The following is a 72,089-nucleotide window of genomic DNA, read 5'->3' as shown; positions in this document are numbered from 1 at the left end:
CATCGTAAAGTTGCTGGAAATGCCCTGTGTCAGTATTTTACCAGTCAACTGACAGCAGCTACAAGTCTAATCTGAATGCCACATTGTCACTTCATGACTTCTTATCAGATGTAACAGAAGTTATAAAACCAAAAAAAGTATTTGATCCCCTGCTGATTTGAACATTTGCCCACTAACAAAGAAATGATAAGTCTATAATTTTTTATTTTTCTTCAATTTGACAATTTTTATTATTTTTAAGAATTGAGATACAGAAAAGAAGAGGGGAAATGGGGACAAAAATAAAACAACTCTTTGCACAGAGCTTTCTCATTGTTATAGTAATACATCCGATTGACATCGTGCATACTGACACTTGGGAATACAAGAAAACAATGGTATCTAACATTCATATGTTAGTCCTGATGACATATTAACAATAGTAAGTCAAATCTTAAAGGACCACTCTAGTGCCAGGAAAGCATACTCGTTTTCCTGGCACTAGAGTGCCCTGAGGGTGCCCCCACCCTCAGGGACCCCCTCCCGCCCGGCTGTGGAAAGGGGAAAAGGGTTAAAACTTACCTTTTTCCAGCGCTGGGCGGGGAGCTCTCCTCCTCCTCTCCGCCTCCGTTCCTCCCCGTCGGCTGAATGCGCACGCGCGGCAACAGCTGCGCGCGCATTCAGCCGGTCACATAGGAAAGCATTCATAATGCTTTCCTATGGACGCTTGCGTGCTCTCACTGTGATTTTCACAGTGAGAATCACGCAAGCGCCTCTAGTGGCTGTCAGTGAGACAGCCACTAGAGGATTAGGGGGAAGGCTTAACTAATTGATAAACATAGCAGTTTCTCTGAAACTGCTATGTTTATAAAACAATTAGTTAACCCTAGCTGGACCTGGCACCCAGACCACTTCATTAAGCTGAAGTGGTCTGGGTGCCTAGAGTGGTCCTGTAAGCCCTACTTGTCCTCTTCTAGCGTCCAATGAGCATAATGTTTTAAGGTTGCTAAGTGCGTCCACAAGTGCCAGCGTATCTTGTGCGCTGTGCAGCAAGTTGATTATGAGTCTAGGGGCGAACATAAGGTAGGGGGAGAGAAATAAAGTAGTTACCGGTATGCCAAAAATCAGCATCCTCGAACCTAAGCTGTACAGGCTCCATCGTGTGCTATATGTACCGTGTTTTAACATAGATTTCCCAAATATTTCTAACCTCTGCCATTTTTCCTCTGGGTCTAATTTCGGTGCTTGCCATCAGGGCCGCCATCAGGGGGTGACAACCATGACGGTTGTCACGGGCCCGGCGGCCCTGGGGGGCCCGGACTGCTCTGGCAGTCCTGGGCCCCACTTTCCCTCCCTGCACACATAGATAGCGAATACCGCTATCTATGTGTGCAGCCGCGGGCCCCCGGCTCCCTGTTATCGCAGAGGGGGCCCAGGCAGCACACAGCCTCTTCTCTCTTGTAATAACTCTCGCGAGACCCGGTTGCCATGGCAACGCTCCGCGGGTCTCGCGAGAATTATTGGAAGAGAGGAGAGAAGAAGCTGTGTGCTGCCTGGGCCCCCTCTGCGGTAACAGGGAGCCGGGGGGCCCCCCACCGGACCACCAGGGATCATGGAATCTCCCCCCTCCCTGGACAAAGGTAATCAGGGAGGGGGCAGAAACCATTTAATTAAATAAAAAAATAAAAAATTATGTAAAAAATTTCCCCCCGTCCTCTGAGTCCCACCGGGTGGTCCATGCACTTAGGGCCACCCGAGGGCTTGTATCAGCAGGGGCCCGGTCAGGCGCTCTTTCCCTTTAACACCGCGACCGGGCCCCTTGCTTTCTGGCAGCCGGCTGGGAGGGAGAGAGGACGAGGCTGCAGTGAGGATGGGGGATCCTCACTCCCATCATCCTCAGGCATCACACTGGACCCCAGGGAATCCACCCTCCAGCAAAAGGTAGGAAACTGGAGGGTGGGTTTAAAAATGTACATTTTACATGTGTGTCAGTATGTCTGTTTGTCTGTGTGTCAATATATCTGTCTATGTGTCTGTATATGTCTGTTTGTCTGTGTGTCAGTATGTCTGTTTGTCTGTGTGTCAGTATGTCTGTTTGTCTGTGTGTCTGTGTGTCAATATATCTGTGTGTATCAGTAGGTCTGTCTGTGTGTCAATATATTTGTGTGTGTGTGTCAGTATGTCTATGTGTGTGTGTCAGTATGTCTGTCAGTGCATGTGCATGCATGTGTCAGTCTCTGTATGTGTCTGTGTGTCTGTCAGTATATCAGTCTGTGTGTGTCAGTATATGTGCCTGTATGTGTGTCAGTATTTCTCAGTGTATATGGGTGTCAGTGTGTCTGTCAGTGTGTGTGTGTGTGTGTGTGTCAGTATCTCGGTCAGTGTATGTGCCTGTGTGTGGGTGTCAGTATTTCTGTCAGTGTATGTGTGTCAGTATGTTGATCAGTGTGTGTGTCAGTATGTCTGTATATGTGCCTGTGTGTCAGTATGTCTGTATATGTGCCTGTGTGTCAGTATGTCTGTATATGTGCCTGTGTGTCAGTATGTCTGTATATGAGCCTGTGTGTGTCTGTCAGTACGTCTACCAGTGTGTGTGTCTGTGTGTGTCAATATATGTACCTGTGTGTCAGTATGTCTGTCAGTGTATGTGCCTGCTTATCTGTATGTAGTCAGTGTATGTATCTGTGTATCTGCTTGTGTGTCAGAGTATGTACCTGTGCATCTGAGCCGCAACTTTATATACAAATACACCCCTCCATTCAAACTTCAACACTACATACAAGCACACTCCTACATTCAAAAACAAACACTACACATAAATGCACACTTGCATTCAAACTCCAGTACCACATACAAACACATTAACACAAACATACTGCATACAAACACATGCTTACATTCAAACACACAAAACAGTGCTAAATACAACCCTGCAAGCATGGGAAATTGGTAGAGCCCCAGCTGTCAAAGCATTGTTCTACCTTTAGTTCTACCTTTAGTCCAATCTTGCAATTGGGTGTCCCAATAAAATTCATTCTATTTTAGTGCCGCCACTGCATTGGGATGGATGCCGTGATTGCATACTAGGGAGTGAGGGGCGACGGCGGCAGGGCCCAGGGGGCCCAAGCAAGCGCTTGCCCAGGGTCCAGTCGTTATTAAAGACGGCCCTGCACACACACACTGCATACACTGACAACACACACTCTGCATACACTAACACAACACACTCTGCATACACTGACACAGCACACTCTGCATACACTGACACAACACACTCTGCATACACTGACACAACACACTCTGCATACACTGACACAACACACTCTGCATACACTGACACAACACACTCTGCATACACAGACACAACACACTCTGCAAACACTGACACAACACACACTCTGCAAACACTGACACAACACACACTGCATACACGAATACAACACACACTGCATGCACTAACACACACACATTGCATACACTAATACAATACACACACTGCATTCACTACACTAACACACACACTCTGCATCCGCTACACACTAACACACCCTCTGCATTCACTACACATTAACACACTCTGCATTCACTACACTAACACACACTCTGCATCCGCTACACACTAACACACCCTCTGCATTCACTACACATTAACACACTCTGCATTCACTACACTAACCCACACTCTGCATTCACTACACATTAACACACCCTCTGCATTCACTACACTAACACACACACACTCTGCATCCGCTACACACTAACACACTCTCTGCATTCACTGCACTAACACACACACTACATTCATTACACTGACACACTCTGCATTCACTACACACTAACACACACTCTGCATTCATTACACACTAACACACACTCTGCATTCACTAAACTATGCACACACTCTGGATTCACTATACTGACACACACTCTGCATTAACTGTACACACAGCATCCACTACACAAACATCCTGTATTCACAGTACACACACTACATCCACCATAAATTGAAACACTCTGCATTCACTATACACAGACACTGCGTCTAATACCCACACTACAGACACTGCATCCACTAAACACATTTCTTATAGTACATACAAACACTACATCCACTACACAAACACACACTACATCACTGTACACACACTACATCCACTACTCAAACACACTCTATGTTCACTATACACACTGCATCCGCTACACACACTCTGCATTCACTGCACAAACAGTATCTAATACACACAAACACTACATCCATTACACACATTCTAATTTACTTCCACCATGCACACCACATTCAGTCCTGCATCATTGTCAGCGGACTAGGTAGGGCGTGGGCGGGCCCGGGAGGGAGGGGGGGTGGGCCCAGACCTTGTGCTTTGTCAGGGGCCCCAAAATTTCTGATGGCAGCCCTGCTTGCCATATATTCATATGTCAGGTTTACCATGCAATATATATTGCATTCATGAGATATGTCAGATCTCTGTTAATCCAACTAGGCCACAACCCTTCTACCTACTCGGGTCACTCCTTCCGTATAGGGGCGGCCTCCACAGCCTCCAGTGCCAACATACCAGTGCACATTATCAAATTACTAGGGTGATGGAAATCTTCTGCTTATACACGATGCATAACCAAACCAGTACAAGCAATACGAAATGCATTGAAGGAAATATCTGGTTAATTTGTATGTATTTGTTGACTGAATTAAATCTTTGATTATTCACCTTTTGCCCTCTTTATTTACAGGCATACCACAACCGACTTGCTCTTTTATACTATTCTACACTTATACTGGAACTTACTCATTATACGCCGTATTACTCCTTATACGGCTATGTACCCCTAACACAAGTACAATCTGAATGATTGATTAATTAATTGCTTCTGTGGACAGGTGTCCTTAATACGGGTAACGAGTTAAGATTAGAAGCGAAATTTATGTTCAGAGTGGTTTAGTATCACAAATGGGACAAGGCAGCGTTGCCCTCTCTCCCCGTTGTTGTATGTGTTATCAGTCGAACCATTGGCTAATAATATTAGAAGCAATGAGATGATTAAAGGAGTAGGCCTTCAGGGTGATAATTGGAAAATGTGTCTTTACGCAGACGATATATTAATTTCTATCACTGATCCGCATGTCTCTTTACCATTTTGAATGCAAGAATTTGAAAAATATAGCATAGTTTCTAATTATAAACTGAATATGAATAAAACTATAAAAGATAAGTAAAGAAACAATCTAAAAGAGTATAAAATTCAGGAGCTAGCTAAGTGGCTGATGGCTCAAGCACTATGTGTGAATGATAACACACTTGGGTGCTTTCAGAAGTTCAGATTGTGCTTGGTTTGCCAGATAATTTGTACTTCTGACCAAAGAGAACCAAAGATGGCTGCCCCCACAAATTAAGGATAAGTCAAGAGATGCACTGAAAAAAGGCAATTTGTATATAAAGAAGAACTGAAGCAATGGACAGTATCACATCTCTGATGAAGTAGGGCCCATCCCCTATGAAACGCGTAAGACAGATCTTCACAGCAGTATACAGGAACAGACGCGTTCACCACCAGCAGCAGCAGCAGCAACTTATTCTTCAAACGCAGGACCTGTTTGGAAACAACCGCAACCGGAATTGTCTGTTTTGCACATTTCCCCGAAGTGAGGGTCCTGCTCGGGACGTGCTCTCAGACTAACGCTGTCCTCACCCGCAGCCGGAATACAGACTAACACAATCCATATCCATCCTCAACTAATCCAAAGGTCCTTGCTTTTATTTTTTGCATATAAGTCTGGTAATGCACCCTTGAACTATTTCTGACCTGTATTTCTGCTATTTTAAGTTATATTTTTAAAGGACCACTCTAGTGCCAGGAAAGCATACTCGTTTTCCTGGCACTAGAGTGCCCTGAGGGTGCCCCCACCCTCAGGGACCCCCTCCCGCCCGACTCTGGAAAGGGGAAAAGGGTTAAAACGTACCTTTTTCCAGCGCTGGGCGGGGAGCTCTCCTCCTCCTCTCCGCCTCCGTTCCTCCCCGTCGGCTGAATGCGCACGCGCGGCAAGAGCTGCGCGCGCATTCAGCCGGTCACATAGAAAAGCATTCATAATGCTTTCCTATGGACGCTTGCGTGCTCTCACTGTGATTTTCACAGTGAGAATCAGGCAAGCGCCTCTAGCGGCTGTCAGTGAGACAGCCACTAGAGGAAATAGGGGAAGGCTTAACTAATTGATAAACATAGCAGTTTCTCTGAAACTGCTATGTTTATAAAAAAATTAGTTAACCCTAGCTGGACCTGGCACCGAGACCACTTCATTAAGCTGAAGTGGTCTGGGTGCCTAGAGTGGTCCTTTAAGTATGAAATAAACTGGCATTTTTATGAATTGATCCAGTTCTATGCTTCAGTTTACTAGCGATACATTGTATACATTGCCTAAAGCTAACAGTTCCATTTACTGTGTTGCTTATTATTTAGATACTTTTATCTTTGATTATACAAAGTATATCATCTGGAACAAGCATCATTTACCCCACATTCTATTGGGGATTTAGATACCTGTTCCATACAAATTTGCTGCATATCCATTTAGGAACTCAGTTCCTTCATCCAATCTTTTTTATTTTTATTTATATTTCCCATTTCTTATTTTTTATATTCCACTCCTTTTTATTCTGTCCTAGGTTTTAGGTTTTTATCCATACATATTTATTCCTCTCTCCATATCCATTTCCTCTCAGTATCTATTTGCTTTTTATCCTTGATCCCTTATTTAAAGGGATACTCCACTCACTGGGTATTTAAAGGTATAGCATTAGCTATATTCCCTAATTCACCGTTATCATTCACACATAGTGCTTGAGCCATTAGCCACTTAGCTAGCTCCTGGATTCTATACTCTTTTAGAGTGTTTCTTTACTTATCTTTTATATAGGTTTTTAGTGAAGCCCTATTTGTTCCAGTTTTTGAGCAGCTTAGTGCTAGTCCGTCTCCCTCTCCCCTGTGTGTTACATTAGGTACACCAGATTTTTTTCCATGAATAAAACTATAGCTTTGTCTATTAACATCCAAAGTGATAAATTAATATCCACGAAGAAAGACTATGACTTTAAATGGACTGCAAAAGAGTTTGTATACCTGGGCTTAGTTATAACTGCAGACCCTAGGCGAGCTATGGAAATAAACTTTTTAAAATTACTAAAGGAGACCATTGAAAGAATGGAGAGTTCATGAAATATCTTGGTGGGGTAGGATTAACACCATAAAAGTTTATATAATCCCAAAATGGACATATTTGTTCCGGATGCTCCCCCTTTCGTTTTCTTTGCATTGGCTCAATATGTTACTGTAACGGATCACCTGGCACCCCGACTTGGTACCTCCGTTAATGGATGCTCCTAGCGCTTCCTGAGGACTCCAAGCACTCTGTTAGACACCACAATCACCGAATCCGAGAAACCTTTAAATTCTCCCAAGCATATGAATGCTGTAGACCATTGAATAGGAACCATACGAATAGGCTTGTACTCCTAGCAGTCAACTGGAACAGCATACATTAAATCCTTCCCCCAATAATGAGACGACACATCACTTTGAGGGTAAAACAGGAACTCTGGACTGGCTCATCCAGCCTGGCTTTTATTACACTAATCCACATACAGGCCACACCCAGGGGGAGGCATAAAATAACCAATCACATACATGGTTCAGCCCACACATCCCCTCCCCTCAGATAACATTAAACTCAATTATCCGGTACACTTTTTCAGCCAAGTTCTGGATGTACCCCAAAACCCGGGGGTACACCTTTAAATCCAGCATCGCTGGATAGCCCTTATTCAGGGGGACAACATATTCAAAATTCAAGTAATTCGGATGAATGGTTCGTGAGATATGGGGTTCCAAAGATTTGACCGACCGCATGGGTAAAGTATCCGAAAACAGTTCCATGCATTTTGGCCCTGCGGTCGGTCACAAACAAGGGAATGAAAACAGGCGAATTGCCTGTGTTATAGAGCCTGGAGAGGGTTTGAATGAATTCCCTTGTTTATGGGGCTCTTTCTACCGAACGGCGGGTCATTCGGTAGTTTCCATACGAATTTCTGGAAGTATGGAGGTCTCAGCGGTGTTTGCCTAGTCAAGTGTCCGATTTTAGTTCCAGACACTCGACGGCAAAACACCGCTGTTCGGTAGTTTAAGATGGCCGCCGCCACGTGTTTGTTTCCCGAATGGCGGCCACCCAGAGGACAAAGACCACACTGCACTGATTGCCAATTACCTGTTTGCAACATTGTTGCAAACGGTAATTGGAGGCACACTCATTCCTGGGTGGTCTGGTTGTTCGGTAGTTTCACTCAATATACTGAATGGAGTGATTCTACCGAACAATCAGAATGCTGCATACAAATCACCCAGGATAAACTTAACACATCTATAAATACATATATAATATTACAGGCAGTACACTTGAATATGCTTCACAATCTTAAAGGGACAGTAGTCCCAAAAGTCCCAATATGTCCATAGATGCTGTTAAAAGGGCCAGTAGCAGCAATATACAGTACAATATGCCCAAATATAAATCTTTAAGTGTACCAATTTTCCAGGGGCCATAGTCAGCAGGTAAGAGGCAGGCAGCCAGGCCCCTCCAATGTCCAGTGGCGAGGTGGGTTCCGCCACAGTTACAAAGCAGCATTACAAATTATATTTGGAGAGGTTAAAGGCCTAGAATTAACACATATACTCTTTCAAAGAAGGCCATCAGGGGGGCATGGGTTATCCTTTAATCATTAAGTATATCAGGCTAATATGTTGGTTCATGCTAGTAAATTACAAATAAAGGACTACCAAAAACAAGCATAGTATAAAATCGAATCTTATAGAGTGGGCATAGATAACCTCGAACCTCTCATTTGGAGAGAAGCTAGTAAGAATAACTCTCTATTTAAGATATCAGAAAATTCTTCTCTGATTCTTTCTCAAACTCTAAAAGAATGGAAATCTATAAACAAAAAACTTAATATCAATAATAAAATTTATGAGAAAACTAGTATTGAATCTTTAGAACAAATTATGACCGAAATAAATTAGAAAAATTGGTATGGAAACTCAAGCCATATAATAAAGGATCTTTATAGCGGACAGCAACTTCTAGAGAAGTTTTTAATTACCTTCGTATCAAGAGCTTCCTCAAAGAATATATGTTAATCCTAGAAGGAGGCTTGGGGATATTGTTCACTAAGATATTTTCAGGTTCTGTAGTAAGGAATGTGGTATTGGTTGCGGTAGAATTGATAAAATTAAAGGGAGGCCCTGATATTCCTAAGGCCCTAGTTAAATGGGAAGATGACTTGGCGATAAATATACAAATGGTGTAAGTCTTTTGTGGTGATTAAAAAATATATTCATTGTCTGAACATTTTAGAAACCTTTACAAAAATGTTATATAGATGGTATATGGTTCCATCACGATTAGCAAAAATTTGACAGACGAAGCCATCAAATTGCTGGCAAAGTTTTCACCCAGATGGCTCTATGCTGCATATCTGGTGGACTTGTCCCAGGATCAAACCCCTGTGGAATATAACCTTCAATCTTGTCTATTTGATAAGCGACATACGCCTTGAGCAAAAGGCGGAAATAGCTTTACTACATCTGTTAGGAAGAGAATCTAATGAAAAATTAGATTTGCTGTTTATTCATTGTTTTATGGCAACTAAGACCCTAATTGCGAGATATTGGAAAAACATAGAGGTTCCCTCTAAGGATCATCTCAAAGCTCAAGTGTTACAACAATTAGAGATGGAAAAAGGTCTGATTTATTTGGATGTAATTTATAGTAATAGACTTGTGGAGTTATATACAAGCTCTATTGCGAAGATTAATAGGTTTTTAAATGTGCGGCCCAAAAGGATTTAGTAGATAGAGGCTTTCTTGTGGCAGAGGAGCCTTTGGAGGGAGTTCTGGCCTATGTTGGCTCTCTGACCATACAAGTTTGTTATATTTTCTTTACTGATTAATCATACCGTGTTGTCTAAAATTTTTGTTTTTACTGAGTAAGCTAATGAAGAAGTTTGAGGGCTCTTTGACCATGCTGTGATGATAGACCAATATTGTCTTTCTTGTCTTGTTTGTCGGGGTATGAAGTTTTTAATTTAACAAATTAGGCATATTGTATCTCAGAGTTACTGAAGATATTTCTATAAGTATATGTAATGTAAACTGCATACCACTGCATGGAAGTTGTGAGATTTGGGAGTGATATGTTTGATCTACTCCCCTTTGTGCATAAATATTGTTTATAAACTCAATAAAAAGTAATAAAGAAAAAAAACATTGCAAATATAAATGTCGAGGACCAGCTATAGCATATACATCAAAAATGTACATTACACCTTGCACCACTCCTAGGACCTGGTTAATATATTTAGTGCGAGGGGCATTGCTAGGTGATATAAAAACCAGGGGAGTCAGACTCAGGGTAAATTTTATGTCTGCTCCAAGTATTACTGACCCTATAGTATCAAAAACACTATTTAGGGGGCGGGGCCTGAGCAGCATGGCGGCTGGTCGCACCTTGCACGAGCTCCGTGCTCAATAATCCTACAACCAAGCATATACGACAGCTGCATACCTCGACATACCTTAGCGACTACCTGCCAATGTTACCAGACCCGGGAGCCATGAATCAAGCACTCAGATCAAAGTACCTACAGACTAACTATTACCTAGGCGAGACCCGGGGGAGCTGCATGGCGGGAGAGACGGCCGCTCTCCTGCCGGGCAGAGTGCCAAGCCAGCTACATGCACCAGACAGCCCTGTCTTCCCCCCTGCCTCAACTGGCATGCGGACCGATACACGGCAGAACCCAGCGGCATCGCCGACCAAGCGAATCACCCAGCATCAAAGCCCAAGATGGCGGCAGGGCCTCTCACCTATGAAGTCGGGCCTACACCACCTTGCCTTGCGCACTCAAACCCACACCGAGCTGTGAGTCATGGCAGCGGGTCCCTAGCGAGGACAAAACCGCCTTCGGGCAATCCCCCACCCCCTAAATGACCATCAACCATGACAAGCCCGCACAAGCCAAAAGCCATGCGGAGCACGGCCTCGAAGCAGCGTCCACATAGACGGAGGCGCTACTGTTACCGGCGGCAATACACCACTCGGGCACTCCGCCCCTCTCGATCGGAGAAGGATAAGGACCATTGGCGGGCTTGGATCCGTGGCACACAATGGCTGACCAATGATTCAGCCTGGGGCTGGACGGAAAGCTGGACTTATGCTGCCTTCTTGAACCCCAACTTCCAGGGTTTCAGTTTCCCAGATGAGGGAATCGGCTTACTGTGATCAGGTCACTGACCAGTAAAGCTCCTATTAACCTGGAGTCTCCAGTTTTCATTACGCATGCTTATAATGGCCATTGACATGTATTACTGTTTTATCAAGTTGAATTCAAGTGGACCTAGCTATACCTTACAAAGCATAAACCTAGCGTGTCTAGATAACACAGCAATGTTATTTTCTGTTATGTGACAAACCTAGCTATACCTTACAAAGCATAAACCTAGCGTGTCTAGATAACACAGCAATGTTATTTTCTGTTATGTGACAAACCTATTTTCTGTTAATTTAGACTAGAATACTAGAATACTTAATTGAACGCATCGGTTATATTAAGCTTGTTTTAAAAAAAAAAAAAAAATGTGCAATTACTCATGCGACAGTCTAACCTGTATACTTCTATGTACGCTGTTGTGGCGTTTGACTACGTTATATATTCACCTGCACAACAAAAATAAAGAATTAAAAAAAACAAAAAAACAAAACACTATTTAGCCACCCTGCCCCCTTGGCCCCCCTTAACCCCTTAAGGACCAAACTTCTGGAATAAAAGGGAATCATGACATGTTACACATGTCATGTGTCCTTAAGGGGTTAATTAAGAAGAAAACGTACCTCTATTCAAGAGCCGTGCTGGTCCGCCAGTGCTGGCCCTGTCCCTAACCTTTGGCTGTGATCATCAGAATTGGCAATCTCAGCCAATCCAATGGTTTCCCATAGGAAAGCATTGAGAGGCTATCGCGCATGCTCTGCAAAACAGAGCACTGTACCAATCAACATATCCTCCTAGAGGGGAAAGTTCAATGCCCCCATGCAGAGAGAGCATGGAGACGCTGAATGCCAGTGCTTCTCTACTGGCTGTCTGAGTGAGTGCCACTGGAGGTGATCATAGGCACTAATGTAAACACTGCCTTTACTCTGAATAGGCAGTGTTTACAGAAAAAAAGCCTGCAGAGACATACAATGCTCACCAGAAAAGCTACATTAATCTGTAGTTGTTCAGGTAATTATAGTGTCCCTTTAAGCCCCTTGTAAAGCAGGTTCTACAGAGCACTTACCAGTTCATATGTACAACATTAATATGTTATATAAATCACATTATGCCACCAAATCTTTCAGCGAATTCATACTATAATACTACAAGAACCAACATTTGTAAAACCCACACCTGCTGTATTAACTCCAAGCCTATATGGCCTCAGCCCTTAAACCCAAAACCCTAAAACCTTGCATCTGCATCAATAACCCACACACTGTGTTGTATTATTTTTTCCCAAATGTGTGGCACTGACACATAATATGTACTTGGACAGAGTAGCAGAATAGCTAACAATGAAATGGGGCCAATACTGTGCTTTTTCAGCGCTGTTATTGGGGTTCGAGCTCTGCCAAACCCTTCCCAGCAACTCTCCTGTTTAATGTAATGCCTTTTATTCCTGGCAGCGATTCAGGAATAAATAAAACAACAAATGCAATCAAGATTACTCATTAATGTTGTGAATGCCAAAATTGAACGCATGCTATTACCTGTGACCTCAGCCAGACACACCACCCTGGAAGTTGCTAACCAGTCATCTTGACGTCAAGTCCCAGGAGTTCCATTCTGGAGGCGGAATGTGTATTCTTCTAAACAGAGCATTGTGCAATCTTTTTAATTTAAAGTCAGTACACGACTGTGATCCAGAGAACATATAAGTGAAAAAAATAAAAAATAAATAAAAAATATATTAAAAAAAAACGCAAATTTGATAATAATCTTTTGTATTGTTAGCAAAGCTACAATATATCCTCAAGGTGCATTTGTATTTCTGGAAGTAGCAACACTATTCATCATATAATGAATGTATTTATCATACTGTACAGTAGGGGGAGCTGTAACAAATAGAGAAAGAAATATGTGTATCTGTTCTCTGCATATCTCTGTGATTAACCGACTCTCTGGATGTAACCTACACTTTTGTTGTATTTTTTTTTTATAATTCATGTTTGCTTCTTTACAAGTATGTGTGTTTTTTTTAATCTTACATTTTATTTTTATTTCCAAGGAAAAGATAAGATAATCATATGTACAGATACAAAGAGTTGTTCAAAGGACACAAACATGTATTCATGACCCATTTAGCTCCTCCTTTGAACCCAAAACTGTTGAGAGCAAAGAGATTTCAAAGTCAAAAGTTGTAAACTATGGTAAAAGCTGAGTACAGTGGGACCTCGGTTTACAAACGCCTCGGTTAACATAATTTTCGGTTTACAAATGAAAATCCATGCCTCGGTTTCCAAATTTATTTTTTTTTGCAATACAAAGCAAGTTTCCCCAGGATGCATTGCGCCTGGGAGGTTTATAGCGCCGCCCCCGTGCATGCTGGAGTCTGTGGGTAGCACGTGGCGTCGAGTGTGGAGGTGTTGGAGCGGTTTTTGCATCAAGTTTTGGAGCCATTCTGGAAAACATTTGCAGTGGTTTTGGGACTTTTTGGAACTTTTTTGGTGCATTTCTTAAGCGGTGGAAAGCTAGGGAGCTGAGCTTTGTCGTTTGCATGCCTTTTACTTGCATTGTGGGTTGGTTTCCATGCCAGTTCATTTTGACTTTTTTTCTGGCCTCCAGAATGGATTAATTGGTTTTCAATGCATTCCTATGGGAAACCACGTTTCGGTTTACAAATTTTTCACAATACAAAACGTCCCGGAGACCGCATTAAATTCGTAAACCGAGGTACCACTGTATTATGTTATCATGCACCAAAGTACAAACTCAGGTCAAGGTGGTACCACACATCTTATCTTCTTTATAACCTCTTTACGGGGGTTCCTAACACTTGCTGGAGGTGTCGTCAGGGCACTGGCCCACTGCTTCATGTATGGTGGGATTGCTCAGCTATAAGATCCTTAAGAATAAGAACCTGGTGCCAGGTTTATGAAATGATGACCTTGCAAGTGGGAGACAGTGTTCCGTTTACTCCTGCAGCTATGCTGCTCAATCATGTCCCAATCTCCATTTCTACATTTAAAAAAAATCCCTTACAAGGCATTTCCTCAAGTGGCGAGGGTGAAGGAGAAGTGGGTCTTACCAGTTGGCAACAGGAAGGTTGAGTGAGACTGAGCACTGTTCTTGGGTGTGTGGGTTCTAATTATTTGAACAGCACATTATAAGTAGAGACCAATTAAATTGGCGATGATCAAAAATCTTCCATGCATGATTAGTTCATTCTTGTAAATTCATAAAATGTTTACCTTTTTGTTGGATTACCATATTTAAGAGTACCAAATTAGGTAGCTGTTGTGTTCAGGAGATAGCTCTCTAATTTGGTATCGTTAAATATGGAAACACCACATTAGGGTACCATATTAGAAAGCTATCTACTAAACAGCTCTATAATTCGGTATTGGTATATTTGGTATTTAAATATGGCAATTCCAAATTAGATTACTAATTTATTTAGTGAGTTATCTACTAAACAGTTGAAAGATCACAAGAAAAGGGCGTTTCTTCATTTTGAGCTTTCAACTGCTTAGGAGATAGTCCCTAATTTTGTATTCTTATTTGGTATTGTCTTATTTAAGGACACCAAATAAAGGAACTATGTACTAAACAGAGCTCCCTCCTTATCCTGGTACCCTTAAATATGTCATAACCACATAAGAATACTAAATTAGGGATTTATGTACTTAAATAAATAACTGAAAGATTTGGCGGTGATCATGGCTTTCCATTCATCCAAATGGAAATCCCAAACTGTATATATTGGCTGAACTTCGGCTGAACAGGATCAACTAACGGCCAAAAGTCAGATGGATGAAATTAAATTTTCTGATGTCTAAATGCCTTTGGCTGAATGAAAATGTTCTGCCATGCACGAGTCTATTGCAAACCTCCAATCTGATGAGCGTCTCTTTATTGTGTATACTAAATAATTAAAAGCATTTCAGCCAACTTTGATTTTGTTAAAGGACCACTGTAGGCACCCAGACCACTTCAGCTCAATGAAGTGGTCTGGGAGCCAGGTCCATCTAGGGTTAACCCTGCCTGCTGTAAACATAGCAGTTTCAAAGAAACTGCTATGTTTACCTATGGGTTAATCCAGCCTCTAGTGGCTGTCTCATTGACAGCCGCTAGAGGTGCTTCTGCGCTTCTCACTGTGAAAATCACAGTGAGAAGCAGAGGCGGCTCTAGACTTTATGAGGCCTTAGGCGAAATGCAAACATGAGGCCCCACTAACAAAAAAGTGTCACATATACACATTGATGCACTGTCTACCTGTGTATGTGCCTAAGAGTGTGTCTGACAGAGAGTATCCTTGTGTGTGTGAATGTATGTCTCTGTGAGCATGTTTGCGTTTTTGTCTGAGACCCTATGTGTATGGGGTAGTTGCTTTAAGTGTGTTGTGTGTATAGGGGGGTGATGGTGAGAGGGAGAGACGGGTGATGGTGAGAGGGGGTGATGGTGTGGGGGTGATGGTGAGAGGGAGAGGGGAGGGTAATGGTGAGAGGGAGAGGGGGTGCGATGGTGAGAGGGAGAGGGGGTGCGATGGTGAGAGGGGGTGCGATGGTGAGAGGGAGCGATGGTGAGAGGGAGCGGGGGACAGGGGGTGCGATGGTGAGAGGGAGCGGGGGAGAGGGGGTGCGATGGTGAAAAGGAGTGGGGAAGAGGGGGTGCGATGGTGAGAGGGGGTGCGATGGTGAAAGGGAGCGGGGGGTGATGGTGAGAGAGAGTGGGGGGTGATGGTCAGAGGGAGTGGGGGGTGATGGTCAGAGGGAGTGGGGGGTGATGGTCAGAGGGAGTGGGGGGTGATGGTCAGAGGGAGCGGGGGGTGATGGTCAGAGGGAGCGGGGGGTGATGGTAATGTGAGAGGGAGGGGGATGATGGTAATGTGAGAGTGAGAGGGGGTAATGTGAGAGTGAGAGGGGGTTAATGTGAGGGTAATGTGAGAGTGAGGGGGGTAATGTGAGAGTGAGAAGGAGTAAAGTGAGAGTGAGAGTGAGTAATGTGAGAGTGAGAAGGAGTAAAGTGAGAGTGAGAAGGAGTAAAGTGAGAGTGAGAAGGAGTAAAGTGAGAGTGAGAAGGAGTAATGTGAGAGTGAGAGGGGGTAATGTGAGAGGGGGTAATGTGGGAGTGAGGGTAATGTGAGAGGGGGTAATGTGGGAGTGAGGGTAATGTGAGAGTAATGTGAGAGTGAGGGTAATGTGAGAGTGAGGGTAATGTGAGAGTGAGGGGGGTAATGTGAGAGTGAGGGGGGTAATGTGAGAGTGAGGGGGGTAATGTGAGAGTGAGGGGGGTAATGTGAGAGTGAGGGGGGTAATGTGAGAGTGAGGGGGTAATGTGAGAGTGAGGGGGGTAATGTGAGAGTGAGGGGGGTAATGTGAGAGTGAGGGGGTAATGTGAGAGTGAGGGGGGTAATGTGAGAGTGAGGGGGGTAATGTGAGAGTGAGGGGGGTAATGTGAGAGTGAGGGGGGTAATGTGAGAGTGAGGGGGGTAATGTGAGAGTGAGGGGGTAATGTGAGAGTGAGAGGGGGTAATGTGAGAGGGGGTAATGTGAGAGGGGGTAATGTGAGAGTGAGAGGGGGTGATGTGAGAAGGAGGGGGTGATGGTGAGTGGGGTGAGGCTGAGGGTGGTGACGGAGGGTTATGCTGAGGGTGGTGAGGGGGTGATGCTGAGGGTGATGAGAGGGTGATGCGGGGTGAGGGTTGTGGGGGTGAGGGTTGTGGGGGTGAGGCTGAGGGTGGTGGGGGGTGAGGCTGAGGGTGGTGGGGGGTGAGGCTGAGGGTGGTGGGGGTGAGGCTGAGGGTGGTGGGGGTGATGGTGAGGGTAGGGGGGATGAGGCTGAGGATGGTGGGGGTGAGGCTGAGGATGGTGGGGGTGAGGCTGAGGGTGGTGGGGGTGAGGCTGAGGGTGGTGGGGGGGTGAGGCTGAGGGTGGTGGGGGGTTATGGTGAGGTTGGTGGGGGGTGATGCTGAGGGTGGTGGGGGGTGATGCTGAGGGTGGTGGGGGGTGAGGCTGAGGGTGGTGGAGGGTGATGGTGAGGCTTAGGGTGGTGGGGGGTGATGGTGAGGCTGAGGGTGGTGATGGTGAGGGTGGTGGGGGGTGATGGTGAGGCTGAGGGGGTGGGGGTGATGGTGAGGCTGAGGGTGGTGGGGGTGATGGTGAGGGTGGGGGTGAGGGTGAGGCTGAGGATGGTGAGGGGGTGAGGCTGAGGGTGGTGGGGGGTGATGGAGGGGGGTGATGCTGAGGGGGGTGGGTGGTGATGATGAGGCTGAGGGGGGTGGGGGTGATGATGAGGGTGGTGGGGGGTGATGGGAGGGAGAGCCTACCTTTCCCTGGTGGCCCAGTGGGCTCCCTGGTGGTCCGGTGGCCACTGTTTCCGGTCTGCAGCTCCGCAGAGCTGCAGACCGTGTAGTCTCGCGAGATTTCAGAGCGTTGCCGTGGTAACCCGCGGCAACGCTCTGATTGGCCGATTTTCGCGAGTCACATGGTCTGCAGCTCTGCACACTGCGGAGCTGCAGACCAGTGTCTGCGATGGTGGCCGGGCAGCCAGGAGGGGCCTCGCACCCGGCGGCATACCGGGCAAGCCGCCGGGCCCCCTCCTGGTGTCAGGTCCTCGGTCACTGACCGAGGACCTGAAACACTCTGCCAACAGGCGGTTTAGGCGGCCGCGAGGCCCCAGCCAGCGCGAGGCCTTAGGCGGCCGCCTAAACCGCCTAATTAGAGAGCCGCCTCTGGTGAGAAGACACTGCCGTCCATAGGAAAGCATTGAGAAATGCCTTCCTATGGACTGATTGAATGCGCTCTTGCCGCGCATGCGCATTCAGCGCTGACGTCGGAAGAGGAAGGAGATTTCCCCAGCGCCGAGGGAGCCCAGCGCTGGAGAAAGGTAAGTGTTTAACCCCTTCCTCCCCCTTCAGCCCGGCAAGAGTGGGACCCTGAGGGTGGGGGAGACCTAAAGACACTATAGTGCCAGGAAAAATGAGTTTGTTTTCCTGGCACTCTAGTGGTCCTTTAAGTTCTGGACTGGAATAAGAGCCTATTGGGCCTGGTGTTGACAAATATGACAGAAGATTATTGTCTATAAAGCATTGAGGCAATGCTTTCCAATAAAAAACATAGAAACATAGAATGTGACTGCAGATAAGAACGATTCGGCCCATCTAGTCTGCCAAATTTTCGAAATACTCATATTAGGTCCCTGGCCTTATCTTATAGCTAGGATAGCCTTATGCCTATCCCACGCACAGTGGCGGAACTCCAAGGGGCCCGGCTGCCCTGCGGACACCTGCGACCGCAGGTCCCACCATCTAAGTAATGCGACCCCAGCCCGCATGGTGGAACCGCCGGGGCCGCATTGAAGGGGCCCATCGGGTGGCACATGCTGTTAAGGCCATCGGATGCTATGTTTTTCCAGGGGGCTCCCTGTGATGACATCAGACGCTGGGAGGAAGTGACTGCCCCGGTCACTTCCTCCCAGCAACCACCGGGAGCCACATGGGAGGAAGGAGAGGGAGTCAGAGTGTGAACTCTGACTCCCATTAGGCTGAGCAACTGGACCACAGGGAAAGGTATGTATCTGCATGAATCTCTGTGTGTGTATATATGTCTGTCTGTGTGTCTGTATGCAGGGACGGATTAACATAGGGGCTGATGGAGCTGCAGCTCCAGGCCCAGGCCCATGGAATAGGCCCATTGATTTTTTTTACCACCCAAAAAATTAAAACTTTTTTTTTTCACACTACTAGTAGGGTTGCCACCTGGCCGGTATTTATTTGAGGCTGCCTGGCGGATATTGTAGTATTACCGGCAATACAAATGCCAGTATTTTTCTCAGTATAAACTGAGATTACTCTGCAATACCAACACCGGCCAGTAGGGGTCGCTGTGTGTGTGGAGAGAGGCAGGGATAGGAAGTTACAGCATACTCACTGATCCACACGGGAGCAGCTACACAGCACAGACAGCACAGTCCAGACAGCAGCTCCCAGCCTGCAGAGACAGCCTACAGCTCAGGGAAATTGAGGGATGGGGGGAAGGGCTGCAGGGAGACATGGGGACACAGACACTAGGGGACACTGTGAGACATGGAGGCAAACGGAGACCTCTGGGGACGCTGAGACACTTGGGGACACTTGGAGACACAGGGACACATACACACATGGGGACACTGAGACACATGGGGACACAGGTAGACCTCTGGGGGCACTGAGACACTAGGAGACACTGAGACCTGGGAGCACTAGGGGATGCTGGGAGACATGGGGATACAGACACTTGGGGACACAGACACACACGGTGACACTTCGGGACACTGAGACATGGGGAAACAAACACACGGGGACACTGAGTCTTGGGGACACTGGGAGACATGGGGTCACTGAGAATTTAGGGACACAATGTTCCTAAGTGTCTCAGTGTCCCCATGTCTCCCAGTGTCCCTAGTGTCTGTGTACCCATGTCTCCCAGTGCCCGTAGTGTCTCAGTGTCCCCATGTCTCCCAGTGTCCCCATGTCTCCCAGTGTCTCCATGTCTCCCAGTGTCCCCAAGTGTCTCAGTGTCCCCTAGTGACATGGGCACACTGGGAGACATGGGGACACAGACACTAGGAGACACTGGCCAAAATGGGGACACTGGGCAAAATGGGGACACTAGGAAACATGGGGCACTGAGACACTGTGATACATACGGTCACTGTGATTTCCCCATGTCTCACAGTCAGGGCCGGCCTTAGGCCTTTAGGCGCCCTGTGCGAAAAATCTTCACAGCGCCCCCCCTTCCCGTTCCCCCCGCCCCCACTACTTCCCCCTTCCCACACACCCTGACACACGCGCACACACAAACACATGCAGGCAGTCACACACAGACAGCCACACACAAACACACAGACATAGAATGTGACGGCAGATAAGAACCATTCGGCCCATCTAGTCTGCCCAGTCAGTAGCATACACAGGCAGACAGCCACACACACACACAGGCAGACCGCCACACACACACACAGATAGGCAGCCACACACACAGGTAGGCAGCCACACACACAGGTAGGCAGCCACACACACAGGCAGGAAGTCACACACAGACAGCCACACACAAACACACATGCAGACATCCAAACACACAGTGGCAGACAGCCACGCACACACACACACACACAGGCAGACAGCCACGCACACACAGTCACACACACAGACCGTCACACACAGACAGGCAGACAGTCACACACACACACACAGGCAGACAGTCACACACACAGGCAGTCACACACAGACAGTCACACACACAGGCAGACAGTCACACACAGTCACACACACACAGTCACACACACACACACAGAAAGTCAAACACACAGACACACACAAGCAGACAATCACATAGACAGCTAATGGAAATTTCAGATGAAATTCAGTGTCAATTTGGAAAAGGCCAGCAGTTCTATAATTGAGATCAGTCTAACTGAAAGGATAGGGAAGTTTTGAAATTTCTTGTGACCCCATTATTCTTTCTTAATCCACAATGCAAAATGTTGTATGTTTTGTCTGGATGATTTAATATACATGGGTGTGTTAAAAAGAGTTGGGCCCAGAAATGCATGGTAGAAGTTGCTGTGTAAAAGATATTTTTTCTTCAAAGGATGCACTTGTACATGCTAACTATTACATGTATGATGACCAACATTTAAGCTAAGAAAAGCATGTGGTTGTCAAAATTTACCCCCAAAAACCTACTCAATCGAAAAAAGGTTGCTGGAGTGCCTGATGTCAATTTTTTACTAAACGGGAACAGGCATTCCAACCTTTTCTAAACAGACAAACAAACTGTAGTCGCAAGGAAATCAATTAACCAAAGAGTATACTCTTATCCACTGTTGTATATTAACCCACTTTCAAAATATTGGATTTGATGAGGTAAGGTCCTCTGGATCTTTAGCATCTCTTGAGCCTTTATTTCTATTATTCTTCACACTATAGCCAATGTGGTGGTGGATGAAGAGGAGAGGTCCCTTGTTGGGCCTCTTGAAAATGTTTTGGGGGTGTGTCAGGGAACCCTAATTTTCTTTTTAATCGTTTATTTATATTTGTTTTAATATGAAGGGACACAATTTTTAAGTCTGAGGTATCTAATCATGTTTTCGTTATGATATGCTAGGATTTCACAAAAATTAGATAAGCAGTCTTATTTAAAATTTTCTCCTATCTAATGTCCTTGTGTAGAAGTGTAGAAGGATTGGTTAAAGTATCATACTAGGGATTGTGCATGAGGATAATCTGGAATGTACATAATTATTCCACTCTTCCCATCTGGCAGTGTCTGTACTCCCTGAGAGAACCATTTTCAAAGACATTTTGTCATAGATCTGGTTATCTGGAGTGCTGTTAAAGGCATCCATCATAGTGACTTGACAGTTTTGTATTTCCTCACTCTACACATTTGTACGGCAATCAATATATTAATTAGAGCTCACAATTTGGCAATGGAGCAGTATTCTTTTGTTTTCTAAAAACTTTTTTTAGGCTATGGGTCACAGGAATTTGTAGTGTTTACACCTGCTTAAGTAATTAAAAACAACTCAGCTACATGAAAAACGGAACTCTGAATGTTTGGTGTTAATCTAGACAAGAACCATTACAGTTTTGCTCTAATAGATCTCTTTCACCATTCACTGGGATTTATATTATACTCTGTGTTCTTACCTTCTCACTTTCATTGTCCAATGCAGAAGTGGCTTCATCTAGAAGTAGAACTTTGGGTGAACGAATAAGTGCTCTGGCTATTGCTATCACACACACACACACAGAGACACACAGACAGTCACACACACACACAGTCAGTCACACACAGGCAGACAGTCAAACACACAGACACACAAGCAGACAATCACATAGTTACCTCTGTTCCTTCTGGAGGCAGGCAGTGCAGCTCCTGGATTCTGGTCGTGGGGGGAAGCAGGGACTCCTTCCTGCTTCCCCTGCAGCAAAAAGATGGCATTTTAGCTCCGCCCCCGCTGCACGCTAAGCCCCGCCCCGCCGCACGCTAAGCTCCGCCCCCGCCCCCGCCGCAATTTTTTTTTTCTTCTGCCATGTGTGAGCTGTGCGGCCACAGGGCGCCCCCTGCTCCATGGCGCCCTGTGCGGCCGCACAGCTCGCACACCCCTAAGGCCGGCCCTGCTCACAGTATCCCCTAGTGACATGGGGACACAGACACTAGGAGACACTGGGCAACATGGGGACACTGGGAGACAGAGAGACACTGGGGGCAATCCATCTATACAGCAGAATCAAACTAAATAGTTTTTTGGTGATTTCACAGAATTTTCTCTCACTCCTTGTGATTTACATCATGTGATGTCACGCATACATAATTAGTTATGCAAATTAGTAGAGGACTGTATTTTTTCCAAGAAAGGTGGCAACCCTAACTACTCTTCACATACTCTTGCTTAAGTATGGAAACTTAAGAGGGATATATGGAAACAAAACTTGTGTGGACTAGCTGAAATGAAATTAGTTAAGATAATGATGACTTTGGTCTCTCTAACACTGTGGCATATTCCCTTTCTTCTACACTCACTACATCCACCTTTTCTCTGTCTCAGACTGTATACCAGGAGCTTTTGCCTGCTAGTAAGAAAGTCTTTAGAAAGCCTGGAACGAGCGCATCATTAGACGCATTTATGACAAACCAAGGATGCTGTTGGCCAGCATGCATGATTAGCAGGCAGCCTGACAAAGCTTTGGGCAGACACGCCTCCTTTCTGGGCATGTTCGTCCCTTTCGGAAGTTCTGGTTACATGATCCGCGTCAGTGGCCCACCCTTTTACACCGCCCATTGAGTTAGGGGGTATGGATGAAAAGATGAAAGCATGAATTCGAAAGAGATTATCAACATCTCCACTAGATACATAGCGCTTGAGAAGTATGACTGTTTTAGTGTTTTTGGTCGATAAGATTCTGTACTTAGGCCCCTCATAATTATCAGCACCAGTCCCACTGGGCTCTTAATCTGGCCCTGTCTGTATGTATGTGTTTGTGTGTCTGTATGTATGTGTGTGTCTGTATGTATGTGTGTGTATGTCTGTCTGTGTATGTCTGTCTGTGTGTGTGTATGTATGTCTGTGTGAGTGTATGTATGTGTATGTCTGTCTGTATGTGTGTGTGTGTGTGTGTGCCTGTATGTATGTATATGTTTGTGTGTCTATATATGTGAATGTATGTGTATCTGTTTGCATGTGTGTGGGTAGGGGGGAACATATGGGAGGGGGACGGTAGATGTACGGGGGGAGAGTGGCGGCAGGCCCGTCGCTAACAGACAGGCAAAACAAGCAATTGCTTGGAGCCCCGAGCTGGCCCGGGGCCCCAAGCAGAGCCGGTGCTTGTTTTGCTTCCTTTAAGGCTGCAGCCGCCTGAGCGCTCTATAGAGAGCCTCAGGCGGCTGCAGCACTCCTGGTTACCTCCCGAGTTCCTCCTCTGCTGAGTGCTGACTGCTGCTCTGTAGCGTGGCCGAGCTCTCCTCCTCTACCTCCTGCCTGTCACTCAGTCCGGCCGGGTACCGCGCGGTACAGGAACAGGGGATTCAGTTTCCTGTTCCCGGCCGGACTGACATGAAGTGTACACTTCCTTTTAGGAAGTGCTCACTTCCTTTTAGTCCGGCCGCGGCCGGGAACAGGAAACTGTCTGAATCTCCTGACCTGTACCACGCGGTTCCCGGCCGCACTGAGTGACAGCCAGGACTGGAGGTAGAGAGCGAGGAGCTCGGCCATGCTACAGGGTCCAGGGAAGGAGCCGGAGGACTGAATTACCTAAGGTAGGGTTGGGAGTAAAAAAAAAAACAAAAAAACAGGGGGGGGGGGGAGAGTAAGTAGGACACAGGGAGGGGGAGGGGGAAGTAAGAAGGACACGGGGAGGGGGGACTAAGAAGGACATGGGGTAGTGGAATAAGAAGGGAGGGGGGAAGTAAGAAGGACATGGGGTGGGGGAATAAGAAGGACACAGGGAGGGGGGAGTAAGAAGGACAGGTGGGAGTAAGAAGGAGGGGGCACTAAGAAGGACATGGGGTAGTGGAATAACATAAGAAGGGGGGAGGGAGTAAGAAGGACATGGGGTGGGGGAATAAGAAGGACACAGGGAGGGGGAGGGGGGACTAAGAAGGACATGGGGTAGTGGAATAAGAAGGGAGGGGGAGTAAGAAGCACACGGGGAGTGGAATAAGAAGGACACAGGGAGGGGAGAGGGAGTAAGAAGGACAGGGGAAGGGGGAGTAAGAAGGACAGGGGAAGGGGGAGTAAGAAGGACAGGGGAAGGGGGAGTAAGAAGGACATGGGGTCGGGGAATAAGAAGGACACAGGGAGGGGAGGGGGGACTAAGAAGGGCATGGGGTAGACAGTGGATAAGAAGGGAGGCGGGAGTAAGAAGCACACGGGGAGGGGAATAAGAAGGACACATGGAGGGGGAGGGGGAGTAAGAAGGACAGGGGAAGGGGGGAATAAGAAGGACACGGAGGAGGAGGGGGAGTAAGAAGGACAAAGGGAGGGGGGAGTAAGAAGGACAGGGGAAGGTGGGAGTAAGAAGGAAATGGGGGAGGGGGAATAAGAAGGACACAGGGAGGGGGGAGTAAGAAGGACACTGGGAGGGGAATAAGAAGGACATGGGGGAGTAAAAAGGACAGGGGAAGGGGGAGTGGAGTAAGAAGGACACAGGGAGGGGGAGGGGGAGTAAGAAGGACACAGGGAGGGGGAGGGGGAGTAAGAAGGACACAGGGAGGGGGAGGGGGGAGTAAGAAGGACACGGGGGAGCAGTTTTATATAATTTGCACATGTTTGTGAGAACTGAAAAATGTTAATGTGAGTGTATGTGTGTCTGTTAGTGTGTGTGTGTGTGTCTGTTAGTGTGTGTGTGTTTTATGTACGTTGGATTTAGTTATTGTGCACTTTTTTAATGTATATTTGATTTTATGGTACAGTGGTGTTTTTTGCAAATGTTCAATTGTTGAAAATGTTCAAATTTTATGCACAGTATATGCAAGAGCAGTATTTGCACTGTAAACCTTTTTTATTTATATAAAGTGTGGGTGAACTGTAGGCTTTGCGTGCGTGGGGGGGGGGTGGAAGGGGGGAGGTTGGGGGGGGGCCTCCATGTCCATTTTGCTTAGGGCCCCCAAATTCCTTCAAACGGCCCTGAGTGGCGGGGGGGGGGGGGGGGGGGGAGACCTACGCGGGGAGTGGGCTACAGGGCAATATTCGCACTGGGGCCCTGTGGTTTCTAGTTACGCCTCTGCCCACGCATGCTTAAACTCCTTCACTGTGTTAACTTCTACCACTTTAGATGGAAGGCTATTCCATGCATCCACTAACCTCTCAGTAAAGTAATACTTCCTGATAATTATGAACCAGTTTAGTCGCCCTTCTCTGAACTCTCTCCAAATTATCAATATCCTTCTGGGGATGCAGTCTCCAGTACTGCGTGCAATACTCTAAGTGAGATCTCACCAGTGTTTTGTACAATGGCATGATCACTTCCCTCTTTCTACTGCTAATACCTCTCCCTATACAACAAAGCATTCTGCTAGCATTTCCTGCTGCTCTATTACACTGTCTGCCTACCTTTAGAGGGACACTGTAGGCACCCAGACCACTTCAGCTCCTTGAAGTGATCTGGGTGCTGTGTCTCTTATGCACATAGTGCTGCAATGTTAAACATTACAGTTCCAGAGAACTGCAATGTTTACATTGCAGCACTAAGTCTGCTCTCAGTGGCTGTCTGCCAGACAGCAACTGGGGACACTTACGGAATCGTAACAAACCTTTGGTCCTTATATCTGACGCTGGACGTCCTCACGCTCTGCAGAGGACCTCCAGCGTCAGATTTTTCCCCATAGGAAAGCATTGATTCAATGCTTTCCTATGGGGAGGTCTAATGCGCGCAGCATTTGCAGCACATGTGCATTAGGCCCTGCTCGCCGCGGGATGGAGGAGGGGGGAGAACTTTAACCCAGCATCGAGGAGCATCAGTGCTGGGATAAGGTAAGTAAATTAAGAGTTTTTAACCCTTTATTAACCTGGGAGGGGGGGCGCGAGGGAAGGGGCAGGCAGAGCGATCGGTAGTGCCAGGAATACAGCTTTGTTTTCCTGACATTACAATATTTCTTTAAGTCAGGGGTTCCCAATTAATTTTTCCCATGGAACCCTTTGACATAATGCGCAAACAACATGGAACCCCAAAATTTTTTTGGTGTCATAGCGCAGAAAATAAACAGATAGTAGTACTTAGGAGCAGGTGTGCTTTTGTGTGTACAGTTGGTGTTTGTATATAATATTAGCGTTTTGATACAGGGGTGTGTTTGTATGTAATGTTTGCATTTGCGTGCAGGGGTGTGTTTGTATGTAATGTTTGCATTTGCGTGCAGGGGTGTACTTGGATGTAGTGTAAACTTTTACATGCGGTTGTACATTTGTGTGTAGTATTAGTGTTTGAGTGAAGGGTGTGTTTGTATATAAATTTGACATTTTAATGTAATGTTTGTGTTTGCAGGAGTGTGTTAGCATATTGTGTTGGTGTTTGATTGCTGAGATAAATGCACATATACGTGTTTGATTGCTGGGATGTATGCACATATGATTGCTGTACCTGTGCCATGTACATACATACACAAACGCAGTCACACATATAAAAACATTGCCACATGCACACACATTCATATACACACAAACACAAAGATGCACAGACCTTGACACACAGATAAACACTGGCACACACACACACCAATGCACACATACTGACATACACACTCAGATACACCCAGTGACACATACACAAACCTTGACACATAGATACACATACTCTTTGACAGACACACATACACTCTCACTGACAAACACACATACTCCTTGACAGACACACATACAAACACATATACACAGCACACATACATTCTCACTGACAAACACATACACTCTCACTGACAAACACACATACATACACACACACACACACAGTGACAGTGACACATGCACTCTCACTGACAAACAGGGCCGGACTGGGATAAAAATTCGGCCCGGGCATTTTTTTATCACAGCGGCCCACTAAGAAGGGGCGGGGCAGAGAGGGTGTGTTTTGTCGTCACTAACTCAAAGTGCAGGCCAGGGCAGACCATGCGCAGAGGTCTGCTAAAGAGCTCTAGCATGAGAAAAAAGCCCTGTATTTGTTCTGCACAGTGCAAGCAAATTTAATAACATGCTTGCACTGTGTTTCCTTGCAACTTGTCTCTGGTGTCTCTATAAATGGATACCAGGAGACAAAAATGCCAGGAAAGAGTATTGTGCTGTGTTTGGAGCCTGCTTGTGGGATTGTGTGTGTGTGTGTATAGAGTGAGCCGATTGTGGTGTGGTATTGTGTAATAAGGTCGGTTTTAGTCGTGTTGTGTTTGTGGTGTAATGTAATGCATATGTGGCTAGGGTCTGTAGAGAATGTGTATAGGGGATGTAGCAAGTGTGTGCATACAGGCTATAGTGTGTGTGTGTGTGTATATGTGATGTAGTGTTTGTAGAGAGTGTGTGTTTAGGGGTGTAGTATGTGTATTGTGTATGTGTGTGGTGCAGTGTGTTGGGGAGGTTCGGTGTGTATGTGAGGGGTGCAGTATGTGTGTATGATGGATGCTGTGTGTGATGTGTGTGAGGGTGCTGTGTATGAGGGTGCTGTGTATGATGTGTGTGAGTGCTGTGTATGATGTGTTTTGTGATAGTGCTGAGTGTGATGTGTGTGAGTCCTGAGTGTGATGTGTGTGAGAGTGCTGAGTGTGATAGTGCTGTGGATGATGTGTGTGAGTGCTGAGGGTGATGTGTGTGAGGGTGCTGAGTGTGATAGTGCTGTGGATGATGTGTGAGAGTGCTGTGTGTGATGTGTGTGAGAGTGCTGTGTATGATGTGTTTTGTGATAGTGCTGAGTGTGATGTGTGTGTGAGTCCTAAATGTGATGTGTGTGAGAGTGCTGTGTATGATGTGTTTTGTGATAGTGCTGAGTGTGATGTGTGTGTGAGTCCTAAATGTGATGTGTGTGAGAGTGCTGTGTGTGAGAGTGCCGAGTGTGATAGTGCTGTGGATGATGTGCGTGAGTGCTGTGTATGATGTGTTTTGTGATAGTGCTGAGTGTGATGTGTGTGTGAGTCCTAAATGTGATGTCTGTGAGAGTGCTGAGTGTGATAGTGCTGTGGATGATGTGTGTGAGTGCTGAGTGTGATGTGTGTGAGAGTTCTGTGTGTGATGGGTGTGAGAGTGCTGTGTGTGAAAGTGCTGTGATGGGTGTGAGAGTGCTGTGTGTGATGGGAGTGAGAGGTGCTGTGTGTGAAAGTGCTGTGATGGGTGTGAGAGTGCTGTGTGTGATGGGTGTGAGAGTGCTGTGTGTGAAAGTGCTGTGATGGGTGTGAGAGTGCTGTGTGTGATGGGAGTGAGAGTGATGGGTGTGAGAGTGCTGTGTGTGAAAGTGCTGTGATGGGTGTGAGAGTGCTGTGTGTGATGGGAGTGAGAGTGCTGTGTGTGATGGGAGTGAGAGTGCTGTGTGTGATAGTGCTGTGTGTGAATGTTTGAATGGATTGTGTGTGTGTGGGGTAAAAAAAATAAAATTAAGCAGTTATAATGTCCCCCCCTCCCTTCTTACCTTTAGCCTGGGAGGGGGGGACCGGCACGCTGGAACCTGGGAGAGTGAGGGGGGGGACCGGAACTCGCACCCCTGGTGGTCCAGTGGTGAGTGAACTCTAGCCTGCGGGCTAGAGTTCACTCTCGCGAGATCCGGTCGTTGCCATGGCAACGCGCCGGATCTCGCGAGAGGAACCCGGCGGAGCTGCAAGATAGAGCTCCGCCGGGTCCTCTACCTCCCTCCCCAGCTGCATGTGCCGCAGGTCTGTCCAAGTGGGCCGGTGAGGGAGATCTTTGATCTCCTCACCGGCCCTTCATTGAAAACAGCGGGGCCGGCGCGCGGATAGTGCCGGCCCCGCATAGACCGGCAGGGGAGATCCTGGGACTTCCCCTGCCGGCCTTGGCCCATGGCCACCGCGGCCCACCGGGCATTTGCCCGGTGTGCCCGATGGCCAGTCCGGGCCTGCTGACAAACACACATACACTCTCACTGACAAACACACATACACACACACTCACTGACAAACACACATGCAAACTCCTTAACAGACACACACCATTTTTTCTTTCACTCCACCCAGCCAGAGAGTCTCTATTTCCCTGGGGTCCAGTGGGGCTGCTGGGCTGAGCGGCTGGCGTGCGGTCCCTGGGGTCAGTGGGGCTGCTGGGCTGATCGGCTGGTGTGTGGTCCCTGGGATCCAGTGGGGCTGCGTGGCTGAGTGGCTGGCGTGCGGGCATACAGTGTTTGCTGCGAGGGAGCAGTGATGTTCCTGCTCAGCTTCTCACGCGCCTCTTAGGACATCACAATCCCTTCCCCTATGGTTAAGTTACACAAATCATGTTTGGGCTTGATTAGAAGATTGTGCTTGTCCCATTCTAAATATAATAGAAATGAGGCTTAATTATTAATATGTGGGTAAATATTAATGTGTCTTTTGGATATGATACTGGAATACAAGGATAATGGTCATTAACATATCATAGGACCCCCATCTAAGAGGGAATCTAGACATATGGCAATTTAGAGAGTTAGTTTATATTTAAACCAGACTTCCAGGCCACTTATGTGTGACTTCTCACACCTTGCAGAGCCTTTGATTAAACAAAGGATCAATCCATATGGTAAGCCATCTGCCCCCTTTCACATTCCTATGCAATTTACATTATCCCTTCTGTCATCTGACCTTGTAACCAAGTGGCCAATTCATAAATGCACTACACAAATTACATTAAATGGCAATATTCTATTGTGCAACAATGAATTATGCACCCTTGGCGTGACAGGCCCTGCTACTTTTAATGGCCACTGACTAAATTGCCTGTCGTCACTGTTATCAAGTAACAACTGTTTACCAACTGCTAAATTTAACAGGTAGTGACAGGGGGTTACTTGCTGAATTTCTAGAATAAAATTGATATTAAATACAAATGTATGAATTAGTCCCTAATAATCACATGCAATTTAGTAACTACTGCTGCCTGGTCGATTTTTCTTTGAACATGTAGTTGGAAGAGAAATCCATCAACAAATATCCAAAATGACAAGATTCACAGCTTTTTTGAAGTGAAAATCTAAAGTAACAGCTTCAGAAACACAGTGCCATTTTTATTATAGCTCATTAATGGCTAAGGGGTTCATGGATGAGTCACAGTACTTTGCACCCATCAGACAAAGGGCAGCATAGAAAATGTTCAGCAATATCAAAAATATTAAAGGAATTTTCTTTTTATTCACTCTGACTAAACCACCATTTACAGTCTTTCTGTTGGAACAAGATGTCAGAGGGGGATGATAAGAGGAGGGCCGGACTTAGGGGTGTGCGAGCTGTGCAACCGCACAGGGCGCCATGGAGCAGGGGGCACCAAGCGGCCGACACAGCTCACACGTGGCTGGGAGACAGGAGTGCAGGGGGGAACTAGAGCAAAATGAGAGAAAATAGGATGGCAGCGGGGCTGGGCTTACCGATCATCAGGGGTGGAGTTTGCAAATGGCTGCAGAGGTGGAGCTAAAAGCTCCCAGAAGCATCTTATAACTGCTGCACAGGAAGAGGGAAACAGGAGGGGGTCCCTGCTTCCACCAACAATTAGGTTACAGCTGCACTGCCTCCACTCCTCCCTTCCAGCCCATAATGGAAAGAGGTAAGTGTGTGTGTATGTGTGTGTCTGTCTGCCTGTGTGTGTGCGTGTGTGTGTGACTGCCTGCCTGTGTGTGACTGTAACTATGTGTGACTGTAATTGTTTGTGACTTTCTGCCTGTGTGTGACTGACTGCCTGCCTGTATGTGACTGTAACTGTGTGTGACTTTCTGCCTGTTTGTGGCGGTAGCTGTGAATTTGTGGGTGCCTGTATGTGTGACTGCAACTGTGTGTGACTTCAACTGTGTGTGTGTGTGTGTGTGTGTGACTGTCTGCCTTTAACTGAGTGTGTGTGCCTATCTGCATGCTTGAGTGTCTACATGCCTGTAACCGACTGTCTGCTTGTGACTGTGTGTGTGACTGTGTGTGAATGTGTGCCTGTAACTGAGCGTGTGTGACTATCTGCCTGTAACTGTGTGTTTGTCTATGTGACCGTCTGCCTGTGACTGTTTGCCTGTAACTGAGCGTGTCTGACTGTCTGCTTGTAACTGTTTGTGTGACTATCTGCCTGTACATGTGTGTGTGCCTGTATACAGGCAACTGAGTGTTTGTGACTGCCTGCCTGTAAGAGTGTGTGTGTGGACTGTCTGCATGTAACTGTGTAATGCAGGGGAGGCAGTCTGGCAACTCTGGCCTGCACTTCTCTGCTGGCTGCAGACCATAAGTAGCTGTCTTCCCAGCTCCGGCCAATCAGTGCATTCCTGCGGATTACCAGAGGAAAGCTCTGACACTGTAAATGCTTGAGCTAATGAGACAGTTACTCATAGTCTGCACCCGGTGAAGGGGCATACCAGATTCCCCGCACACTGGAACAACAGAGATCTGCATTCCCCCCTCACTGCAAGGTAACAATATGGAAGGGGGAATTAATTTTTGTTTTTAAATCATTATTACTTTAATAAAACCTTTATACACACCTACACCCCTATACACACACACACACACATATATGGATAAAAATGTATGGCAGGGGAGGATGGGTGGGGGCGTGGGGGCAGGGGGGCTCCTTGAAGACTTTTCGCACAGGGCACCTAAAGGCCAGCCCTGGATAAGAGATAATAATGTCTTGCTATAGCTTTTGGAGTAAAAAGGAATAATTGTGATATTTAAAGGAGTAGCTATGTTTTATATTAGGAATCCTTATATGACTTATCCAAACATTTTAACTATTCATTTCTGTCCATTTGTCCATCAATTTCAGATATTGCCAGGACTTCTCATCAGTCACTCTAGACGTGTTTGGCCAGTATACATTACTAATTCTTTGCTTTTAAAGGAACACTATAGCTTTAGTCCATACACTATAGTGTCTTAGTTCATATTTTGATTCAGGACCCCCTTTTCCCCAGTAAACCAAAAAATGTAAGAAAAAACATTATTCTTATCTTTTAACAGTGCCGAGACTCACTCTGTGCAGCCACCTGCTCCTCTGTGCTAAACAGGCAAATGCTCGATGGACCACAATGGCCATGGGCCATCAAAAGATCATACCGGCAGATTCCTGCAGGGCTGACGCTGCATCAGTGGTAGTCCAGAGATGGAGCTATGTAGCTGGTGGGGAGATCAAAGATCTCACTCACTGGCCAGCCCACTGTTGTGATAAAACAGGCAGCTTGCAATCTACATCCCCTATGGGTGTAGACCTTATGAATTCCACCAGCTAGTGTTACCATGGCAACACTTTGATACTTTCCACAATGCTGGCCCTATACACACAGTCTGCACCTGATCGGTGTTCAGGCTAAATGCTTCAACCACCAGACCACAATGGAAGAGTATTCCCCCTCCCAAACAAAAAATAAGGAAGATGAAGGGGAAATAAACGCTGGGGTTTTATTTATTTTTGTAGTGCAGAGTAGTACAAAAGTAGTACAAGTTTTGTAGTACACAAGCTTGCATTGACGTATGAACAATGGTAATAATACCTAGATGTACATGAAATATCAAGATATGCTACACACTTCTGTTTTTGGATAAGAAACAAGATAAGGTAGACAAATATAGGCTTAGTTCTAATACATAGGTAAACTGCTAGTTACGCTGACACGACTGAATTCGGACAAATTTCTGGCAATTCGGACATTCGGGTACTTACGAAAGTCTGAATTGCCGAAGTGCTGAATTGCCGAGGTCCCGAAGTTCCGAAATTACCGAATTTCCGAAATGTCGAAGTGCCGAAGTGCCGAAGTGCTGAAGTTCTGAAGCACAGTATTGCCTAAGTACTAATATACTTACCCAGTGAAAGAAGAAGAATGTTACATTGTATACAATTTTAAATAAAAAGTATACAAACATAGCCAGGATTCAGCTATAAGCATTTGCAACACTTACAACAATCAAGTAGCATACATTCATATAAAATGTAAGTTACTTAGCCTGTCAATGTAATGACAGGAATGAATAAGTAGATAACTCCCTAATTCCCATGGTATTAGGGAGCTATCTACTAAAAGGCTGAAAGACCTAAATTGGTCTTTCAGCCAAATTTACTAATACTAAATAAAGATTACTTTACTTGTGGCTGCTCACTGTTAAAAAAGAAAAAAGAAAAAGGTCCCCCATCCTGAGGACTTATTGCCCCCACCCCCACCCCTGAGCGGTGGGTGGGGGCCCTAATGTAAAATAATGGGGGTGGCCTATTGTCCTTCCCCCGGGCCCCCACCCCTGAGCGGCGGTTGGGGTCCCTAAATCAGAATAGGGGGGTGTCAGGATCGGGTCAGGGATCCAACACGCAGAGTACAAAGAGTAGCAGGTACGTATACCGGTCCTTAGAATGGCCGGACTTAACGTAGAACTACGATAGAATGGTCAGAGACAAGCCGAGGTCGAGGGAACGAGAAGACAGGTAAGCGAGAGACAAGCCGGGTCAAGGATAACAGAAAGACAGGAGAGTAAATACCAAAGCTGGGTCAAAACCAAAAGACAAGAGAATAACAAAGCACTGTGTGACTAGGCAGACTAGAACCACGACAGGGCAATGAGTAAGTGAGAGAGCCACTGTTAAGTATCCTGGTTAGAGGGAGAAGACACGCCTCCGGCGAGTCCTGATTCGTCTCCCGAGATTTGAGTGACAAGACGTTCCGGGTTGGCGTCATGACGTCGACCTCCGGTCCTCCTGCTATAAAAGGAAGTGACTCCCTCGCGGCCGGCGTTAGCAAGACCGAGTGAACCGCGAGGGGCCGGGGAGACATGCCGTCCGGACGGATAAACTTCTAAGTCTCTACCTCTCTCAGAGGTAGAGGCTTCAGGTACCCTGACAGTACCCCCCCTCTCAGATACGCCCACCGGGCGGAAGGAGCCGGGGCGAGATGGAAAGCGGGAGTGAAATGCCCTGCGAAGGCGAGGAGCATGAACATCCTCTTGTGGTACCCAACTCCTCTCCTCAGGACCATAACCCTTCCAGTCAACCAAATATTGTACTCTCCCCCGGGAGACACGAGAATCAATAATGGAGTTAACCTCATACTCCTCCTGACCCTCCACCTGAACAGGGCGCGGAGGGGCGATTGTGGAGGAGAATCTGTTACAGATTAGAGGTTTCAGTAATGACACGTGGAAGGAGTTCGGGATGCGTAAAGTAGCTGGGAGAGCTAGACGATACGCCACTGGGTTAATTCGAGTCAAGATCCTGTAGGGACCAATATAACGAGGGGCGAATTTCATGGAAGGAACTTTAAGGCGAATATTCCTAGTACTCAACCAAACTCTATCGCCTGGAACAAAATTCGGAGCCGCCCTTCTACGTTTGTCAGCATGTTTCTTAACCAGCATAGAATTGTGTAGAAGAATCTGTCGAGTCTGATCCCACAACTTCCTCAAATTGGCCACATGGACATCAACCGACGGCACTCCTTGGGAAGGGGAAACCGAGGGAAGAATAGATGGATGAAAGCCATAGTTCATGAAGAAGGGGCTTGAATGCGTAGAGTCACAAACGAGATTGTTGTGCGCAAACTCCGCCCAAGGAATCAAACCGACCCAATCGTCCTGGTGTTCGGAAACAAAACAACGTAAGTATTGCTCAATCTTCTGGTTGGTTCGTTCGGCAGCTCCGTTAGACTGAGGATGATAGGCGGACGAAAAATTCAATTTGATGCCTAATTGAGAACAGAATGATCTCCAAAAACGTGAAACAAATTGGGAGCCTCTATCAGAAGTGATCTCCGAAGGAATCCCATGCAAGCGAAAAATCTCTTTAGCAAAGATTTCCGCCAATTCAGGAGAAGTCGGGAGTTTAGGCAAAGGTACGAAATGTGCCATCTTGGTAAACCTATCAACTACGGTGAGGATAACAGTGTGCCTTTTAGAAACAGGCAAATCCACAATAAAGTCCATTGCCACACAGGACCAAGGTTTGTCAGGAATTTCCAGAGGTTGTAGAAGACCACAAGGAAGCGAATGCGGTAGTTTAGTTTTAGTACAGACCTCACAAACTCCGATAAAATCCTTAATATCCTTCCGTAACAAAGGCCACCAGAAATCCTTGGAGATCAAAGAATACGTCTTGCGAACACCCGGATGACCAGCCACCTTACTCTCGTGAAGACACTGTAAGAGCTCCAATTGGAGTTCAGGAGGAACGAAATGTCTGGAAGGCGGAGTCAGTCTAGGAGCCAGATGCTGCAAGCTCCTTATCTGCTCAAGCAGCGGAGAATGGACTTTGAGAGTAGTGTTAGCGATAATGTTACACTTGGGTACTATAGAGGACAAAACCGGCTCAGATACGGCAGCAGGTTCATGTTGGCGAGACAAGGCATCGGCTTTAGAATTCTTAGAACCTGGCCTATATGTGAGTACGTAGTTGAAGTGAGTGAGGAATAAGGACCAACGAGCCTGTCTAGATGATAGTCGTTTAGCCTCTCCAATATAGGATAAGTTTTTATGATCTGTCAAAATAGTAACCGGATGCAAAGTACCCTCCAATAAATGTCTCCACTCCTTTAAGGCCATTATAACCGCTAGTAGTTCCCTGTCACCAATGTCATATCTGCTTTCAGTACCCGACAATTTTTTGGAAAAGTATCCACAAGGATGTAACGGTTTATCTACACCCAACTTTTGGGACAGAACGGCACCTATACCTGTCTCAGAGGCGTCAACTTCGAGTAGGAAAGGTAGTGTAGTATCAGGGTGAACTAAAATTGGTGCGGAAGCAAACAACTCCTTGAGTGTCTTAAAAGCCAGAAGTGCTTCAGTAGACCAATTCTTAGTATCAGCCCCTTGTTTGGTCATATTGGTGATGGGAGCAATGATAGAGGAGTATCCCTTAATGAAACGTCTGTAGTAATTGGAGAAACCAATAAATCTCTGGACAGCCTTGAGACCCTTAGGTAAAGGCCAATCTAATATGGATTGGAGCTTCTCCGGATCCATTTCGAACCCCTCCCCAGAAATCACATAACCAAGAAAGGTAGTTTGGGATTGGTCAAAGCTGCATTTCTCTAATTTGCAGTATAAGCCATGCTGAAGAAGTTTGCGTAAAACCCTTCTGACTTGTCCGTGGTGAGTTTCAATATCCCTGGAATGTATAAGTATATCATCAAGGTATACAATCACACAGTCATCTTGAAACTCCCTAAGAACCTCATTAATAAGGTCCTGAAATACCGCCGGGGCATTGCAGAGACCAAAAGGCATTACAGTATACTCATAGTGCCCATATCGAGTATTGAATGCAGTTTTCCACTCGTCTCCGTCGTGAATTCTCACCAAATTATAAGCACCTCTAAGGTCTAACTTAGTGAAAATCTTAGAACTTTTTAATCGATCAAAAAGCTCGGTGATCAAGGGAATCGGATATACATTTCTAATGGTGATCTTGTTAAGACCTCGGTAGTCAATGCAGGGTCTTAAAGACCCATCCTTCTTTTTAACAAAAAAAAATCCCGCCCCAGCAGGGGAGGAGGATCTTCTAATGAACCCCTTGTCTAGGTTTTCACGAATATACTCCTCTAGAACTAAGTTTTCATTCGTAGACAAAGGGTATACATGACCCCTGGGGGGCATAGTGCCAGAAAGTAAATTAATTTTGCAATCAAAAGGCCTATGTGGTGGTAAGGTATCAGCCTTTCCTTTGTCAAATACTGCCTTTAAATCTTGATATAAGGACGGTATCTGTACTTTGGTAGAGTCGGTAGCGTTATTAAGTGCGTTGACACTACAAAGAGGTGACACTTTCTTTAAACAATTCTCTTGACAATCCTGACCCCACGAAACTATTTCCCCTGATCTCCAATCTATAACGGGGTTATGTCTCTTAAGCCAGGAGTATCCCAGGACTATGGGAACAGAAGGAGATGAAATGAGTAGTAGGGATATTTCCTCCTTGTGTAGAATACCAGTAGTTAAGTTAAGAGGTGTGGTCTCCCGGAAAATCACAGGCTCAACTAAAGGTCTACCATCAATGGCCTCAACAGCCAAGGGAGTCTTCCTTAACTGGGATGGGATAGTGTGTTTGGTGAGAAACTCTTGGTCGATAAAACTCTCAGCAGCGCCGGAGTCTATCAATGCCATAGTCTCTAAAGTTCCCTTCTCCCAAGTTAAAGAGACCGGTAATAGGAGTCTATGTTCTTTGTAGTTATGAGTAGAGGACAAAATCGAAACACCCAAGGTCTGTCCTCTAGAGAAACTTAGGTGCGAGCGTTTCCCGGACGACTGGAACAGCTCAAACGTACATGACCTCTGACTCCACAATACATACACAGTCCCTCCCTTCTCCTGTACTGTCTCTCCTCCTCTGACAGACGAGTAAGGCCTAACTGCATAGGTTCTGAAACCTGTGGAGTCTTGGTTTCAGAAATTTGAAATGATGGTGCTAGTCTAAAGGAAGATTTACCGGTTCTATCTCGAGTATTCTGCCTCACCCTTAGACGTTCGTCAATACGAGAGATAAAGGAAATTAAATCTTCCAGGTTCTCGGGAAGCTCTCTTGTTGCTACCTCATCAAGTATTACATCGGATAATCCATTTAAAAATACGTCTATATAGGCCTGTTCATTCCATTTTACCTCTGCCGCCAAAGACCTGAACTCTAGTGCGTAATCCACAAGTGTTTGGTTGTCTTGTCTAAGGCGCAACAGTAATCTGGCTGCATTGACCCTCCTGCCAGGAGGATCAAAAGTTCTTTTAAAAGCAGCTACAAAGGCATTATAGTTATAGACTAATGGATTATCATTCTCCCACAACGGATTAGCCCATCTCAGAGCTTTCTCAATGAGTAAGGTAATAATAAATCCCACTTTTGCCCTATCAGTAGGGTAGGAACGGGGCTGTAGCTCGAAATGGATACTGATCTGGTTCAAAAACCCACGACACCTCTCAGGAGAACCAGCATAACGTACAGGTGGGGTAACTCGGGAGGAAGCACCTACAGTAGCTACGTCTAGCCCTGAACCCACAGAAGAAGCAGACGTATTACGCATCTCCTCAGGTGGATTAATAGGACGTGATAGCAGCGCCTGTAGTGCTAGAGCCATCTGATCCATCCTATGATCCATGGCGTCAAACCTAGGATCAGGAGAACCAAGCTGACAATTTGTACCTGCAGGATCCAGGGCCCTGTCGTAATGTCAGGATCGGGTCAGGGATCCAACACGCAGAGTACAAAGAGTAGCAGGTACGTATACCGGTCCTTAGAATGGCCGGACTTAACGTAGAACTACGATAGAATGGTCAGAGACAAGCCGAGGTCGAGGGAACGAGAAGACAGGTAAGCGAGAGACAAGCCGGGTCAAGGATAACAGAAAGACAGGAGAGTAAATACCAAAGCCGGGTCAAAACCAAAAGACAAGAGAATAACAAAGCACTGTGTGACTAGGCAGACTAGAACCACGACAGGGCAATGAGTAAGTGAGAGAGCCACTGTTAAGTATCCTGGTTAGAGGGAGAAGACACGCCTCCGGCGAGTCCTGATTCGTCTCCCGAGATTTGAGTGACAGGACGTTCCGGGTTGGCGTCATGACGTCGACCTCCGGTCCTCCTGCTATAAAAGGAAGTGACTCCCTCGCGGCCGGCGTTAGCAAGACCGAGTGAACCGCGAGGGGCCGGGGAGACATGCCGTCCGGACGGATAAACTTCTAAGTCTCTACCTCTCTCAGAGGTAGAGGCTTCAGGTACCCTGACAGGGGGGGACCTAATGTCCTCCCCCCTGGCCCCCACCCCTGAGCGGTGGGTGGGGGCCCTAAATTATAATAAAGGGGGGACCTAATGTTCTCCCCCTGGCCCCCACCCCTGAGCGGTGGGTGGGGGCCCTAAATACTAATAAGGGGGGGGGACCTAATGTCCTCCCCCCTGGCTTCCACCCCTGAGCGGTGGGTGGGGGACCTACAGTAAAATAAGGGGTGGGGACCTAATGTCCTCCCCCCTGGCCCCCACCCCTGAGTGGTGGGTGGGGGCCCTAAATACTAATAATACTCTCTGATTGGTGGATTAAGTAACCAATCAGAGAGTTATGAGTCAAATTACACAGCGTGGGAAAATTCCAAAGATCTTTCCCACGATGTGTAAAATGACACAGAACACTCTGATTGGTGGATTTCAAACCAACCAATCAACCTTACCTGTCAGTCTCTTCATTTACCTGTCAGAGCACTCTGATTGGATGGCTTAAACTCACCAAGTTAAAGCCCCCCCCCTCATCAATTTTAGGGTGAGGGGGGTAGGTAGGGGGATTCTTTTTTGGGGGGAGGGGGTGACTATGGGTAGTCACCTGGGGGGTGGGAAACTTTTTTTAGGGCCCCCACCCGACGCTCAGGGGTAGGGGCCGGGGGGAGGACAATAGGTCCCCCCCATTGGTATTTAGGGCCCCCACCTGCTGCTCAGGGTTGGGGGGCAGGGGGAGGACATTAGGTCCCCCCCTTATAAGTATTTAGGGCCCCCACCCACCGCTCAGGGGTGTGGGCCAGGGGGGAGGATATTAGGTTACTGTAGGGCCCCCACCCACCGCTCAGGGTGGGGCCCAGGGGGGAGGACATTAGGTTCCCCCCCTTATTTTACTGTAGGGCCCCCACCCGCCACTCAGGGCATTAGGTCCCCCCCTTAATAGTATTTAGGGCCCCCACCCACCGCTCAGGGGTGTGGGCCGGGGGGGGGGCAATAGGTCCCATTTTTTTAAAAATAATTTTTTTAAACAGTTTACTCGCGGTATAGCGAGTAGGGACAAACTTTACTAATACATGGGATTTGTAAATTTGGCTGAAAGACCAATTTAGGTCTTTCAGCCTTTTGGTAGATAACTCCCTAATACCGTGGGAATTACCAGATTTTACTAATTTCATGACGTAAAGTCATGATTTTATAAAGGACACGGAGGCGAATATTATGCTTATCTCTTTCTTTAATATACCTCAGCAGCAAAGAAAAAAGTTTTAAAACATTAAAAGAATCAACTAGGATAGGTACTCCAGGGGTTAACCTAGTATGCTATCCTTAGCCAATAGGAACAGTCCATGTATCCATGTCCACCCATGTGACCTCTCTTCTCCCTCTTTCTTTGATCTTGCCGAAGCTTCAATTCATCAACTTGCGTAGATACTGGGTCCATAACATGTGCGTCGACCTTCATCTTCATAACCAAACAATGAACTTTAACCAATTGAATTGAGATGAAACTCGATCAACCATTGCATTTACTGTGATTCGTTAAGCTGAAAGGAGAGAAAAAAGAAATGGTAATGTGTGGTCTAGAAACTGTGTGTCGCAGTTATAAAGGTTAAATCCTATAATATATGAACCTCTAAAGACCATATGTTCTACTGTAAGCGATATTGTTTAAGAGTCATTCTAGTTCATTCATTACATTTCATACCAACCCACAATATTACTAGTCATACAATTTACTGGGTGGGATTTCACATCTTTCTTGATATTCTAGTCATCTTTCGCGATACTTATCATGTTTGTTTCGCGATACTTACCGGGTGGGCTAATATTCGCCTCCGTGTCCTTTATAAAATCATGACTTTACGTCATGAAATTAGTAAAATCTGGTAATTTTATTAAAGGACACGGAGGCTCATATTATGCTAGTTCAAAGCTGAGCAATGACTGATGATGTTATGTGTTCTGTAGGGTGAAAATAGTATTCTTTAAACGTGGATTCCCTTGACCAGTCGGCCGTCCGCAACAGGTCTTCCAACCTGCATCCCAGATTAAATGCTTTAGTCGCCATAGCTCCTCTAGTGGAGTGTGCTCCAAACATGGATGTATCAATGTTAGCGGAGGTCATCACCCATTTCACCCATCGGGCTATAGTAACCGAGGTTACTGGTTGATGTGGTGTGTTAATAGCTAGGAATAGTTCGTGCCGATTAGGGTTCCGAAATGGTTGCGTCCGTTTTTCATATTCTTTGAGACACGCTATTGGGCATAGGTTTGTATTGTGAGGAAATGCTGGGTAAGATACCGTAGTAATCGTTGTTTTTGTCCGTCTGGTAATATTAAAAGTGACCCCTGATGGGGTGAACGAACGTGCATCCACGTCCAATGCCCTCACATCGGATACTCTTTTGCAAGATATCAAGCAGAAGAGCATGGCCAGTTTCGCTGATAGCTGTTTAAGTGTAAGGTCAGAATTCTGTGGCCATAATTCCAATAAATTTAGGACTAGGTTTACGTCCCACGTTGATGCATATCTGGGTTGTGGAGGTCTTGCGAACCTCACTCCGCGTAAGAGTCTACACACCAATAAGTGCTTCCCTATTGGTGTTCCTTCACAGCCTTGATGTCCAGCCGATATTGCTGACCTATAGACATTAATAGTACGATAAGCTATGCCTTGATCATATAAGTATGTCAGGAAACGTAGCAGGTAATTCACAGGAGCATATACGGGATCCACCTGTTGTTCCAAGCACCAACCACTCCAGGAGTTCCATGCTCGACTGTAGGATCTCCTGGTTCCTGGGGCCCAGGCTCCCGCCAATAATTCCAGCGTTGTCTGTGGAACCTCCGGGACGACCCATGGTACCCTGATAGGAGCCACGCTAACAGCCTGAGTTGCCCTTGCATCATCAGTGGGTGGGGGTTCCCTTCGGGGTCCGACAAAAGGTATGGGTATTCTGGGAGTAGTCTGGGAAGATCTATAGACATCTCCATGAGAGAAGGGAACCATGGCTGTGTTGTCCAGAATGGTGTTATCAGGACCAACGTCGTCTGAGAGCGGTAGGGATGTACTAGGGTTCGTGCTATCAGAGCGAATGGAGGAAACGCATATAGTTTTCTGGTCGGCCATGGCTGGAGGAACGCATCCGTAGCTATTGCGTCTGGGTCTGGTCTCCAGCTGAAGAATTTCGGTAGTTGCGTGTTCAAACGAGACGCAAACAGATCCATGTGCAGTGGGCCCCACAGGTCCTGTAATTGTAGGAATACTCTGCCATTCAGGCGCCAATCGCTGGCGTCCCGCAGATATCTGGAATTCCAGTCCGCTACAACATTCGTGAGGCCTGGGATGTACTCGGCTCGTACTGATATGTTGCGGTCCAGGCAATATTGCCAGAATTCCGTGGCTAAATCTGCTAGGATTTTGGACCTGGTGCCGCCAAGGCGGTTGATATATTGCACCGCTGATATGTTGTCCATCCTTAATATGATGGAGCAGTGTGTCTTGGCACCTAAAAGGCTCTTCAGAGCGAATGCTCCTGCCATAAGTTCTAGGCTGTTGATATGCAGCATCCTTTCCGATTGGGACCATCTTCCGCCTGTTGAAATACGACCACAACGCGCTCCCCAGCCCTGTGTGCTGGCATCGGACTCTATTATACAATCTGGAGCGCTGCCAAAGATTGCTCTGCCATTCCACGCTTCCATGTGCTGCAGCCACCATTTGAGTTCCTCTTTGGCTGTGTGATCGAGCTGTACGGAGTCTGAGTAAGATTGACCTGATTGTAGTTGGGCCGCTTTCAATCTTTGTAGGGCCCTGTAATGTAGAGGTCCCGGGAAGATTGCTTGAATGGACGCTGAAAGTAGTCCAATAATCCTGGCCAGTTGTCTCACCGTGAGCATTGGGCGAGTTAGTGTTCTGCGGATCTCTCTTTTGATGGTTTTGATCTTTGTCTGTGGTAATTTCAAGGTTCCTTGGACCGCTTCTATATTGAATCCTAGGAATTCTATGGACTGTGAAGGGGTCAGAACTGACTTCTCCCAGTTGCATAGAAATCCCAGGTTGTTTAAAAGTGTAATTGTCCAAGTTAGGTGTTGTTGGAGTAGGAGTGCGTCTTGAGCCATGATCAGTATATCGTCCAAATATACGATCATGCGCACTCCTCTGCTGCGTAGCAGCGCCACTACCGGTTTCAACAGTTTCGTAAAACACCATGGAGCCGATGACAGGCCGAAAGGGAGGAAGCGAAACCTCCACATTTGAGCCTTCCATTGGAACTGCAGGAAGTGGTGGCATTCTTCCGCTATGGGGATGGCGAGGTAGGCATCCTGTAGGTCTAATTTGACCATCCAGTCTCCCAACCTGAGGAGGTCTCGCAGGCAATGAATCCCTTCCATTTTGAAATGGCGATACCGCACATATGCGTTGAGTGGGCGTAAGTTTATCACCGGTCTCATACCTCCGCCCTTTTTGGGGATAAGAAATAGGTTGCTCAAGAAACCTGGAGAGTGAGGCGCGACTTGATAGATCGCGCCTTTCTCCTTTAATAATTCTATTTCCTTTGACACGAGTTCCCTGTCTTGTGGGGTAAACACTATTGGCCGAGGGACTGAAGTTTGGACTGGGGTTTGAACAAATTCTATGTGGTACCCCCCCACTGTGTTGAGGACCCAGGCATCGGACGTTAGTCTGTGCCATGCCTCGATGAACTGGGATAGTCTGCCCCCCACATATGGTGTACAAGAATGGGAATTCTGAAAGGTACTCACCATAAGGCCGTCGGCCGTAAGTAGCGCCTCTGCGTCCTCTGGGTTGCCATGCCCTGCCCCTGACAGGGAAGACTGGTGAGGGGTTTCTGGTTTCCACCTGTGGGAATCTTGGTGAAGAGGAGCCTCGGTAGCCCCGGTAGGAGCTCCTAGATGAACGGCTGGACAGACGGCCCCGTTGTCTGCCAGCCCCCCCAAAAACCTTTGGGGCGAACACACGCTTTAAGTTTGTTTGTGCTTTGTCCAGGGCTGTGAATGTATTAACGTAATTGCCTAATTCTTTGACAAAATTGTCTCCAAAAAGGAGACCTTTTGCCTGCGGTCCAGGTTCAGACAATGCCATGTTGACCAGCTTAGGGTCGATTTTCATAAGAACCGCTTTGCGTCTTTCTGTACAAAGTGCCGCATTGGAATTGCCAATCAGGCATATAGAGCGTTGTGCCCACTCTCTGATGGCCAAAAGGTCCACTGGTGTGTCCCCTGAAAGTGCCGCTTCGACCATGTCGAATATTTTTGCACTGGGGCCTAAAGAATCCAGCACCTTGTCCTGGCAATGGCGCAGAGAATAATCCAGCCCTTTCTTGGCTTTCCAGCCCGATTTACCCAGAAACTGGGCAATTTTGGGGTCCAATTCCGGTGTGGCGCAAGCCATATCCGGGACTGTCGGGCGTGGGCATTCTGCCCTCAACTTATTCCTGGTACCTTTGTCCAGGGGTTTCCTAATTCTGGCCGCTATATATTGGGCCACATGGTCAGCAGGAAACCATTCTGTCGACCTCGGGTGCTGAAGGTCATCAGGATTAAATAGGGGTTCCCCTTGCGGATCTAAAATAATTGAATCATCCGCTGGCTTTTGGCCTTTGTTGGCTGTTTTGCCAGTTAAACTGTGCTCTGGAGAAGAGTTCTCCGATTCCAATGAGCCCATCTCTTCTGGCTCGCTCAATACCTCCTCTTGGTCCGAATCAGTGTCGGATATTTCTGTTTTGGCTTTTGCCCATTTCCATGACCTCACCGTTTTTGCCCGGTGGGAGGCTCTCTTACGTGGGGGCCCCACGTCCTCATCAGTGACAGGGCGCAACCTGTCCGTAAAATCAGTTTTGGAGGTTTGTTTTCCCATATAATGGGTCTTTTTAGTAGCCTTGCGACCGCTAAGGGGGGCAGGCTTTTCATCTTGGGCCTTGGAGCTGGGGCCTCTGTGGTTATGACCAGACGCCATAATGGCATTACTAATGGATAGGGTCAGATTGTCAGACATCGCCCCCATAGCCGTATAGATTGCTTGCGTGACTGATTTAGTCATGGTTGCATCTAATAAGGAATGGAACTCTTCAGAGTTCAATTGTTCCCCAGACGCCACCTCTTCCCCTAGAGGGGAGATAGGTTGTGGGGCAAGGGACCCACCATGTGTGGTGTCCTTATTGCTCGCAGCCGTCCTGGCACATTCTTGTTCCTTAGGCTGCTGCATTATAATTATATAATTAAGTCTGCTCCAAAAGTCACTAATTTTGCACAGTAATATTGGCCCTCGGAATAAACAATTTAATTATAATTGCTGTGATGCAGTACAATACTGGCCCTTTAATATTAGTAATCAAGGACACAGGGAAGAATTTACCTTAAAAGGTAACTAAAATTGAGGAGATAGGGCAAGGCACAAACAAGCTGTCAGCTTACCTAGTGTTCCCTCCGAAATGGCTGCAAAGGGACACTAGGCTGGCTGACAGTTATTAGCCACTACCCCTTCCTCGCGCTCCCGCCCAGTGGGTTGGGAGCGTCGGGAGAAAAGCGCGGCAAATTTCTGCCGTTAGAGGGGAAAATGGCCGCCGCGCTATGCGACCGCGAATGCGCATGCGCGGGCGGCTCAGTGAAATGTCCGCACTGAAGCCGGCCGCCGCGGAAGCTATGAGGGAAATAAAACTTGACAGATTGCGGGTAATAAACTACCCAGCGGGATAGGGGAGGGGGGAGAGTGTTTCTTGGACCGGAGGAAAAAGCCCGGTCCACAGTACAAAGTTAGGGGCATAAGCCTCAGTAAACACCAGGGCTGCCCCTCCTCTACCTATAGAAATCCCTATAAAGGGACACTAAAACACTCTTTCTACCTCCCTGAAATCAGCAAATTATGTACAATATTAATGTAAAACAATAATATAAACACAAATCAATCTATTACAACCAAAATCAACAATAATTTAACTCAAATACAGAGAGCTAAAATTAGGTGATACTTAGCTGAGGCAGCAGCAAAGAAAGAGGGAGAAGAGAGGTCACATGGGTGGACATGGATACATGGACTGTTCCTATTGGCTAAGGATAGCATACTAGGTTAACCCCTGGAGTACCTATCCTAGTTGATTCTTTTAATGTTTTAAAACTTTTTTCTTTGCTGCTGAGGTATATTAAAGAAAGAGATAAGCATAATATGAGCCTCCGTGTCCTTTAATAAAATTAGGGAGTTATCTACTAAGTGGCTGCAATAGAAGTCCCGAAATGCCGAAGTTCCGAAGTGTCGGAGTGCCGAAGTTGCCAAATTTCCGAAGTGTCGAAGTGCCAAAATTCCGAAGTGTTGAAGTGCGGAATTGCCGAAGTCCCGAATTGCGAAAGTCCCGAATTTCGGAATGCCGAACCGAACCGAAAATTTTCCCCATGCACATGCCTTTAACATATCATATAATAAGAACACTTTGCTTATGATGGTGAGACCATGGAGAGCTGCATAACTAAGGAACCTTATATACAGTAAGTCTGCCATTATCTCTCCGTGAGCCTGGCATCAGAGGTTCGCCAGGTGGATCAAATGGGAACCTCATCATTCTGCCCCTGTGGAACGGGAGCTCCTCATTCTGGAGTTAAAGGGATTCTCCAGTGCCAGGAAAACATATTCGTTTTCCTAGCACTGCAGGACCCCTCTCCCTTCCACCCCCCCATCCCAAGTTGCTGAAGGGGTTAAAACCCCTTCACTGACTTACCGGAGTCCAGCGCCGATGTCCCTCGGTGCTGGGTCAGGCTCTGTCTACACTCCTGCTCCGGCGAGGGAGACCTACTGCGCAGGTGCGGCCGTCGGCGTGGGAGACCTAATGCGCATGTGCGGCAATGGTCACGCACGCGCATTAGACCTCCCCAAAGGCAAGTATTGAATAAGGCTTTCAATGCTTTCCTATGGGGATTTCGGCGCCGCTGGAGGTCCTCACATGGCGTGAGGACGTCCAGCGTTGTTTTAAACTACTTTTCGTGTTCTATGAACACGGAAGTGTCCTCTAGTGGCTGTCTAATAGACATCCACTAGAGGAGGACTTAACTCTGCAATGTAAATATTGCAGTTTATAAAAACTGCAATAATTACACTTGCAGGGTTAAGGGGGGAGTTGGCACCCAGACCACTCCAATGGGCAGAAGTGGTTTGTGTGCCTGGAGTATCCTTTTAAGGCAGTTAACCATGCTTGCCCTATAGTGGATCCCTTATTGATGGGGTTGTGAGGTTGAAGTGAGGGACAAGACATAAGCACCACGCTTCTTGGTCATCTTCTTTTCTCAACTGTCAGGTTCTCATGTGTCGGGTATACAGGGGCACCCCTGTTCTGGAAAATCGCTTCCCAGGGAGACCAGACTGGCTCTACGGCTGCCTGGAGTGTTTCTCTATGAGCTGATCAGACCTTTCCAGGTAAGGGTGAGTAGGAGTGGCATTAGGCCTGTATGCTTTGTCAGCCCTTGGTGTGATCCTTAATCTGAGGGAACCCCCAGACTCCAAGATCCCCACGATTCCGCAGCAGTTACCAAAAGGCATTGCACAAGCTGGAAAATGCCACAAGGAAGTCCCATCCAGGCCTCAGAAGCCTTGTGAAGTCCTGCTCCATCGTTATTTTGGGTGCCGATTTTGAGCCCCCTAGATCTTATTGGGGTATGCTCAGGACATTCCTAGGGTGTAGTAGTCGTCAGCTGTGGTGGTGGACTTTTTTGCAAAGTGCAATCTCATACTTCAAGTTTTTGTGCAAATAATTTTTAAATTCTCAAGGTGCAATTTCAGTACCCCAATTTTTTTTTTAATACAGAAAAAATAAAAAGTGGGGGGCGGAGCCTGTCCTCCAGGCTGCATGGACGTGCTGAAACTGAGCTCTGAGTACAATGGCACGATTTAGGGCTAAAACCCCAACAAAACTGCACGCACAGCACCTGGAGGGTGATAACATAGTCAGGGACACCCGGGCAAATGGAAGGATACCAATCATTACTCCCCCACAGACCGGGACCCAGCACCCGCACCAAGAGGCCTACTCGAGACCCTGACGGGGAGAGGCGGCCGCTCTCCTCGCCGGCGACCCATCAGAAAGAAACTCCAAACTAATCACCTCCTACCCCCCCTCTGGACCGGTGGGAGATATCCCGGTCCGCACGGTGTGTTCGGAGCCATCAGCCACACCGAGCTGTGCAAAGATGCCAATGCAGTGTTGTCACCCACGAGGCTCCCCCAAGATGGCAGCTGATAACACGCCGCCCGTGCTGAACCAGCTCCAGCAAACATTGATTTACCAAGACACCGCACAGTGCCTGAACACAATATTCAGCCGCTTCTGGGCAACACTCAGAGACCGCATGAGAGCAGCACAAACCGCTCAGAGACTTCCACATAGACAGCGCGTAAGCGAGGCAGCCGGCAGCGGAGACAGGGAGGCATACCCTTGGGCAAAGCGACGGACGACCAACACAACTCCAAACCACAGGGCCCACCTGGGCTGGAGCCAAAAGGACGAAGACCCGGACGCATCGCCCACACGCAAGGAGGCTTCAAAGCCGCAAGCGGCCAAAGCCCAACAGGCCCTCCATTGCCCCCGTCAGGGGAAGAAACTCACGCTACAGAAGCTGTGGAGTTCGTGGCACCGAGATGCAGGCATACGAAACAGCCTGGGGCTGGAAGGATATCCACATACTGTCCACTGCTGCTGTGACCTTCAACACCTCACCAAACACTGCTCACTGCTTCACGAGAGACGGCATAAGATAATAATAGAGACTCTCTACACAAAGCCTCCAGACAGGTCAGTGCCAGGCCCATCATCCCTCAGATTAAGCCTGTGACATTGCGTGACCAGGACTGACACCCATGGAGAGCAGAAGGCACAAACATACACAGCTCCGAACCACAGTGCCTTACAAGCTTACAGTAATGCTATATGATGTGCAAATGCTATATTCTCTTCTAGTTTTTACTGCTATGATTATCAGCATGTACTCTACATACTATAACTTAAGCTTAAGTATAACTAACGCTGATTTATGTATACTGACTATCTAGCTAGCATGCTTATCACAAACTACTGGAAACTCACAACCTATCTCTACCTGTTATTGACGCTTGCAATCTCAATCTATATTCTAAAAAATGTTCAAGACATATCACATACCCCACTGTTACCAATGGTTTATTTGTAATGCAAGTGGAATGCCGTCGGGGTACCACTTGCCTGTATCTCACACCTTTACGCACTGTAAAAATAAATAAAAAAAATTAAAAATAAAAAGTATGTATATATCACTTCACATATTATTTAAATTACTAAAAACAAAGGGCACTAAAAAAACAACAACGTTAAAATTATTTGTATTTTGTGCAATTTACAGTGCCTACAGTGCAAAATTTGAAAAAAAGTGAAATCACTTTGTTTTTTGTTTTCTGTGATACCAACAGCAACAATTGTTGGAACCACTCTTTTATGCAGGGATAAAAAAAACCAAAACAAACACAGAAAACAATAATAGTGTAGACAAATTTAAAAATAGAGAGAGATTGACTAAATTGTTAAAATGTTAACACAAAAAGGAAAAGCCAATAATGTGTCTCAGTGTTGTTGCCTTGGAGTCCTTTTGTAGAGGGTCCCCTTTCCCCTCCTTGAGAGTTTGCTTGCTTGTATTGGGATGGTTTTATGTAAGAAAATAAATTCACAGATAGTGCAGTATGCAAGAACACAGATATAAAGTATTTTGAGCAATCCCACTCACATTTGGAGGAGCCTTTTTCTGTAGGCTCTATTTGCCTTTCTCAGTTAGGGGTGGAAACACCAGAGAGATCCTTAGTATGCTGGATGTTTCTGCTTTATTCAGGTAATATGTATTAAAAAAACAATAAATAAAACAATATAATATAAAGTATAAATATCAAATGGAGGCTCATCTTCTTTTCTGAAATGCATTTCATCCTTGGGGCTTCCTCAGTCAGTCACTCACTCGCCCTCATTAGGCCCTCCCCATAGGAAAGCATTGCTTCAAAGCTTTCCTATGGGGATTTTAACTTTGCAGTGCGTGAGTTTGTCCAGTGTCAGTTAGGCAACCAAAAGTCTGTTAGCAACAAGGAAGTGTCTCTAGTGGCTGTCTGATTGACAGACACTAGAGGCAGTCTTAGTTCTGCAATGTAATTATTGCAGTTACTCAAAAACTGCAAATATTAACATTGCCGGACTAAATGGGACTTGGACATTGCCCCCAGACAACTTCAATGAGCTGAAGTGGTCTTGGTGACTATAACATCCCTTTTAAGAACCACTAAAGTCACCCAGACTATTTCATATGTTGCACTGAGGCGCAGAACTTTCCCCATAGAGATGCATCAAGTCAATTCATCTCTATGAGTAGATGCTGATTGGCCAGGGGAGCGTTTTGCCGCGTATGTGCAATAGGGAAAGCATTAGACTGGCTGAGATCATTAAATTTGATGATTTCAGCCAAGGGCCAAGGAGGCGGAGCGAAGGCAGGGCAAGCCGCAAGTTGACCTGCTGGAAAAGAGGTACGTTGAATAACTTTATAACGGAGCAATCTGGCGCCAGGCACCTTACCGGAACATTTAGATCTATAGTGTCAGGAATACTTGTTTGTATTCCTGACACTATATTGTTCCTTTAAGCATAAATGGAAATTTATTCACTTGCAAAATCCCCAGCAATAGAAGCCATGTATATTTTGTATGCAGTTCCATATAAATAAGTATCATGATCCCGATTAACTTGTAACACAATATTTAAAAACAAATGTCATGAACTGTATTTAAACCAATTTCAACTAAGCCTGAAAGTAAGGAGCTAAGATATTTTATAGACAAATTACTGTGCTAAGGTTCAGCCAAATACATCACTAACCATCTCAACCTTAAAGTCACCCACAGTATTATTTTATATTGATTCACTCACAGGTAACTGCTAGAAGCTATTCATTTTACTCGCTGATAGAAATTGTCCACTGCAGGCTTTGTTAAACACAGTGACACTATGACTAATGGGGTCTAAAACAGAGTGCAGTGATTTTACCAGGAACTAGAATGTACATTTGTTACAGAAAATAGTTTCCATATTATGTTATGAATGTTCTTTCTATTTAATCTGTCAAAGGTTACTTATAACATATATCTGTTATAATGTGTGGGGTCCAAATGTTTGCAGCCTATTTTTTATGTTCCTAACATAAAAGCTTTTCAGTAAGAGTCTTAATTTTACCTTTGTATTCTTGTGAAAGTGTATTTGATCATGCTTTTGCACGTTATTTCAGAGATAGGTAGCTATCAAACAAAATATATTTGTAGCTGGAGTGTGTTACGCATAGTGTGTGATTTAGTACACTTGGGGTTAAAGGGACACTAAACAGACCAAATCAGATTTAGCTTAATTAAAGGGATACTGTAGTGCCAGAAATACAAAGTTGCATTCCTGGCAGTACCGATCCCTTTGCCTCCCCCTCCCTCGCGCCTCCTCCTTTATTTACTTACCTTATCCCAGCGCCGATGTCCCTCGGCTCTGGGTCGAAGCTCTACCCCCTCAGAGTGCTACCTCGCTGCTCGCCTCCCACATCAGCCAATGCCAGCCTCGGGGGAGGGGGAGGGGGCAGAGGTGGCCAACAGGCCAGCTCCTGAGCCCCCCAGGACAAGAGGCTGGCAAGGCATTTGCCAGGGCATTTGGGAGTTGGCTTTTCTTGCTACCCCCTGAAAGTGCCCCCCAAGGCAAATGCCTTGTCAGCCTCACGGTAAATACACAGCTGAAACACAATATATATAAACAAACAAACAAAAAAAACCATCAATAATGTGCACTTTGATATGAAAAAGAAAAGCATCCTCAATACTGCTTATGTAATTAATTTTGTCATTGCCAACATTTCTTTATTTTTCATCTTCTAGTTAATTACCTTGATTACCTGTTTCCAATCATCTCCACTAGCCGCCAACCCCTCCCCTAAGGAGTGAGAGCACCCAGGGGAGGATGAAAATGGCAATCACACCTATCATTATTTCCCTCCCTCTGAATACTTGTTCTTCAACATTTCTACTCACAGTCAGCCCCTCCCTGAAATAAAAGGGGAAGGATGGCAAGGAGAGCGAAGGGAGCATTCCCCACCTACAGTGAGGAGAGAAAAAAAGGGTATAAATTCTCTCTTTCTCTCTCATCAGAGTTTTTTCCTTATTGTGCCCCCGTAAATTAAGTTTTCTATTTTTTTTTAATGTTATCAATTTTACCATACCATTCTTTAGCTGTGTTTTTTTTTATCTGTTTACAATGAACTGGAATAAGTTCTTTCACTGCATTTATTAATAAGATTCCGAAAGAAATCCTAGCCCCATGTACTTCTTCATTTATATGCCACAACAAGACCAACTCTGGCATTAACTGAAATTGCGGGTCCACTACTACCTTTAATATATTTTCTACCTTTCTCCAGAATTTTTGGGCATAGCCACCATAAATGTAGCAGGTATCCCACTGGATTTAAACACCCCCAGCATTTTTTTGAGATTACTGGGAAATACCTATGCATATCGGCCACCTTCCAAAAGGGCTTATGCTGGCTTTTCAACGAAGGCCAGTGGGGAGCTTCAAACACAAATGCTCGGGCTGTTGGGGCTCCCATGGACTTAGCTGATGCTTCAAGAAGGGTAAAACGAGGGGAACTGGGGTGTCTACCTCAGTCGGGGGGGGCACCCTCTGCCCCAGGGGCCTAACCCCAGTGAAGTTACACGCGATGGAGCCATGGCTAAGCCGCTATGGTAATAGGGCAGATGCCGAGTTGCGCCGGGTTGGTTTCGGGCTTGGTTTCTTTATTCCCTTCCGAGAAAGGGACGGGACATGGGGGTTGCGCAATCTCAAGTTGGTGGCAGAGTTCCCGGGGGAGGTGCAGGAAAAGCTGGCAAAAGAAGTGCAGTTGGGCAGGATGTCGGGCCCTTTCCTGGCGCCCCCTTTTGCTGACTTGTGGGTTTCCCCTCTTGGCATGGTCCCCAAAAAGGATCCTTGGAAGTTTAGGCTCATTCACCACCTCTCCTACCCAAAAGGAGCGTCAGTGAATGACATCGACAAGGACTTGTGCTGGGTCTCTTATGCATCAGTCGACCAGGCGGTTAAGTTGGTAAAGGGGGCCGGGCGTGGGGCTTTGATGGCTAAGTTTGATGTGGCAGCTGCGTTTTGTCTGCTTCCAGTTCACCCGGACTGTCATCATCTGCTGGGGTGCTTCTTTGAAGGGGGGTATTTTGTCGAATTATGTCTCCCGATGGGCTGTTCGATTTCTTGCTCCTACTTCGAGAAGTTCAGTTCCTTTCTTGAGTGGGTGGTGCGGGTTGAGGCAGGGAGCAAAGCCGTGGTGCACTACCTGGACGATTTCTTCTGCGTAGGGCCAGCCAACTCTCCCGCTTGCCTTCACCTATTGCGAACCATTGAATGGGTGGCGGGCCAATTTGGAGTGCCGATGGCGGCGGATAAGACTGAGGGCCTGACGGAATGCCTTAGTTTCCTGGGCCTAGCGATGGATTTGGTACTCAGGGAGTGTGGGCTGCCTCTGGAGAAGCTAGTGGGGGCGCGAGACGCGGTGTCTGCGGTTGTCCGGGCACGAAAGGCCACCCTTCGGCAATTGCAATCGCTGATTGGGAAGCTCAATTTTGCGATCCCCACACCATTTCATACCGGATGTCGCCAACCATGCGGGCTGACCTGGGGGTATGGGATGCCTTCTTGCAGGATTTCAGTGGGACGGTATTTTTTCGGCAGGCGGGTGTGTCGGTTGTGGAGCTTGAGCTCTTTACTGATGTGTCAGGTAGCGTGGTTATTGGGGATACTTTGGCAGAAGCTGGTGTGCGGAAAGGTGGCCGGACGCATGGGGGCAGAGCCCCCTCATTCGTAACCTGGCTTCCTGGAGTTGTTCCTCTTGGTGGTGGCGCTGGCCTTTTAGTGCGATAGACTGTGGGACCGGAAGTTGGTCTTCTTCTCGGACAACATATCCGTGGTACATGCAGTCAATAATCTGTCGGCTTCATCAAAGCAGGTGGTACGGCTGTTGAGGCGCTTTGTTTTACTATGCATGTCTCTTAATGTAGTTTTTAGTGTGCGACATATGCCCGGGTACTTGAACGAGGTGGTTGATGCTCTGTCTCGTTTTCAGTGGTCCCGGTTTCGGAAGGTGTCTCCAGGGGCGCAGGACATGGGGCAGGCTTTCCCGGATGAGATGTGGCAGCTCACCCACATTCATTAGCGTCCTGCTTGGAGGACTCGTGAGGGCATCTCTGGCGCCAGCCACTTGTGCTGCCTACAGTAAGGTCTGGGGTTCATGGGAACGTTCATGGGCTGAGATGAACCGAGCGCTGGTGGGGAAATCGCAGCTCAATGCTTTCCTTTGGTTCACATTCCCGTTGCTAGCGAGGGACGCGTCCCCGGCGGTTGTGGACAGGTCTATGGCGGCAATGGCTTTCTGGTTCAAGTTGCACGGGAGGGAGGATCTTACGAAGTCCTTCATGATCCGACAGGTGCTTAAGGTGTATCGGAAGGGATGTAGGTTGCCTGATTCCAGGTGACCGGTGTCCGTGCGAGTGTTGGGGGATCTGATTCGAGTGTTACCTTAGATGTGTTTCGACGAGTTGAAGAGTCTTTGTTCCAGGCGGCGTTTCTTTTGCCTTTTTCGGGGCGTTTCGGATCTAGGAATTGGTGAGTGCCACATGGGTGGCCACTGGGGGTTTGCAGGTATTGGGGTTTCGCGTGCAGGAGGGGCAGTTGGTGGTCCACCTGGCCAGGTCCAAGACTGACATCAAGGGCGTAGGTCGAGATGTGACCTCTGGCGCCCTGCCGGGATCCTCATTGTGCCCGGTGGCTGCAGTGGCACAGTACCTGCCTTTGGTCGGGCCTGGTGAGGTTGGGGTTACACATTGGTAAGTTTGGGACTCATTCCTTCCGCATCGGGGCAGCCACGGAGGCCACGCGCCTAGGTCTGGGGGAAGCGTTAGTCAAACGGATTGGAAGATGGGAATCGGTTAGGTTTCGCTCCTATGTGCGTTTGGGTTTATTGGACTGAAGGGTGGGACTGGGGGATATCAGTTTGGAGTTGGTGTTTACGTTTTGTTTGTTTCCCTAGGTTGAGTCGCCTGGATCATCTGGCATTCATTTGTCTTCTGGGTCAGCAGCAGGGCTTTCCGAAGGACCAGTTGGCAGTGTGGTGGTTTGGTTACAGGGGATTTTGCTGGTGGGACGTCTGTAATGCGGTGTCCCGGATAGTGGCAGGTGGTTGGACTTGCTGGTTCTCCATGCTGGGGGCAACGATCTGGGCCTGATACTGCAGCGTAGGTTAGTGAAGTGGATGAAGCAGGACCTCAATAAGCTGAATGGTTGGTATGGTCGGAGATTGTCCCAAGGCGACAATGGAGGCATACACAGGACCCAGTTGCTATTGATCACTGCAGGGGAAAGGTTAACAGTCTGATGGCGAGCTTCGTGAGGAACATGGGGGACGTGGTAGTGAGGCATGGAGAGTTGGAGGTTGGGTTGGCCGGATATTACCACTCGGTTGGCAAAAAGGGCTGCAGAAAGCTCTATTTCTTTGGGGTGGTGGAGCTCAGACGGCTTAAGGGTTCAAGGTCTGAGCCTGTGGCGGGATAGGGAGCTGAAGGAGAGGAAATAGGCTCCCCATTAGGAAGATTATGGAAATGGCAAATTGTGGTTAGTTACGACTGCCCATATGGCAACTATACGCCAGTCATGTAGCCCCCATGTAGCAAAAGCAAAGCTTAGCGGAAAATGGCCTTGATAGGGGTTAGGAGGCCGGCTTAGAAGGAAGCAAGCAGGGTGTGAAAAAAATATACCCCAAGACGTAGGATTCAACTCAACAGAAGACAACACAGAGGGGAGATACGTCTAACGGACCTTAGAATGGCCGGACTCGACGTATATGAGAGGAGTACAGAGTCAGGAGCGATCCGAGGTCAAGGGCACAAAGAGATAGCGTAAACTAGGACTAGCCGGGGTCTGGTATACAGTAAACAGCAAGCCGGCAAACAGAACAGAAAAGGATAAAGAGAAAACGTAGTCAGAAACAAAGCCAAGGTCAAGTACGAAGGAACACAACTGAACACAACAAGCGCTAAAGGGAACTGTAACAGAAACCACGATAGGGCAAGAAACTAAGGGAAAAAGGTGAGTATATATACCTTAACATCTATTTTGATTGGCCCCTGTCACATCCACGCCCCCAAAAGGTAAGTGTATGGGGAGTGTGGCATGACAGGGACCAATGGGAGGCCTTCGCCAATTTAGGCTCCCACTGTCCCTTTAAGAGCGCGCCCGAGACCCGCGGCGCGCTCTTAGAGTCAGGCGGGACACGTGACCGCTTCTTGCGGTCACTGCCCGCCTTCCTGTTGCAGCCGTCGGATGAGCCACGCGCGGCTCGTGCAGCAGCAGGACCGCACGGCTTGAACCGAGGACCCCGGACGGCCACTGGAAAGGGTAAGTACCACCACACAGGGATTGGTGTTTTGTGGGTAAGGGGTTTGGCTATTTAAATAGGCAGCCATCTTGGAAAGAGTCACTTTTAATTACTACCTGGCTGAGTTTGTCCCACCCATCCTCCCTGGGTTTTTGGTTTTAAGTAGGTTGTCCCGTTTTGTCACAGTGGCAGGATAGGGAGCCGAAGGAGAGGAAATAGGCTCCCAATTAGGAAGATTATGGAAATGGCAAATTGTGGTTATTGGTAAATTGGTAGGTTTCGAGTCCTGTCGGTGTCTCAGAACCTGGTGGGGTAGGGGTATCCGGGTATACCCCTGCCATGGTATATTTATGTTTGGAATTAAGTTATGTTCATGTTGGAATAATGTTGGAAGAGTGTTTTATATATATATATATATATATATATATATATATATATATGTATATATATATATATATGCTATTTATATTGGGGTCATTGCCTTTAATATTTAACAGAAGGATACGGATGTGAGGGCGGGGTATGGGGCAATGACCCGTGTTTTTCTATGTTAAGTTATTATTATTATGATTATTTAATAAAAGCTGTGGACAATTTTGACCCATATGCCCTAGTGTCTGTGTTTTATTGGGAAAGGTATGTGGAGGGGTTGTCCAAGGTTCCGACTGCCCATATGGCGACTATACACCGGTCACGTGTTTATGACAATATCAATACTCAATAATATAATATTATCAATTATATCTTTATCCACCCTAAAGAGTATGCAACACAGAAACAAATAGTTAAGAGAGGAGAAAAATGTAAGAAAAACAAAAAAAGAGAAAAAAGAGCGGGGGGCGGGGGGAGTCTGCCTAACGCATATTCTATGTATATATATATATATATATATATATATATATATGTATGTATATCTCTTACACGTTTTTACCTCCAGACAGCAGTTGTCCATCTATCTATAAGGGGTCTATTCATTGTGTTAACCAGGGCTCCTAGACCTCCAGACCTTAAGATAATGCTTTCTCTTCCCCTGTGCTGACCAATGATTTCCTCCATTTCCCTCAAACCTTCCACTCTCTGTATCCATTGTTCTCCGGTCGGTGAGAGCGTTTTTCGGAAATACACCGGAATCAGAGCATTTGCTTCATTCAATATGTGATTGAGCAATTGCTGTTTATGTTTCTCTTGAAAGGAGGCCGGCAAACCCAACAGTATCTGGGACGGGGTTAGCTGTAAAGGAATGGGTAAGATCCTATATATGTCACCTAATCCCTGCTGCCAATATGAACTAATGTATATACATTGCCACCAAATGTGCTCCATATCTCCCAGTTCTGTTTCACATCTCCAGCATCGATCACTAACAGCTGGCCAGTATTTATGTAATTGGGCTGGAGTTTATGTACAATCTAGTGAGTCTTTTAAAAAAAAGATTCCTTTCTCGAGATACTCACTGGGGTGTTCATCCCCATTTTAGCTATATATAACCAATCTCCCTCAGTCAGATGGATATAAAGTCCCTGCATCCACTTCCGTTAAAAATAAGGCACTTGCCCCTCTGTAACACCTCTCTGAATGATACCATATATATTAGACAAACAACATTTATGTGTTCTCCCCAGACCACACAAACGGTTTTAATGGTGTTACAACCCTCCAGTGCTAATGTGGTATTACTAAGTGATTTAAAAAAAAAATTAGTTGGGAAGTTCCCATTAAATCTATAAGTGTCACCTTACTATCTGATTTGGAAAAAAAAAATCTTTGGGGGAACTTCCTCTGCAAGTACCATCACTATATCCGGGTCTGGTGTCCCCAATATTCTTCTTAGTAAATTACTACCCTGTCTGTTCTGAAACTCTTGATTAAATGCTATGGGATAAAATACAGATAGTCCCGGGGACAACCCCCAGGAGTCTTTAAGGCGTCTCCAACTCTATAATATATGGGATATGAGTGGGTGGACGGAGGGTATAAGTGCACTTAATTGGCATTTTGCCTAGGCAGTGTGTGTAACAGAAATTTCGCAAAACTCTGTTCCAGAGAGTACCAAGACTTTTCTTATCCGTAGCCGTCCATTTTTTTATTCATGTGAACAGCAGCGCCACATAATATCCGTTAAGAGAGCCAGTCCTCCTCTATCTATAAGTTATGTCATAATATTATAAGCTTAACGTGGGGTTTTATAACTCTAAACAAATGAGATGAACAAATAACGCATTTTACAAAAAAACTCCCCCGGGACTAATTAGGGCAATATCTGAAAATAATAAAGAACTTTGGGGAGTACCATTATTTTTATGATGTTTACTCTGCCCATCATAGAGAAGAAATGCATATCCCATCACATCTACATTAACCCCCAATATTTCACACTTATCTTTGTTACCTTTAAAGTTTGAAAATATTCCATAAGTCTCCAATTCCATCTGAACTTAGGGTAACAAACGTAGTGTGTCTGAAATCGAAACCAAAACATAATCAGCAAATGCGGATACTTTAACCTCTCCCCCGGTATGCCTATGTCCCTTAATATGTATATTATTCCAAATGGCCATAAGGAATGGTTCAAATGCCAAGATAAATAGAAGGGGGGATAGCGGACACCCTTGGCGCGTGCCATTGTTAATAGAAAAGGGTATTGATAATTGGTCATTAACTCGAATATTTGCTTTAGGACCTCTATAGAATGCCTCTATACAGTTGCATAATCTAGGACCAAACCCCCACACCTCCAATATAGCAAATAGATAGGACCGAGCTACCCTGTCAAAAGCCTTGAGAGATTGTTCCATATATGAAATTAAGAATCTTAGTGGTATTGTCCCTGGACTCGCGTCCAGGAACAAAACCTGCTTGATCAGGGTGGATCAGTCCTGACATAAGGGGTTTGAGCCTATTTGCTATTAATTTAGAGAATATTTTTAAATCAAGATTAATAAGTGAAATGGGTCTGTAACTACTACAGGCCTCCGGGTCTTTCCCTATTTTATGTATAACTGTAATCACTGCTCTCAGCATTTGGGGTGGAAGAGGGAGACCTGGAGTTAATCCATTAAAAGTCTAAAAAGTTGATAACAACATGCCGTTAGATCGTCTGGTCCTGGACTTTTGCCCTTAGGCATGGTTTTAATTACTTCAGCCAATTCTGAGGTAAATTGACCCTCTAATTGATCTATTGTTGAAATAGGTAAATTACAAGGGATGTTCCTAGATAAATAATCTTCCAAATCAAGGGAGGCATGTCCAGGGAGAGGTAGATTATAAAGATCCTGATAAAAATCCCTAAAGGAAGCTGCTATTGTATCTGTAGTGTTACAAGATCTCCCATTTTTATTTTTGGTATATAAGTTTTCTGAAGTTTTGCTTTCAATGCCCTGGCCAATAACTTCCCACTCTTATTTCCATATGTATAAAATGAGCTTTGTGTCATCTGAACTGCTCTATGTGCCTCAATGTGAGGAGGGATCTTAGTTTTACTCTATTTGCCGTAAGCATTGAAAATTCTCTTCCGAAGGAATCTGTTTATGATTAATCTCTGCAACATGTATTTCTCTAAGAAGAAAATTTATTTCCTCTGTTCGTTCCTTTTTTAATCTGGAGCCCCATTTAATTAATATGCCCTGAATAATATGCCCTGAATAATTATGAGCTTCCCAAATCCATGAATCATTTGTATCAGATTTACTGTTCTCCTCAAAATAATGAAATAGGGTCTTATTTAAATCCTCAATCACCCGGGAGTCATCAAGGAGAGTTTCATTTAAACACCAATTAGTGCTTCTCCTTGTAGTTCTAAGTCTAAAAAGATATGGGCATGATCTGACCAGGTGATGTTTCCAATGGAGGCTCCTTTTAGCAAGTACAGATGTCTGTGATTTATTAAGAACATATCTATCCTTGAATAGCTATTGGCCGCTGGAGAGTAGAAAGTGTAATCCCGATCCCGTGGATGGGTGATCCGCCAGATGTTAATCAGTTGTTAAGAATACAATGTATTTAAAAAAACATTTTTAGCATTTTTACTTAAGCATTACATTTGTGCTGGGCATTTTGTATATTTGATATGTTCCACTATGATCAAATACCCCTAATTATGTTCAACTAACTCTTCTGAGTAAAACAATACCCCCAATGTATGCCTTTGACATTATTTCGTGATGCTACAGTGCCATATAGGAGACCTGACTATTTCAGTTTTTAGAGTAGGATTTTGAGAGACGGATTTGCAGGGTCTATGTTTTAATTTGGGGCATTATAGCAGTTTGACTGTTTCAATAACCGCACAAAGGCCTACCATTTGTGAAAGTAGACACTCCAGGGTATCTCATATGGCATATATTGTGCCTTAACATGTCACCATTTTTTAACCATTATATGTCAAATTTTGTGGTAAAAAACATTTTTAAAATTGTTTACTTAAGCATTACATTTGTGCTGGGTATTTTGTATATTTGATATGTTTCAATATGATCAAACAACCCAAATTATACTGAGCTAACTCCTCTGAGTAAAACAATACCCCCAATGTTTGCCGTTGGCATTATTTCCTAAAACTTCAGTGCCATAGAGGAGACCTGACTATTTTAATTTTTACAGTTGAATTTTGAGAGATGAATTTGATAGGTTTATGTCTCATTTTGGGGTCTAATAGCAGGTTGCTTATTCAAACTTCCCCCACAAAGGCCTACCAATTTTTAAAGAAGACACTCCAGAGTATTTCCAAAGGCCCATTTTGAACCTTAGCATGGGATAATTTTTTTCGCTAGTTATTAGCAAGTCTAGTAGTAGTAAGCATTTTCTCTGCTTTTTTGACACACACTTTGCGATTTTACTGCATAGTTTGCAATCCTCAGGTGTGCTACGGCAGTATAACACTTCATATGTCACTCAGCTATGTCATCTGAGTACAGCAATACCCCTGTGTGTACCTTTCCCATGTATATGTGGATGTTGAAGGGGCAAATTTGAGACTAGGCCATTTCAGGTTTTTTTCAAACTTTGAATTTTTACACTGGGTCCATGTCAGGGCCAGATTAACATAGGGGCTGATGGAGCTGCAGCTCCAGGCCCAGGCCCAGGCCCATGGAATAGGCCCATTGATTTTTTCACACTACTTGTAGGGTTGCCACCTGGCCGGTATTTATTTGAGGCTGCCTGGCTGGTATTGCAGTATTACCGGCAATACAAATGCCGGTATTTTACTCAGTATAAACTGAGATTACTCTGCAATACCAACATCGGCCAGTAGGGGTCGCTGTGTGTGTGGAGAGAGGCAGGGATAGGAAGTTACAGCATATACCTGCATCTCTTTACTCACTGATCCACAGGGGAGCAGCTACACAGCACAGAGAGTCCAGACAGCAGCTGCCAGCCTGCAGAGACAGCCTACAGCTCAGGGAAGTGAGGGATGGGGGGAAGGGATGCAGGGAGACATGGAGACACAGACACTAGAGGACACTGTGAGACATGAAGACACAGGGAGACCTCTGGGGACGTTGAGACACTTGGGGACACTTGGAGACACAGACACACAGACACACATGGGGACACTGAGACACATGGGGACACAGGGAGACCTCTGGGGACTCTGAGACACTTGGGGACACTTGGAGACATGGGGGCACAGACACACATGGGGACACTGAGAAATGGGAACACTGAGACATGGAGGCACTGAGACACTAGGAGACACTGAGACCTGGGAGCACTAGGGGATGCTGGGAGACATGGGGATACAGACACTTGGGGACACAGACACACATGGGGACACTTGGGGACACTGAGACATGGGGAAACAAACACACATGGGGACACTGAGACACTTGGGGACACTGGGAGACATGGGGACACTGAGACACTAGGGACACAATGTTCCTAAGTGTCTCAGTGTACCCATGTCTCCCAGTGCCCGTAGTGTCTCAGTGTCCCCATGTTTCCCAGGGTCCCCATGTCTCCCAGTGTCCACTTTTCTCCCAGTGTCTGTGTCCCCATGTCACCCAGTGTCTCCATGTCTCCCAGTGTCCCCAAGTGTCTCAGTGTCCCCTAGTGACATGGACACACTGGGAGACATGGGGACACAGACACTAGGAGATACTGGGCAAAATGGGGACACTGGGCAACATGGGGACACTAGGAGACATGGGCCACTGAGACACTGTGATACATAGGGTCACTGTGATTCCCCCAGTGTCCCCATGTCTCACAGTATCCCCTAGTGACATGGGGACACAGACACTAGGGGACACTGGGCGACATGGGGACACTGGGTGACATGGGGACACTGGGAGACAGAGAGACACGGGGGCAATCCATCTATACAGCAGAATCAAACTAAGTAGTTTTTTGGTGATTTCACAGAATTTTCTCTCACTCCTTGTGATTTACATCATGTTATGTCACGCATAAATAATTAGTTATGCAAATTAGTAGAGGCCTGTATTTTTTCCAAGAAAGGTGGCAACCCTAACTACTCTTCATATACTCTTGCTTAAGTATGAAAACTTAAGAAGGATATATGGAAACAAAACTTGTGTGGACTAGCTGAAATTAAATTAGTTAAGGTAATGATGACTTTGGTCTCTATAACACTGTGCATATTCCCTTTCTTCTTCACTCACTACATTCACCTTTTCTATGTCTCAGACTGTATACCAGGAGCGTCTGCCTGATAGTAAGAAGGTATGGAGACAAGTGGACATGTGAGTGCCAGGGGAAAGTCCTTAGAAAGCATGGAACGAGCGCATCATTAGACACATTTATGCCAAGCTCAGGATGCTGTTGGCCAGCATGCATGATTGGCAGGCAGCCTGACAAAGCTTTGGGTAGACACACCTCCTTTTTGGGCATGTTCGTCCCTTTCGGGAGTTCTGGTTACATGATCCGCGTCAGTGGCCCACCCTTTTACCCCGCCCATTGACTTCCTGCTTCACTGACGCTACTGTTAGGGGGTATGGATAAAAAGATGAAAGCATTAATTCGAAAGAGATTAGCAACATCTCCACTAGATACATAGCGCTTGAGAAGTATGACTGTTTTAGTGTTTTTGGTCGATAAGATTCTGTACTAAGGCCCCTTATAATTGTCAGCACCAGGCCCACTGGGCTCTTAATCTGGCCCTGGTCCATGTCCCATTTTGGGGGCATTTAACAGGTTGAGAATTCAAAGTTCCCCACAAAGGCCTACCATTTTTTAAAGAAGACACTCCAGGGTATTTCAGGTTTACCAGAGCCTGGAAGATTTGTTCAACAGACAATGGAAAATGGAGATCTTGATTTTGAGATAATCATCATAATATTTCAGCCATGGTAATTTAAAGGACCAGTAAAAACACTCAGACAGTGGTCCTTTGGTTTTAATCCTACAATATAAAACATTGCATATGGCTATCCAATCACAGACTTCTCAGTGAGCTAAATAGCTCCAGCCTGAGGGAAAAAATTTTTTACTTACCTTTTCTCCCTCGTAGCACCGGTCCCTGCTGTCCTGTCCTGCCTCTATGACTGAGATTGTGAAGACTGATAATCTCAGCCAATCCAATGCTTTGCCATAGCAAAGCACTGAGAGGCTAGTGTGCAAGAATGGCAATACACCGCTCTGCATCAACCAGATGGTCTCTGATAGAAATTGCCATTTTACTCTGCTGCTTTTGAAGAAGCGCCTCTAGAGGCTGTTGAACGAAAGCCACTAGAGGCTTTTAGACACCACAAAGTAAAGATTGCAGTTCTAGGCTTTGTATAGAGTCAGATGTGAAAGCACTGATTTTAATTCAGAAGCCAAATGCATCTGGGCAATTGCTGGAAATCCGGTTGGATTTGCTTTAGTAAATATGAGAATTACCATTCCAGTTAGAATTTGCCCATGGAAAACTGTACTAAAACTGTTTGACCACATAAAATGAGACAGTGCCAAGACTGATTATAATTTTCAGAAGACAAATCAACAACAGAACACTTGATGCTTCTTTGAGTACCCAATTGAAAAAAAATATATAAACATTTCTATCCACTTTGAATATTATGTTAAAAGATTCTAGAAATGCCTTCATTTTAGATCAATTTATTGTATCACAATAACACAGCAAAACAACATATTGTAAACGTAAGACCAAATTACAGCATTTAGACTAAAACAGTGAAACTGTCACTATAGCTGGAGTTGGAGATATATATTTTGTTTTCAAATCAGCACTTTTGACATTTGGTTTTAAACTCACTCAATTTCAGCGTTAAATGAATAAGCACTCATGTCTGCAGATACGGAAAATGAAGCTAAGAGATAGAGGAACGGCTATATAATAATTTCTGGACTTGAAATCGTTCTGGGTAATGTTTAGTCATAGGGTGGGTTTATTTAGAATTTAAACTCTGTCATTAAGACACACCACAAGAGAGCAACATGAGATGTCTAGATGTCTAATAATGACTCCTTGGATTATATATATTGTATTTGCACTTCTAGCTCAATAACCTATATTATTACATACTGGAGAGTAAACAGACTCCTGATAAATTTAGCAATTTTCTGGAATTCAAAGAGAATGTCAAATTTTAGGCTGATATTTCCTATATTTTAGTTTAGAATATGAAAGATTATGTAATCATTACTGTCAGAATAATACAGAATTTGTTCCCAGCATGCTCACTTCTCTTAGGTTAAATGTCATATTGTACACACTGTTGCTTGCGAGAGAGGTGTGTCAGGCAGGGCCAGGCATAAAGGATGATACAAACAGCATTGTAAGGCTCTCTATTTAGAAAGATCACACTTACCTTATAATCTAAAGTGACATTAACCCATTCTAAGCTGTCACTGACTTTTCATGCCTGTGTCCTGAATTCATAAACCACCCAAGAGTTGTCAGATTGCCGTAAGAGTGAACACCATTAATTACAGTCAATAAGCACATATGACACTGCCGAGGAAAGAAATATTTTTTTTATTTGAATATGAACATTAAAATTGAGTACATGTTAAAGAAGCATAGATGTATTTTACAGACAGGATGTAAAGGGAAAATATGATATAGGTGGAGATATTAACCTTTTTTTACTTGATTTCCTTTGTTGTATTTTGCAGGGATACATATGACCAAAACCACAAGGAGCGTAGTAGATCCTGCAGGCATGGAAATCTTGTGGACCGTCCCAGTTATACGTAACCACTAAGCACCTTGGCGACATTCACCAGTATGCTATGCCAGCAGTTCTCAGTCAGCTCATGATAGGGATTAGGGATCGTCACCACTGTAAGGTGGACCTAGTAAGGTCTTGGTCCATTCTAGGTAGTTCAGACCACAAGGGTGGAATAGTCTGTGGGAGGCCCAGGGGTGCATCTACTTCCTTGCTGCTCTTCAGCACCACTATTTTAGACTGGGTTTGCCGCTGGAAAAGGGTCCCGATATCTCTCAACTCTGGAGGTAAGTCAGGCTGCTGCTTTTGGGATCGCTGTCCCATAGTAGCATGTAAGCTCATTGAGCAGGGCCCTCAACCCCTCTGTTACCGTGTGTCCAACTTGTCTAGTTAAAACTACATGTCTGTTCGTCCACCCATTGTAAAGCGGTGCGGAATTTGATGGCGTTATATAAATAATAACATAATAATAATAATAATAATAATAAGTACGGTGCTGGATGCAGGTCGCACCTCAGGTACTGCGCTTCTGCCCTTTTGCCTTAGGAGTGCAGAACTACAGCATAGATTGCTGCAGTGTGGTTCCCAGAGGTAGGGTCTGCAGATGAGGGAATTAGCCTCCATACATCAAGCTTTTAGATTGAACTTTGTGGCCTGGCATCCGCTCTGGCTCAGGATCAAGCTCCACCACTCCTTTAATTTGTAGTTTTTAAGTAAAGTTTAGATGGTAATCTATGGTGAGTACACACTAATGAACTGTGATTCACATGTCTTCACTAAGGGTTATTCACTAAATCGTGACATTTTGGGAATTCAGAGTAAATACAAATGTTTTGCCAAAATATCTAAATTTGAATAATTATTCAAGTCAGCTATTTCTCCAATATGACTATTTAAGAATAAAATCAGAAATCCACAGCAATTCACACTTTGGAAAATAACTCTGCTTGTGGTTTATCCATTTGAAAAACTTTGAGAACTGATATTGTGGTGTTATTTCTTTACACACCATTCAAAAAATTCCATAAATAATTATTTACGCAGTTTACAGAAAGTAAATTGCATTTACATAGTTACATAGTTACATAGTTAGATAGCTGAAAAGAGACTTGCGTCCATCAAGTTCAGCCTTCCTCACACCTGTTTTTTGCTGTTGATCCAAAAGAGAAAAAAAAAAAAAAACCCCAGTTTGAAGCACAATTTTGCAACAAGCTAGGACAAAAAATTCCTTATTGACCCCAGAATGGCAGTCAGATTTATCCTTGAATCAAGCAGTTATTACCCTACATTGAAAGATTATATCCTTGAATATTCTGTCTTTGCAAGTATGCATCTAGTAGCTGTTTGAACATCTGTATGGACTCTGATAAAACCACTTCTTCAGGCAGAGAATTCCACATCCTGATTGTTCTTACAGTAAAAAAACCTTTCCTTTGCCTTAGACGAAATCTTCTTTCTTCCAGTCTAAACGCATGGCCTCGTGTCCTATGTAAAGTCCGGTTTGTGAATAGATTTCCACACAATGGTTTGTATTGGCCCCGAATATATTTGTATAATGTTATCATATCCCCTCTCAGGCGACGTTTTTCTAAACTAAATAGGTTTAAATTTGTTAACCTTTCTTCATAGCTGATATGTTCCATTCCTTTTATTAATTTTGTAGCCCGCCTCTGCACTTTTTCTAGTGCCATGATATCCTTCTTTAGAACAGGTGCCCAAAATTGCACAGCATATTCAATATGTGGTCTTACCAGTGATTTATAGAGAGGCAAAATGATATTCTCGTCCCGAGAATGAATGCCCTTTTTCATGCATGACAATACCTTACTGGCCTTGGCCACTGCTGATTGACATTGCACATTGTTGCATAGTTTGTTGTCTATAACAATTCCCAAGTCCTTTTCGTGTGTTGTTATCCCTAATTCGCTTCCATTAAGGGTATACGTTGCTTGTGTATTCTTTACGCCGAAGTGCATAACTTTGCATTTTTCAACATTAAATTTCATCTGCCATTTGAGTGCCCAGTCCTCCAGTCTATCTAAATCCTTCTGCAGCAAAGTAATATCTTGCTCACATTGTATTATTTTACAAAGTTTTGTGTCATCTGCAAACACTGAAACATGACTTTCAATGCTGTCTTCAAGATCATTTATAAAAATGTTAAATAGAAGGGGTCCCAGAACAGACCCCTGAGGGACACCACTTGCCACCTCTGTCCAGCTTGAAAATTTACCATTAACGACAACTCTTTGTATTCTGTTTTTAAGCCAATGTTCTACCCAAGAACAAGCATTTTCATCGAGACCGATTTCCTTGAGTTTGAACACTAATCTTTTGTGTGGAACTGTATCAAATGCCTTGGCAAAATCCAAATAGATCACATCCACTGCAACACCCTGATCTATACTTCTACTTACTTCTTCGTAGAACGCAATCAAGTTAGTTTGACATGACCTGTGCTTCATAAAACCGTGCTGATTTTTGCTGATAACCATATTCTTCTCAAGGAATTCTTGAATATTATCCCTTAATAACCTTTCAAATATTTTACCAGCCACAGAAGTTAAGCTCACAGGTCTATAATTTCCAGGCAAGGATTTTGAACCCTTTTTGAATATAGGAACCACATCTGCCTAAACTTTAACTTTAAATGAAGTGCAGATGTGAAATTCTTAAAGTGAAATAGGGTAATGACAAGAACTAAAATAGTAACAAATATATATTTTCAGACTGTTTCTCATGATCACATGTGACCCTTGATGTGGATAAGAAGGGGAAGTTAAAACTACATCTGGCGTTTTATTCTGACATGTGTCTGTTAGTGTTATTCACCAGTTGCCTGTTTTGCCGATGCTACCTTGGTGTCTCTATATGTTTTATTTATTTTCTGCAGAGTTAGTTCTGAGTAATAATAGTTTTTAAATGTGTAAGATGGAAACAGATGACATTGGTGTGATGGAAAAATGAGTTCATGAATAAAGTGAATTTGGGTAACTTGGGGCCAGAGAGGAATTCATGAACAGGTACGCAGCAGGCATTCGCACAGCAGGCTGGGGCACAAAGCAAAATAAGGTTGTATGTCTGTCCCATGAGTTCAGGTTAAACTAAGTTTAACCCCTTAAGGACACATGACATGTGTGACATGTCATGATTCCCTTTTATTCCAGAAGTTTGGTCCTTAACGGGTTAAAGAGTAACCTTTTCTCATATCCATACTTTAAAACAGTGAAAGACATGCAGGATTGCTTAATTTTTCTATTTTTTTTTGTGTTTCTATATGTTCTTTTTTAGTAATAAGAAACCAGTGTTTGCAGTAAAACAAGCACATAGTTGTAAGTGTTAGACAAAATAAGCAGGAGTGACAATATACTTGGTTTTGTTAATACTCCAATCTGTGCTCTGTTTAGTAGTCCAACAGACTCATAAACAAATGTACCACAAATCTACTTCCAATGAATGAAAAATCTACTGAAACACAAAACCCCAATCCCAAAGAAAGAACACTATTACAAGAAATCTGCAAAGACAAATAAAATATACAAACATTATAATGAAATTGGACAAGGGGATATACTGCAGACGAAGCTGAGCGTCTCGTAATAAAGCATCATACAGTTTTTCTTTTAGATGTGTAATCGTGTTGTGCTTTATTCATTGTCGACACCTGCATGTCCCCTGTGCTTATATTTCTATAGAGATCTCGGCTGGTGCATGTAGGTGTTGGGGGACCTGCGTCTCCTCTGTCTCTTCTGCATGTTTTGAAATGTTGGAATTTCTATTAATAAGAAGAAATAAACAAGAAATAAAAACCCAATAGTTAATGTAAAAAGGAAAATTACCTTTATCAGATCGTTAAAATGCTAAGCTGTTCTCACTTTCTCACCTACTAACCTCCGCTCTTATCAGCATGTTCCTATAATATATAAAATGTGCACTGCCTCTCTATGCTATGACATTGTTCACATCTGTTATTATTAAACATGGTATCGCTGTTGTGGCGTACCCAACTGTACAATACTATTTGCACAATAAAATAAAGAATTAAAACTTAGAGTAAAACGCAAACATGTGACATTTTGATTTAATCAAATGCAGCTCATAAGATAGCATTGAATTCAAAGCTTTCCCATGAGAAGTATTTGCTGTGTATGATTGGCTGAGCATTGTGGTGGACCATGTCATTATGTTATAGACCAGTTTATGTTCCAACACACAAAGATGTACTTTACACCATTAGGGAGTATTTTGCCTGTATCACCCTTGTACTGGTTTCCCCTTTTTTATATATGCAGAACACCCAGGGACATTTTAGCCGCGAGGCAAATAAGGCGTTTGCCTTGGGCGGCATTTTCCAGGGGGCGGCAAAAAACGCCGCCCCCAAATGCCCAGGGCAAATGCCTTGTTAGCCTTGCGGCTAACTGACATGCTGGGCGGGCGGCTGGCGAGGGAGCACTTCCTCTGAGCTGTCTGCTCAGCTCCCTCGGGCGCCGCAGAGTGAGGCTGGGAGCCGGAATATGATGTCATATTCCGGCTCCGCCTCCCAGCCTCACTCTGCGACGCACGAGGGAGCTGAGCAGACAGCTCAGAGGAAGTGCTCCCTCGCCAGCCGCCCACCCGCCTAACAGCCACTGGACCCCCAGGGAAAGAGGGAGCCCCCAAGCATTCCCAAAGACAAGGAGGCTGGGGGGGGGCTATTTTGGGCTACCACCTCGCTGCCGGACGGTCAGAACTTTACCCAGATTGCGAGTCTGAGCACTTTTTGGACAACTTGGTTGCTCAGATCTGGGGTATCCAGGGATCTAATACATGCACGGTTCCTGTGTAATTTGAGGGTGTTTGGGGGGTGGGGTTGTGTATTTTCAGTATGGCTCCCTGTAACATAAATAATTGAGTTACCGGTCTTTGACTCAATTATCTCCCAGACACAGGTACGCTTGAGGGGTTTGTGTGACTTTAGATAGAGACCCAATGCTTGGGGTCTGTGTATAAATTGAGTAAGTCTTGCCTGAATAAACGAGATTACTCCCAGAACTATATCTTGTCTGGTTACTGAGGAAAAGCGAGCTATAATCACACACTGTTTCAGTCTGGCTGAGAGGAGAATTCGCGGAGGTAACTAGTTGAGTTACCCGGGGTCCGCTACAAGCAGGATTGTGTGTGGCTGGCTGAAAGTGTTTTTGTGTAAGGGCTGACTGTATGTTAGGGCTGGCTGAGTGTGATTTTGTGTTTTGGATCTCTGGTGGTCCAGTGTAGTTCTCGCCATGATTGCTCCATACCATGCATCAATCAGGGACAGGCAAGGGGGTGGTCTAGCTAAGGATAACTGGGAGGGCTGGAATCTGGAGCTGGAGTATGGGGCTGCGCCATCAAAGACCAGTCAGAGTGCCAATGATGACCCCAATTCACCACCAGAAGTGCTTCAATGAGGATGTAAATGTCAGAACTGGACCATGCAGCAATGGAAGAAGGTTGCCTGGTTTGATGAATCATTACTTCTTTTAGTTAAGGTGTATGGCTAGGTGCGTGGGGAAGAGATGGAAGCAGAACTCACTGTGGGAAGAACGCAGGTCAGTGGAGGCATTGTTATGCTCTGGGCAATGTTCTGCTGGGAAACCTTGCATTCATGTGGATGTTACTTTGGCACATACCACCTACCTAGAGATTTTTGCAGACCACCACATACACCTCTTAATGGCAATGGTGTTCCCTGATGGCAGTGGCCTTTTTCAGCAGGGTAATGCATCCTGCCACACTGCAAAAAATGTTCAGGAATGGTTTGAGGAACATAAAGAGTTCAAGGCCTTAGCCTCCAAATTCCCCAGATCTCAATCCGGTTGAGCATCTGTGGGATGTGATGAAACAACAAATCTGATTCATGAAGGTCCCATCTCGCAACTTGCAGGACTTAAAGGATCTGCTGCCAGATACTACAGGACACATTCAATAGTCTTGTGGAGTCCATGCCTCCAGAAGAAATCATTTATGTGAAATATATTTTGAATTAATTTTCATTCTTTCAAGCACACACACTCTGACCCACAACCACACACACTCTTTAACTAACACACACTCTAACTGGTATTCACACACACTGGCATGCACACTCACTGATGCACACGTACTGATATATACCATTCACCATGCACATTTACTCACACACAAACACACACTCAATGTTTTATACACACTGCAAACTCTCATTAAACTCTGCATTACCTAGTTGGCCGGCACAGCTTTCATGCTCTGTTCAAATTACAAGAGAGCAATGGGTAGTTTGCATCTTCACACTTTCTTCTGCACTCCATCAGCTGGCCCTAGGAAAAACTTCTTGT

Source organism: Pelobates fuscus, chromosome 8 (genome assembly GCF_036172605.1).
Source record: "Pelobates fuscus isolate aPelFus1 chromosome 8, aPelFus1.pri, whole genome shotgun sequence".
NCBI classification, from domain to species: Eukaryota; Metazoa; Chordata; class Amphibia; order Anura; family Pelobatidae; genus Pelobates; species Pelobates fuscus.
This window is presented reverse-complemented; position numbering follows the sequence as displayed.